Source organism: Delphinus delphis, chromosome 7 (genome assembly GCF_949987515.2).
Source record: "Delphinus delphis chromosome 7, mDelDel1.2, whole genome shotgun sequence".
Taxonomy (NCBI): domain Eukaryota; kingdom Metazoa; phylum Chordata; class Mammalia; order Artiodactyla; family Delphinidae; genus Delphinus; species Delphinus delphis.
Window position 1 is genome coordinate 108,999,949 of NC_082689.1, and position 69,904 is coordinate 109,069,852.

Here is a 69,904-nt window from a genome sequence, read left to right on the forward strand (position 1 = left end):
TGCCCTTCCCGTCACCTGGCCCCCATCTCCTGCATCCCCACCAACAGCCAGTGAAAACATCACGGAACAGGGCCGAAGCCCCTGCCGGGTCCGGGCCCAGATGAGCCCCAAAGGACATGGAGGTCACGCACGGGCAGGGGTGCTGGTCAGGGCAGAGGGCCTGCTGGGTGGGCTGTCTCAGGACAAAAGCACAGATAATCGCGGCTGCACTGCATAGCAGACAGAAATGGAGGGACACACACACACACACACACACTTTGAGTACTTTTGTCATTTTTGTTTGTTTCATTTTGTTTTGAACACTAAGATTTATTTTCAAACAGCACACAGACGTCTGCGGGGCAGGGCCAGGCCAGGCTGGTGTCTGGGCCCGAGGTCTCAGGGGACGCTGGACGCCACCCGCGGCAGCTGCCAGGAAAGGAGGGCCCCGGCCCCGGCGGCCGGCCCAAGCTTCAGGCAAGCGCGGTGCGCGGCGGCCCCCAGGACCCGCCCCGCGGCCGGGCACCCAGGCGGCGGCAGTGGCGCCACCCAGCGGGCGCGGGCGGGGGAGGCGGCCGGGAACTCAACTAGGGGATACAGCAGCTTCAGGAACACTGGCGATTCCGCCGGACTCGCCGAAACCAGGCTCTTTGGAAAACCACCTCATCTTTGGGAAGACACCTCCTGGCTTAGGTCTCTCCCCTCAATTTCCCTTTGCTTTTCAAAAGTTTAAAAACAAAAACGGAAAAAAAAAAAAAAAAGAAACACACATTTTTCGGGAAAAGGTGCTGCTGTTCACGCATCCGCAGCACCACCAGCCGCTCTGCTCTCACTGCACCCTCGCGGTGAAGTTCTCGGGGAAGACGCCCCGGCACTTCTCCAGTTCCTTGTGCAGATTCCAGTCGCTCTCCTTCACACCCATGAGCCAGCCTTCATCCTGAGGGGAAGCCAGCGCGTTGCATGGGGCTGGGGGAGGACGACGTCCACCCCGACAGGGCGAGCCCTCCTTCTGGCCGCTCATTTCCTCTAGACCGTCACACCCGCCTTAAAGGACGCCTCCTCCAGGCAGCATTCCCTGCTCTTCTCTTGAGACCCAAACCGGGCACCCCAGCCCAGGAGCCATCCCTCCCTGCAGTAGGTGCATTTAACTCTTTATTGTTTGGTGAGTCCTCAGGCGGGAAGGCAGCCTGACTGCTGCACTGGTCCAAACGCCCCTAAACGACTCCTTCAATCCCCCACCAAAGAGCTTCCCACCAGCTGGTGCCCACAGAGGCCACATCACCGAGGAGGACATCAACTGTTCTTCCGGCCTTCCACAAACAATGCCAGAAAGTTCTGCTGAGCACTGACCACTTGAAAGCTTCTAGAGTGACCTGAGGCCATCCCACCAAGCCCTCGGAGTCGAACCTGACCTTTGCTTTAATAGTGACCCCTCAGAGGGCTCATCTACCCAAGCCGTGACAAGCCCTGACCCCTGGGCCTGCAGTGACCACACACCCCCTGCCATCGCTGCCCCTGCAGCGGGGCTATGCCTGGGACCCACCTGCAGGATTACCTGCCTTGTCCTAGACCCTGAGCCACTTCCACCCATCCCAGATGGCTCCCACTGTGGGCTGGGAGACCAGCAGTCTGCTCCTACAAACCCCACCTAGCCCGGGGCTGGCCCACTGGGGAGATCGGCGGGGACCTGGGGCTTTAGGAAAATGGGCTGATTCAGCGCCAGGCCCAGGAAATCCTTGTCACTCAAACCTCCCAGCCCACGGTGGCCTCAGTAAGTACCTGCTGTCCTCAAGCCCCAGCCCAGGACGCCCCAGCCAGGTTGGCCTCACCCCAATCCAGCCCTCCTCCCACCCTCGGCCACTCTGACAATTCCACCACACGGACATGGTGGTGACTGAACGGACTAGAGTCCCACTAGGTCCCCTCTGCACTGTGGCTGCCACCTGGATACCCATGTGGGCAGCCCCACTGGACCGCCAGCACCCCACAAACAGGGGCTCCTGCTGCGGGGCCCCAGCGACCTGAATAAAGCAGCCCATCCAGACCTGGGGGGGAGGAGAGGGGGCAGTTCTGCTCAGCAAAGCCCACTCTGAGGACCTTCACAACAAGGAGAGGCCACAGCACGAGAAGGGTCTGCGAGGCACAGGGTGAGGACCAGCTGGGGACAGGGCTGTGGACTCGGGGGTCTGTCACATGGGCAGGGAAGGGCGGGGCCAGCCTGGAGGGTGGCACCTGGGGCCAACAGGAGGCTGCAGAGCGGCGGGTGGGGGGCAGCCTGGGATGCGGTCCTGGAGGAGGGGGGCCCGGGTTGGGGGGGCCTGGAAGGGAGAAGGGGCCCAAGGAACTAGGATGCAGAGAATCGAGAGAAAGGCAGACAGAGGCTGAGGAAAGGAGGAAGCAAGAAGCAGGAAGTGAGAAACTGAGGGGGGCAGACAGGGTGAGAGCAGAAAAGGGGAACTGTGCCGGCCGCAGGGAAGGGAGGCGGAAGCAAAGGCGAGGCCGTGGGGAGAGGCCGCGGGTCGGCTGGCGTGGCTCTGCTGCCCCCTGCTGGCCGCGCCGCCTCCCTGCAGACCGGGCCTCACCTGCTCCTCTGGGTTCTGGAAGGGGATCACCAGCACCACGTCCCCAGCTTTGAGCTGCAGCTCGTCCGTATCAGTGGCCGTGTAGTCGTGCTGGGCCTGCACCTGCAGAGGGTGGGGAGAGCTGACACGCCTTTCCTCGGCAGCCTCTGTCCCACCTGCAGCCCCGTGGGCGCCGGGAGAAGGTGAAAGTAGCAGGAGCGGGGCTCGGAAGCCACCTCGCGGATCGGGGAGCAGAGGGCGGGTAGTCGGGGAGGGACGGCTTTGGGCCCCCCACATAGCCTCGGGCCCAGCGTCCTCCCCCCCCCACGGAGGCAGCCGAAGGCTGCGGGTCAGCAGGCCAGGCTCACCTTGAACATGAACCCCGGGGGCAGGTCCAGGCGCCCTGCCCCGCTGCCGCCCTCCACAGTGCCGTTCACAGCTGCCGAGAAGGTCTCCACCACCAGCGCGGGGAGAGAGCTCTGGCGGGAGGGGGCGCAGGTTAGCGAGGGCGGGGAGTGGGTCCCGGAGGGCGGGGCCGCGCGGGCAGAGAAGGGGGTGTCTGTGCCCAATGCCAGACCAGCCTGCCTCCAGGTTCCTCACCAGGAACCATGACCTGGACCAGCACAGAGCAAGACACGGGGCTAGGGAGCCGCGGGCGGCGGGGAGAAAAGACAGGGCCTTGGTCCCTGTCATCTTACGGAGGCTGCTTCACTTGCTGCCGTCTCCCCGGGCTCCTGGGCTCCAGCCGCAGGGTGGGTCCCACACGTCACTTCCGAGGCCTCTGCTGGCTGCAACATAAATGCCAGCATGGGGTCAGACACAGGATGGGGCGCTGAGACCGGGACAAGGAGAGGGGCCACGGAGAGCCAGTGCCTCTGCCTGGTACAGGGAGCCCCTCAAAGAAAGGCTCCGGGCACGGAAGCGGCTGGAGAAGGTGCTGGCAGACACACGGACCCCGAGTGACATGCTGCTGAGAAGCCCAGCGCAGGCCCCTGGCTGCCACCCCTGAGCCTCCCTCACAGGCCCTGCCCTCTAAGCCCAAGCCCTGGCCAGGCCTCGGCTTCCTGCCACCCGCCTGGTCCCGCTGGCCCCTCACAGGTGGCTCCCGTGGCGAGGGCCCAGGCAGGGCACCCCGGACGCTGCCCGGCTGCAGTCAGGCTGCAGCCACTTCTGAGCTCTGGGAGCAATCACTCGGCCCTCCCAGCCCCCACCTCCTCATCTGCAGGAGGAAATGTCTAGGTCAGGCTGCAGGTTAAAGAATTCTGGAGAGTGCCCACCATGGACCTGGAGGTGCTCGAGACATGCCTCCCTCCCACCGTGGGAGTCCTGAGCTGGGAAGCTGGGGCGGGGGTCGGCGAGCGGGGTGAGGGGCTGACCTGACTGAGCCACAGCCCTGCCCCGGGGCCTCCTGGCTCAGGGCCCTAGCCTCACCCTCAGTCCCACGGTGGCCTTGTCCGTCCTGTGCCCCCTCCTCCGGGCTCTTCCTCCATGCTAGACCCCCAGAGGCCGGGGGCGGGTGAGGGGCTGGCGGGGGCACTTACTTGGGCAGGCCCCGGCTCGGCCGTCTGGCTGGGCCAGGCCACGGCAAAGGTGCCCTCGGCAGCGCTGGGCTCCCTGGAAGGCAGGCTGCCAGCTGGACTCTCTGTGGGCTAGTGATGGGCCACCAGGGAGAACAGGGTGGGAGGGGCGGGGGGCGGGGGGGGGGGCGGGAGACAAGAGAAGAAGGTCGTGAGCAGCCCAGCGTGGGCCCACGGGAGCAGATGGGCACCTGCAGCCTGGCCGCCCCACGGGGCACAGACAGAGACTCCCCAGAGGGACACCTCCTCCCACCACTGCGCAGGGGACAGGAAGGTGTGACACTGAATGTGTCACACGCAGCTCAGCACGTGGCTCTCTCTGGCCTCCTCCAGGGAAATACCCTGGAGCTTGCGAGCCCCGGAGCCTGGGCTGCAGGGCCTTCTCGCCAGCCCCTCCTGGTCCTGCGGGAGCCGCGTCACCAGCTGTGGGGTATCCCGTGTCCTCCCTGAGGGCGTGGATGTCTGAGCCACCAGGTGATGGCAGCACCTGTCAGGCAGGCGCCTGGCCTCGCTCTGTCTGTCCTGTTTCTCGAATCATCTCTCCCCCCTCCTCTGTCCCAGCAGCTCCCTGGTGCCACTGCCCTGCGGGGCCCCTGCTGACAGAAAGCTCCTCGGAGGCAAGGACCCTCCACCCCAGGGCCCCCCTACCCAGCAGGCCTTGGCCCAGCACGGGGACACCCCATCCACCCTCGGGGACCAGTTGGTCACTGTCTACGCCACTCACAGGCCCTGACAACTGGGCTGCACCACGGGGGACTCTTCAGAGGCTAAGCTGAGGAGCCTTTTCCCACAGGGCCTGGCTGAAGGCCCAGTGTCTCCATGGGGGGGGAGCGGGGGGGGAAGCAGACGAGCTGGAGGCCCGACAGCTCCCTGTGCGCGTGGGCACGGCCAGGCGTGCGTGTGCGTGTGCACCTGTGAACCAGCCAGGTGCAAGACGAGGCAGGGTGGGCACAGAGCAAACACAGCTTACCTCCCAGAGGTCCCACGGAATTGACTGAGCACAGCAGAGGGGAGAAGGACAGAGTTAGCACGGAGGTTAGAGGCGGCGGCAGGCAAGCAGTCCCCAGGGACCCCCACCCCGCACCCATCCCAGGGACCTCGAGCCCAGCAGGCACAGGGCAGGCAGAACAGAGCCGGGCTCTGCGGTCCCCAGAGCACCAAGTCCTGGACACCTTCCAGGCTACTGAGACCCCCAGGCCAGGGAGTGCCCGAACCCGGGGCTGCCACCATGAGAGGGGCAGGAGGGTGCTGAGATGGACCGTGTAAGCTGCCAGGTGAGTGTTCAGCTGACCTTGTCCCGAAGGTCCTCTTGCTGACCTGTGTCCGCCCTCTTCCCTTTCCCATGGTCAGGACCAGGGGAGGTGACAAGAGCTGGGGACCAGGGCTCCAGGGGAAGGGCAGTGAGTGGGCGGGGAGCCTGGTGACCCCAGGACCCCCAAAGGCCTGGGCCGAGATGGGCCCACGTGGCCGGAGGACAGACATGAACCCAGGCCCCGGGGCCCAGAGGCCGGTGGGCCCGTGGGCAGTGGTGGGCTCACACCAACCTGACCAGAGGGCGTGGGCGCCTTCACAGGGCTTGCCACAGGTGGGAGGGGGTCAAAGTCCAGGTCCAGCAGACTGGCCTGCTCCGAGAAAGGCCCCGGGGCCTCAAACTTGGCAACAGCGGCAGAGAAGGAAGGCAGTTAGTGCCAGGCTGTGAGCACTCGGCCAGGGCGGCACAGCAGGCTCCGCTCCCAGACACACCCACCAACACGAGGACACGCCCCACACCACACCCCCGGCAAGGCTCCGCCCACACGAGGACACACCTGGGGCGGGGCCAGCCGCCAGGCAGCCACCCGCCAGACCAAGGCCGAGCCCCCAACTGTCTCGCGTCTGTCCCATCCTGCAGGCCGAGGAGGCCTCCCCGGGCCTGCGCCCCCCAGCAGCGGCCCAGGCCAAGGCACGGGCTGGACAAGACCACACTGAGTCCCCCGGCTCGGAGGGCCCCTGGACGGGTACAGGCCTCCCCTTGCTGCCACAGACTGAGAGGCAGTCCTGTGGTGACACCCACCCCCAGCCAGCTCAGGGCCGAGCCAGCACACAGAGCCCAGGAGCCCCGTCGTAACGGAGGGGGCGGGGGGGGTCCCCAACACCTGAGCACCCGTGTTCACACTGCACGTCCCTCCCCAGCCCCCGCAAGTTTCCCATTCAGCGGGGCTGAGTGCAGCCCTGGGATGTGCACGTAACAGGAATGGCCCCAGGAGACGGGCCGCAGTGGCCCTGTCCACACTGTGAGAAGCCAGCCCCTCAGTAAGCTGGGCCAGACGATCGTGGAAGAAAAGCGTCTTTCCCAGAGCCACCCTGGAGGGCAAGCCGCCTGGCACCAGTGCCCAGCAGACACGCTGCCTTCCTGGGAGGAGGGCTTGCTCCCCTGTGGCCCCATCTCACACAAGGGGCTTCCCTGGGGACATGCCTGCCCTGGCTCAGCCCAGGGTCCTCCCCTCAGGCAGGGCTGGGAGCGCCACAGCCCCGCAAGCCCAGGCCAGCCAGCTTCCCTCCCCACTCCCTTGATGGGGCCCAGAACTGACGGAACACACTCTCCAGCCCAAAGCACCCGAGGTCCTCCATTTAGAAGGACCCGAGACCTGGAAGCATGGGCAGAGGTCTCCAGGGGGGGCCTTCCCACCTGAGCTGCGGCCTGTGTGGGGAGACCCAACACCCGCACTCCTGAGAAGGGCTGGTGCCGCCAGCGCACAGCTCAGGGGATAAGACGCAGAGCGCAGAGGGCCCAGGCCCAAGCTCAGGGGACTCACTCCCGCCCCACACTCATCCCCAGCCACAGACTCTCCTTCAAGTCAAGCCCTGTCCAACGAGCCTGGGAGGAAGGTCACTGCCACCTCTAGGGGACCGAGTGTCCGGGAGGCCGCGCAGGCTGGGCCTGGGTGCCCTCACCGGCTGCAGGCAGCATTTCTCTGCCCCTCACGGCCCCACCACCCACCCCTCTAAGAAGCCAGCCAGGCCCAGGCAGCCGCCGCCCCACCCACCAGACTCCAAGGGTACAGGGTCACCAGGCCAAGGGCAGACCGCGCACGCTCTGCTCACCTCCCAGCAGGCCAGCCTCCCACCATGCAGGCCCGGAACCGGCCTCGGGGGCAGGCACGCAGGCTACTCACCACAGCCCAGCAGAGCAGCGCTGTCGGCACAGCAGCCTGGGGGGACCAGCCCACCCCAGCCCCATGCAAAGCACCCTGGCGAGCGCTCTCCAACCCCGCTGGGCGGGGCCCCGGCTCCGAGGAGTGGGCGGAAGGACAGACGGGAGGCATGCAGAGAGCACGGAGGGGCGCAAGGGCCACGCTCAACGGGCAGCCTGGCTGCAGGTGAGGCCCTCAATTCCTCACCTGTGAGGTGGGGACAGCCCCTCCCAGAGGGGACTGAACCAGGCCCTGTAGGTCAGCGGCTGGCGCCACCCCCTGCACAGTGTCTACTAGCCCTCAAGTGCACCCCAAGGCGAAGGTAGGCTCCAGGCGGCAGGCGTCCCAGCCACAGGCTGCCCTGAGGCCACAGTTTCCCCAAGGCCCCGGGAGTGCCCGGGGCCAGCCTCAGCCAGGCTCTCCAGGAAGGCTCCCTCCCGTCCCCCGAGGCAGGGCAACCCCCGCCCTCCCCCAGCCGCCCTGCACTGAAAGTTCCTAGCTCCGACCCGAAGTCCTCCCATGGGGGCTTGAAGCCCACTCACCCCACGGTCCCTCATCGCGGAGAGAACGGTCCTCCGCTCCTAACTGCCTCTCCCCCGATGTGCCAGCCCCAGCCCTGCCCCTCCCTGCAGACCTCTGAGCTGCACAAGGCAGGACCCGGAGACCCGGGCAGGACAAGCCCACAGCAGTGCTGCAACGTGGGCCCAGCACAGCCTGGGACTAGCCAGCCTGCACGAATGGCGAGACCCGGCGAGGACAGGGCAGCCCGGCTGTGAGGCCCGGAGGCCAGGCTTGGAGTGGTCGGCGCACTGCGGCCTCTGTGAGCTGACCCGACCATGTGCGGCCCACCCCCCTGCCACCACAGTGACCTCCCCTGCTCCGCCCTCCCTCCGTCCCCCTGGGGATGGGCATTACGTGCCTCCTAGGGCATGGACAGCAGGAGCCGGGCTCTGCGGCCCAGCCACAGCCCCGGCTCCAAGTGGGGTCAGCAGCTCTGGGAGCTAAAGTCTCAGCGCCTTGCAGGTGTTCCCAACCCTGCGAGTCACCTCCTCACCGCTGCCCAAGCAGTGCTCTCCTGTCGCACACGGAACTCGCGGCAGATCCTGAGCCTGTCCCTCACCCATCCTGACCTACACGCTCGCACGCTACCACCTCTGGCCAACGCACGGTGTCTGCTCGTAGGCAAACGTCACCTGCTCCAGGAAGCCTTCCATGATTGGCCCAGGTCCTCCGTGCTCCCTGCCCCTTTTGGCCACAGCATCAATGGAACGGAGAGGCCACTGTGCAGCTGACGGTCTCTACTAGGACTGTTTGCCCGTGTCCCTAGGTCTGGCCACGTGCTCAGAGATGAGGGATGACGGGTGGAGGGACGGAGGGACGTGCGAGAGAGAGGCCCAGAGCCGACCCCTGCTCCTGAGGCAGAGGCACCGGGGGTGGGAGGGGGGAAAGGTCATGCGCACCCTGAAAGAGCGAGAGAAGGGAGAGAGAGCTGGGCCGCGGCGGCCGCGGCTGACCTGGGAGGGGGTGGTCACGCTGATCTCAGGGACAGTTGTGTCCTCAAACAGGCTGAGGGTCTGCTGCTGCTTGACCTCCGTGCACGGGGTGTGTTTGGGAGGCGGAGGGACCGGTGGGCCTTTCCGGAGCTGGGGGTCGGCAGCAGTTGGGGGGCCGCACAGCAGAGCATGGGGGCCAGGGAGACAGACAGAGACAAAGCCACGTTAGTCACACCCCCAGCCGCCGAGGAGGACGAAACAAGGAGAGCCACTGCTCCCCGAGACACGGACCCCGAGACCACAGGGGCCCCCGGGAGGGGCCGAAGCAGGCGGTCGGAAACCCTGTGCAGAGAGAGGGGAGGGCGGAGGGCGAGGGAGCGAAAGAAGAGAGAAGAGGAGAGAACAGGACAGAAAAGAAAGAAAGAAGGGCCTGCGGGGCCGCCAGGGGCTGGCTTCGGAGGATCTGGCCCTCACCGCCCTCGGGGGAGGCTGAGGAAAGAAACAGGAGCTGAGAGAGAGCCGGGCGTCCAGCCCCCTGCCTCTGCTCCTGCACTCCCGGGCCCTCTGCCCACCCCAACCCCTGGAGGAGCTGCAGCCCAGCCGCTGGCCGTCACCCCCGAGGCCAGCACACAGCCAGGGCCCCACAGAGGGCCACGCACCTGCCCACTCGGGGACCTCAGCAAGTCACCCCCCCCCCCCCCCCGGCCCAGGCCTGGGTTTCATCGCTTGTCGTTGGGGTGATAACAGCGTCTGCCTTACAGGCTGGTTGTGAGGACAATGAATGAAAATACAGAAAGGCTGGCGCGGGGTCCGGCCCCGAGCAAGTGCTCGAGTCAAGTGCAGGCTCTCAACACCCTCTTAGCGTCGCTCTCCTAATCAGCTGTCCAGCGGGCCAGGAGCCGAAGGGCCAGGGGACAGCCCAGCAGGGCTCAGATGGTCCTGCCTGGCGGACCCCACCCCTCCTTCCTCCCTTTGCAGCCCCTGGGGACGCTGCAGAAACCTGGAGAAAACTGACGGGGGGAGCGGGCTTCCCCCTCCCTCTCCCCTCACTGAGCCCCTCCTCGCGATGCCCCTTTCAGAGTCCCACATGGCCCCCCGCAAGGAAGAAGGCAAGGAAGAGGGGGAGGCAGCCACCTGCACGGATCTGGATGCAGTCTCCCCTGGAGACTGTCTCGGGAGGAAAGGAAGACGGAGAAGGTCAAGCAGCCCAAAGGCCAGGGGAAAGGAGAGAAGGGGATGCTACAGCAGGTGCAGGTGGGGGGACACTTAAGGAGGAGACAGACGGTCACAGATGCCCCTGTGACCCTGGCAGGGGCCGGGGCCACGGAGAGGAGCCAGGGCCGGCAGGGACAGGGGACAGGGATGGAGGGGAACGGCGGCAGAGCAGGAGGCAGAGGAAGGAAGGGAGGGACAGGCCACCGAGACACGTGCCTACCTGAGACGGGGATTTGGGGAGGGCGGCCCCGGGGGTGGCCGCAGCAGCCGGCTCGGGCTCGTGGTTGACTCTGATCTCGGGGGTGGCGGCAGGGGAGCCATCAGGCGGAGGAGAGGGGCTCTTGTTCCCTTTCGCAGGGGCGTTGTCACTGCGGAGGCGAGACAAGAGAGGGGCCCGGATGCAGGGAGGCCGCGGCGTCCAGGAAGGTGTGCGTGTGACAGGGTGTGTGCACGTGCCAATGCCCCGGGGACCCGTGTGTGAAAATGTGCACGCACGTGTGTGTGTCCACGTAGATCCTGGGAAACTGAGGGTGTGTCCAGACTCACTGGAAAAACGTGACGCCCACGTGTGCACAAGTGTGTGTCCCTGTGCACCCACGTGTGAAACTGCACATTCGTGTGCAGAAGGACAGGTAGAAATGAGGCAACACAGGCGTGAGCACTGGGAACAGGCAGGTGTCCGCAGCAGGGCCTGCCCTGGACAACCACAGTGACAACCACACCCGGAGCTGAGATCTGCGGGGCCCCGGGCGGGGGGACCAGGGCGGGAGCCGGGAGCCGCCGCCAGGGGCCGGCCAGCCTCCCTCAGGCCTCCACCAGGTGCAGGGGCGCCGAGCCCCACAGCAGGAGAAAGCCACGCATCCTAGAAGCAAGGTGAGTCTCACCCCCACGCGTCACGCAGCAGCCTCTGTGCTCAGGGCGGCCCCGCTCCTCAGCCTGAGCCCACGGGCCTCCGGGCCAGCTTGCCTGCCGTTCACCCCTCACGCCAGCGCACAGCCAGCCCCGCTCCCCAGGCCCCGAGCCTTTGCTCCCACGGGTCCTCCCGGGGAACCCGGGGAACCGGCAGAGGCAACGGGCAGAGGGGGTAAATAAACGGGGGGGGGGTCTTCACAGCGGGGACGAGAGGGTGAGGCCCCCAAGTCGAGTCTCAGTACCAACAAGGACAAACGGTGTGCACGGCCCGCTACTGGGTGCAAAATAAAAATCTATGCTGTACTTGCCTAAAGAAACTGTAGAACAGTGCTGACTGAGACCAGCCACGAGCTACAGGCGGCTGTTTAAATTAAATAAATTAAAAATTCAGCTCCTCAGTCACCCTGGCTACATTTCCAGTGTCCACCAGCCACATGAGGCAGGCGGCCATTGTGCTGGACCGGGCAGGTCTAGAAGGACAGACAGAAACTAGTGACCCCATCACCTGCCCGAGCATGGCGGGGGGCCAGACAATGGCACAGATGCGTGGGAGACTCGCTGGTTCCTTCTCACCTTTACTGAATGTGTTTTATGGGAACGTCTTTGCCTCCTTAAAGAATACACATACATCCAGCATATGTACACACACGCACACACACACAATTCCTACACACCGCGGGGCTACAGCAGCCCTCTCCCTGAGCCTCCGGACCTCCCTTCCTCCACTCCTGGTCAGGCCGCAGCCCAAGAGGAACGTGCTGAGGCGGTCTGCCCGCCCTCCGTTCCCACCGACACCCCTCTGCCCCCCAACACGCACACCACACACAGGAAGGCGAGTTAGGGGTTAGTGGCGCCCTGGGCAGGGCCAGGCGCATGCACAGGGGCCGGGGCGCTGGCCTCCGAGGCCCCCACCACACAGCACTCACTGCCGGTACCTGTTCTTCTTTCTGCGCAGCCGCGAGAACAGTTTAGTTTTCTTTCTGTGGGGACGGGCGGGACGTTGAGGCCTTTGTTTGGGGGAAATGCAGGTGTGGGCCCGGCCTTTTCCCTTCCCTCATCGGCAGCCCCTCTGCTCAGAGGAGGGCTAAGAGCAGAAGCCCTCCTAACTCCCGGAGGCCGGGAAGAGGGCCCAGTCCTGCCCACGGTCCCGGCTGTCCCGTCCTGGGGCCCCCGCTGGCCTCCGTGTCCTGCCAGGCACGCTGAGGTGGTGCCCACGGAACAAGCAAAAAGAGGACGCTGCCCTGAAGCAGGACCTGGCGGGCGGCAGGCGGCTCAGGCCGGGACAGCGCTGGCCACCCGCCCTGCCCGGGGTCCAGCCACAGGAGCTCTGGGGCCCAAGAAGGACCGGGGTCAGTGGGGGGCCCTGGGAGAGGTGGCAACCTGGCTGCCCGCTTTGCTGCAAAGGGGGCTCACGAGCCTCCAAGGCCCTTCCTCTCCCCTCAGACCAGCCCTTTCCCAAGGCGGCCTGGCCCCCGCTGCCTGCACTGCCCGGGTGGGCGGCGCCCTCCACCCCCCTCACCCATCCTGGACGCGCCACCATGACCTCCAGGCCAGGCGGTGACCTGGGAAACACGTTTTGGCCTTTATTGCCCCCAGGGCACCCTGTGGGCCGCCCCCTCCCTCACACATACTGTGTTTGCAGGGGACAAGAGGGACAGTGACGTTCGCTGAATACTGACTGCCTTCCTCCTCCTAGGGGACACCCTAATTACCCCAAGAACCAGATGCAATCACCCGCCTTGTAGCCGAGGAGGGCGAGGTGCATCGCTGCTCTCCACACTGTGCTGCGAGGCAGGGCAGCTCACGGACGGAAAGGAAGGGGAATCTCAGACTTGCCGTGGTTTCCCACGGGCCACGGCCGAGGCCCAGGCGTTTCCCCTCCTCCCTGGAGCTCTCCCCCCAGGAAGCAGGGCTCCCCTCTGGGCAGAGGGCAGGAACAAGGGCACCCCCCCTTCCCGCCATCCGGGGCCTCGGATAAGGTTGGGACCAGGCCCCCGCTCTACGAGAAGGCTCCCTTCCCATTGGGCTGAATCATTTAGTCCCCGGGCCCACCTGCAAAGCTGCACAGATAGGGAAGCCAGGCCCAGGCAGGGGAGCTGCAGGCTGCCCGGGCAGCTCCTTCCCAGAGGGGACACGGGGTGGAGGAGGAGGGGGGCCCTCACCTGCTCCCCTGAGCACAGGGAGGCCCAGCCAGAAAGGACCTCAGCAAACAGCCCAGCCCCAGACCTCACCTCCCTGAGCCCCCAGCGGCCCTCGGCAGGGGAGGGGGGGGCATCACACACCTGGGCTGGGCCTTGATCGTGAAGGTGTTGCTCCCGTGCTGCTTCTCCAGGCTGACCAGCACATCGTTGAGGTTCTGGTTGAGCTGCAGGAGGGACAGCAAGCCGGTTGGCTGGGGGCCACCAAACAGCCCCCCTCTCCCTAACAACATCCCTGATTCTCTTCCTCCCCACCAGCCCCTCCCCTGTGCCCGTGCCCCAACCAGGAGCAAGCTCTTCTCTTCCCATCACTGGGCGCAGGGAACCAGCACACCTGTCCCAGAAAACCCACAGGAAAAAAGGAGGAGGCAGTGGGCTGCCCTGAGAACAGCTACTGTTTCTGGGACCACCTTTTTCTTCTTCCTACTTACGGGGCGTTTCTTAAAATGCCCCATAGAGCTTGTACTGTTTTTAATTTTTTTCAATTGTTTTGGCAAATTAACTGTTGATCCTAATTGCTGAAGTCACTTGCCAAGATGCTTTCAGGCCACGTTACAACTGCCAGAGGTTTCACCAAAAGCCCGGGCAAGACGAGGGGCTTACCCCATGCACCTCGTGATTCTCTTTACTGAGTATACTTCCCTCTGCTTTAGCCACTAGGAAGCCCAGAACTGAATTTTCCTCCCACCTTACATAAATGTTTTCTTCCCAAAACACCTCTCTCTGTCTTTTTAAATTTTTTTACAAGTTGTCTCAAATCTTTGAAGGGAAGAAGAAAAAGTAGGAAGGAAAGGGAAGGCCTACCAGGCAAGAAACCATACTGAGGGTGGTCACTCAGGACAGGCCCCAAGCTGGCAAAAGCCCTCCTCCTGCCCTGGGCCTGGAATGCCCCACAATCACTTCATTCCTCTGGGCCCAGGAGACAAAGTCAGGTCCACCCAGGGCACAGGGAGGGAGGGAGCTGCCAACGCCACGTTTCTCCAACGCAGCTTTGCAGCTTAACTGCCAGTTCAATCAGGATGAAGACAACACAACATAAGAATTTAAGCTAATCAGACCCAGATTAGCTTGCGCCGGATTCTGTAGGTAGAGCAAACTTAAAACATTTTTTTAATTGGGAAAATTTTAGTAATTTATTTCTTATCTGCCTACAAATTAGGAAACTGCCACCATTTTCTGACACTGAGCTCCCTGGGCCAAGGCTGCCTGAGAGCACGTTTCCAGTTTGAGGGTGGTGGGCTCCACCCAGGTAAGGAGGATAGAACTGGGAGCTGGGAGGGGGCCGGGGCTGGACCCCTGGGGCCCACTCGCAGCCTCCCCAGAGCACCCAGCAGCTCCCACTGGGCCCTGACACTCTGTTCCTTGAGGACTGGGCCCTGACACTGTTTCTCAGGGGCCCAGAGGGTCCCCCTGTGGTCACCAGCATGTGTCCAACCCCAGCAGGGAAGAGGAAGCTCGGCCCACCCATGCCTCTGACCCTGGCCCTTGGCAGGTGGAGCACAGCCCAGGGGCACTACCTTACTCATCTCCTTGTGGAAGTTCTCCTCCAGGCCTGCGATGCTCTGAAATGTGTTGACATAGAAACCCACGCGGCTGCAGGGGGGAGGGAAGAAGGGCCAGGTGAACTGCAGACCAGGGCGGGCAGCCCAGGAGAGCCACACGGGCTGCTTCGCCTCCACCCTCACCGGACCCAGCCCTGGGAGGGCACGGAGCAGGGCACGCAGAATGGCCATGCCGCCTCAGGAGGGGAGGGCGGCCGAGGCTCGGCCCGCCACCCCCCCGCCCCTCACCTGTTCCACAGGGACGGCAGCTCCTCCTGCAGATCCACATTCATCTCCTCAAACACCTTCTGGGCTTTGACGAGCTCCTCCTCGGCCTGGAGGGCGGGACGGGTCATTCCCCTCCGCCAGGCCTCCGTCCCAGCCCACCCAGGCTAGGCCACGCCCATTCCCAAGACCCGCCCCCCCCCGCCCCAGTGCACGGGGACCAGGGCTCGGGCAAGATGGAGGTTGAAGTGGATGTGGACGCCCGGGCAGACCTCCCCATGCAGCCCTTCGGGCCCCTACAGCCAGGCCCGTCGGGGGCATTCCGGGCAGAGCAGCCACGGCCAAAGGGAGAACCCGCCCCGCCCCCCCACATCTGGCCCAGATGCGCCAAGATGGAGGTGAGAGGAGCACAGCAAGAAAGCATGAGACAAGGGACAAAGGGGGCTGGGGCACAGGAAGGGCAGAGGCCCCAGACCCAGCCAGGTGGGACCCTGCTCACTTCCAGGGGAGCCTCTCTCAGGCGAGGAGTCCGCATGCCGCCAGCTCTCGTGCCGGCCCCTCTGACTCTTCCTTCCCTCCTCTCCCAGGTCTGGCCCCTACTCAGCCTCAACCACCAGCCTGACTTGGCCTCCCTGGGAGAGTCTTTCCTACCCTCTCCCGACCCCTCTCTCCTCTGTAACCCTTCCCCACCAGACTGAGGCCAGAGGCAGCAGATCGGGCACATCCACGAGAGGCAGGGGAGGAGGGAGCCGGGCTGCTGGGCAGGGGACCGGGCGCCGGCCGGGCGCCCTCCAGGCCTGCCCACACCCACCAGGCGGTGGCGCTAAGACCCCATCATAGAGCCCAAGAAAGGAGCTTGGCGAGGGCTGAGACGAGGGTAGGGGTGAATCACAGACCCCGGCCCCAGAAAGGGCTCGGCTAACACATTCCGAAGGACGCTGCAGGAAACAGTGACTCAGAGGGGGTGACTTGGATTCAGGCTCTGAGTCACAGCCCAGGAACGAACGTGGAGGCCCCGCCCAGGAGAAAACTCTCCTCCGGCAGCCTCACGTTCGCAGGCCAACTGGCCGGAACCGCCAGCTGCCACAGAGCACACCCAAGCTGCCCCATCCAACCTGAGCCCCCCCAGCTGTCCCATCCAGCTTCAGGCACCAGCATCAGCCCGAGTCAGGGCCTACCCGCCGCTGTGCCGGGGCCGAGCCGTGGTGAATGTGGGGGTGGGTTTGGAGGGAAAAAGGGCCACCATGCCCCTGACTACATGGCCTTCAGGTTGCTGGAACTTGCTAGAGTGAGCAAGGGCTCCTCGCCTCACTTTTTAAAATCTCATTTAAAAATTAAAGGGAGTCCACAGAATACTAATAAAAACAAATATTATCAAAAAAAATTAAAGGGCGAATAGGAAATAAAAGAAACGTCTCTAAGCATGCATGCCTCAGGCCACTCCTGGAATGGGTCAGATCTGCGGTGCCCTCCAGGCCTTGGGCCGCATCATCCCTGCTTTAGTCCTCTGAGAATCCCAGTGCCTGATGGGGGGCCACTACCCACACTTCCAGCCTCCAGCACCTCGCACTGTCACGTGGGCCTCCCACCCAAGTACCCACAGGCCAGCTCAAGTCCCACATCCTCCAGGACCACCTTGACTGCCCCGGCTCCTACAGCCACAGAGACCACCACTCCGGTCCCCACGATGCTCGTCCTAACTCCCCAAATGGACAAGCGTAGCCAAGACGGTGGCGGACAGCACAGCAGCTCATAGCTGTGCACCAAGCGCTGTTCACACACCCAGCAATGCTGGAAAGGACAAGGTGGCTCCGTTTCAGAGTTCCTAGAAGTCAGGGCCTGTGTCTTTTATTCCCTTTGAGTCACATTCCTCATATCCTGGCTCTTTCAGAAACACTAGGGGTGGCAGGAGGTGGGGGGAGACCCTGCAGCCCTGGCGGCTCCACTACACGCCGCTGGCGGACATGGAGAGCAGTGGGAAAGCTCGCCATGCAGCAGGGCCCCGGGGCCCTGCAGGCAGGTTTGGGGAGGCCCCAGCACACATGGGGAGCAGCTCGGAAGCAGCCCAGGGGACATCCGGAGCTGGCCGGCTCAGGAGAGCACAGCCTCAGGAGGTGGCACTGTCTCCCCAAAGTCAAGTCAGCCAGCAGGGCAGCCCCGGGACCCCAAGTGCCCCAGCTCACTGCCAGCCAAAGGCCTGAAGGCTCCCCAGCCTCCAGCCAGGCGTGAGGCAGGGTGGGGCAGAAGGAGGAGAAGCTCAAATGAAAAGGATCCAAATGGGAATGTCAATTTGGCCGAAAGGCGAAACATCTGCAATCCAACATGCAAAGATGAGATCCCAGTGCCTTGGCCTGCCCCGGCCATCCTCCAGGACCGATCCTCCAGGGCGGGGGCTTGGGGGCCCTCCAGCAGGATCCCCAACCACACCCATCCCGGGAGCCCCAAAGCGGCCACGGCCACCACCCCAAGCCCCACAGTCTCCCAGGGGCTTCTCCCACAGAACAAAAATGTTCACCTGGCAACTGTGCCAAACCCGTCTCAGGGAAAATTATGCAGAAATCCTGGCTCTGGGTGAGTGGCCCCATTCCCCCTCCAGCCAGAAGTCCTGAACTCTACAGGCAGGACAGGCCACTCCAGCCCCTCGGCCCTCCTCCACCTCCTGCAGCAGGGGAGGACACGGGCCTGTCCAAGATTTCCCCGGCCATTTACCGCAGACCCTGGAGAGGTAAGGCTGTCAACAGCTCAGTGCCTCCAAAGTCGGCCCACAGCTTTGGCCTAAAAGACATCGGGCAACAGGTAGCCACGAGCCCACGCGGAGCCCAGAGTTCTCCATATCACAGGCATTCAATACGTGTGGGCTGAAGGTGAGGAAATCAGAAGGTGGCCCAGATAAAAGGGGGCAGCTGCCCAGAGCGAAACCCCACCTCCTGGGTGGGGCCTCTGTCACCTGCCCCCACCCCAGGACCACGAAGGGGTGCTACAGCCTGGTCAGTTTCACCGGACTGAGAACCACGAGGCCACCTCTCCCAGGACACTGCATCGTGGTCCTCGCCACACTGTGTTCACCCAGGGCCCGGCCCATTCCGAGGTATTGCCAGGATAGTAGTCATCACTCATGACTTTCGTACAAAGAGCCTCCTCCAGGAAGCCCTCAGGGACCACTGTGACACGGACTGTTTGCCCTCCATGAAATTCCCAAAGAGCCAATCCTCTCGGCCCCAGGTCTCAGCGTCCCAGCCAGACTGAAGAGCCTTCCCGGCGTCCCCTCCAGGGGCACCATGGGGCCTACAGGTCCACTTACAAGGGTCACCATGACTCTGGCCAGCTGTGGCAGGACCACCCACATGGAGCCCCGGGCCAGGGAGCCAGGATAATGACCCAGGGCTTGAGTCGGGTGAGCCCCAACTCAGACACTAAGCGGCTCTGAGACCCTGGGCAGGAGATTCTGCCTCTCTGGGCAGGTTTGTCTCCTCTGTACATTCAGGGCAACCTCACAGTTCTTATGAAGCTTGAAGGACAATGCATTAACGACACCACATCCCTCCCCGCAAGAGCCCTCACAGAGGACAAAGGTTCCGAGGCTTTCCTGGGCTCCTGGAGGCTAGGATTTCAGAGTCGGTCCCAGGACGACCAGAGCCCCGGGCACCACGCAAACAGAGGTGGGCCCATCCCAGGTCAAGCAGAGCCCCCAGCCTCTATCCGCTTCCTGCATTGGACCTCAGATCTCAGAAGCAGGAGCTCTCGCAGCAGAGACATAATGAAAACAGCCCTGCCTCCCAACCCGGGAGGAGCCCGCCCCCGCCCCCGCCCCTCCCCCCCCCAGGGCGTCTGGGCAGATGGACGCCCAGCACCACCCAGCACCAAGGACAGGACGACAAACCAGAAGGCGCCAGCACGTGCAAGGTTAGAAGCCAGTGTCACCTGATTTCGGAGCAGGTTAGTTTGAGCTACGAGATGAGCCTGCAGTTTGCCTTGGCACCACTGGGGGGCGGCTTTCTCAAGCAGCGAGACAGGCTGGGGGGGGGAGGGGAGGTCAAGGTCAAGGCCAAGGAGCGTAGAGAAACAGGAGGGAGGTGGGGAGAAAGAAACAGAGACACAGACATTAAACACCACGTCCAAACAGTCTCCAGTGCAGTGACAGACACCTGCCACCCTCCAGAGGGCCGGCCCCCCAGAGCAGGTAAAGGCCCCGAGGCTGAGAATTAAGGGGTGCCCCGAGCGGGGCGGAGAAGGGGGTGAACTCCAACTGCAAAGCAAAATGTGAGAATCGTTAGCAGGGGCAGAGGGGCTCAGCAAGCACAGTCCTGCCCCGGGCTGGGCGGGGGGCTCCGCCCGCAGACCCTCACCTGGAGAGTGTGTGTGCAACCTCCGCCCCACCCCCGCCCGGCTTGTTCCAGCTGTGGCAGGGTCGCTTGGGATCCGGTGAAGGAATTCCAGCCAGAGCGCGCCAGGCCGGGAGGGGCCGGGCCAGTGAAACCCAAGCCAGGCCTGTTCTCATCTTGGAAAGCAGCCTCAGAGCAGGCGGAGGGGCCAGGGGACAGGGCGGCACTACAGGAGGGGCCAGGAGGGGGGCCTCGCCCAGGGGCCCACAGGAGCCTCTCACTCAGGCCCTGGGCCCAGCGCCGTCCCCACCCCAGCTCTTTGGCCAGACCTACCGGGACTAGTCCCCAGCCATGAAGCCATCTGGCAAGGGGGTTGAGGATGCCCACGGGCCAGGGCGCAGTGACAAACAAGCCCGCCAAGGGTGCGGTGAACGCAGCACAGGAAGAAGGCTCCCCGGGGGAGGGCTTGGGACCCCTGCGGCCCTGCTGCCTGCCACTCCCTGAAGACTCCCCGGCAGCACCCAACACCCCCAGCCTTACCTTAGCAATTTTGGCTTCATCCTTCTTCTTGGCGGTTTGGAGGGACTCGTAATGGTGCCGGGCACTGTCGTAGTCAACCAGCTTCCGCCCACGCTTGGCGATGCGTGACTGGGGGACAGAAGGAGGAGGGCGCTGAACAGGGCCTGGCGCCCACGCTGAGATGCTGACCCGGGGAAACTGGGTCACGGGCACGGTGACCTAGATGCACCCGGAGGTCTCAGGGCAGCCGACTCCAGGCTCAAGTCCGTCTAAGACGTGCCTGCGACTGTCTCTCGGACATTCCTGGTGGCAAAGAGCTCACCCTTCGAGGCAGTCCGTGCCCTCTGCGGTCCTTTCTTCTATGGAGGTCCTCGCAACAGTGAACCATTTTTGTCAGTTCCTGCCAGCCGCGTCCGACGAGCCCCCTCCCTTGGCCCTCAGCTCCTTAAAGAGGCCTCCTGGGCCTCGGGCTTCTCTCCGCCCGGGCCACCACCACCTGCCTCCCTCCTACTCTCCCCGTAAGGCACCTGCGGGAGCCTGAGGCATCTGCACTGGGTGGCCGAGGTGGCCAGCGTGGACCGGGACCCCCGCACCCACCCACCCAGGGGATCGGGTCCAGCACTACGGTCACCACCTGAGCTCCAGACAACTCTGCCTGCATGTCCGGAGCACCTGGGGTCCCAGTCACCTCGGCGGCGATCCTGGCACACCGACGGGTCCTCACTCACCCGGGCCCAGCAAAGGCAGCTGGCTTTTTGAACACGCGGAGTCGCACAAACACATCCAGGTGCGAGGCGACACGCACAACTATACACCTTCCCTTCCAAGCACACAGAGCCTAACACGGGGCACACATACCCAGGCCTTCCAGCCCCCTAATACACCTCGTCAACCCTACAGGCACTCCACAGGGACACGGCCACACACTTACATGCCCCATGAGGTCTCTTTCCATAGTCTGGAGACCCAAAGGGACAGGGCTTCCAGCTCAGAAAGGCCCAGGTCTGGGGGCTGGCAGGCTGGTCTCAGAGGGAGCAGCCCTGGAGGACAACGTGCCAGGCGAGTGGGGGAGGCCTGCCTTCAGGCCTGGGCTGCCCTCTCTCCCTCTCCAGCTCCCCGACACAGGCTGCCAGGCCGCAGCAGGGTGGACAGACCAAGCGCCTCTCACCTTGATGTCAGGGAACTGGCCCAGGTACGTGTCCATGGTCAGCAGCGCCTGGTCCACCAGCTTCTGGTGGTAATCCACCCAGAGCAGGTCATTGTTCTGCGGGAGACGAGAACACAGCAGCGCGCACCAGGGGAGCCGGCCCACAGCCGGTCCGGCTCTCACCTCCCAGGGACCCGGGGGCCAGCTCTGCCCCATCGCTTCACGGCTGGGCGGCTCCTCAGAACCTCAGTCCCCTTATCTATGAAATGGGGTCACACCTCCTGCCTTTTCAAAACGTGACCCTGAGGATCAGATAGGCCCAGGGCTGGTGGGGCCAGGGAGGGAGGCTTCCCGAGCCGGGAGACACAGCGCAGAGAGGAGAGGTGCCTCAGGACCGCATCAGGAAACCCATCTCAGTGCGAGGGCTGTCAGAGAGGGAGGTGGACTTGTCCAAGAGCACACAGCACGTGAGGGCCAGAACGGCTGGTCCCAGAGGGCGCCGCAGGGTGCGACGGGCGGCCAGCTGAGGTCAGAAGGGCCCTTGGGGAAGGGCCCAGGCCACTGGTCCCATACTCACCTCAGCGATCTTGTTCGCTTCATCCCTGCCAGGCCAGTCAGGCTCGTACACCTCCTGCAGACACTCGTTCAGCTTCTTGGAGGCCTCGTGCATGGCTGTGGGGCAGAAGGGCCATGCTGCAGCTAGGGCCATGGGGACCCCTGATTGGGGGTGGTGGTGGGGGTTACCCTTGCCCCACCCCTGAAGTCCCAGGAGGTAGGTGGACATCCCTGACAGCCCTGCTGCCCCTTCCCAGCTCTGCGCCCATCAGCTCCACGTGGGGAGGGCCCCCTCTCTGCGTCCCAGGAAGCCCGCCCATCCAGGCCAGGTCTGCCCCTTACCTTTGACCGAGGCCAGGTAGGTCCGGAGATCCTTCTGCAGCCGGGTGCCCTCGGTCTGCAAAGAGGCAGACGAGAAGAAGGTGAGGGCCTGGGGCACAGCCCACACCTGCCCTCTGCCTCCTGCACCTCACGGACACCTGCCACGGATGGGCTGTCCACGGCAAGGCACTGGGGGCCTACAGGATACCGCGCCGGGGCACGGCAGCTATCTCCTCTCTGGCCACTGACACACTGAGCTCCCTCTCGGGAGCCTGTGCCCGAAGGAACATTCACCCAAGGGTGTCAGCACCTTCTCTCTCAGACAGTATTCTCAGCCCTGTAAGGAAGGCAAGAAGACGGAGACCCCTCCACCCTGGACGAGACACTGGAGCACGGCCGAAGGACACACACACGCACAGCCCAGGTGTAGGATGGGACCAGCGTGTGGCAGGCCTGCCCTCGGGTAACCATGAACCAGGCGACCAACAAGCCCAGGAACACGACCGGGGGTACAGGAGCCACCCAGCACCTTGTCCTGAAAGCTTAGGTGGTTGGTACCTGAGGCCAGCCGACTCCCACTGCATCCCACCAGGGTCAGGAGGGTTCTGATGGGGAGAGGAGAGGTCCGGAAGGGGAGGCCTTTGGAAGGAGCGCAGAGAAGTATGGGGGTCATGTCCAGGCCTCTCGGGACACTGGCCCAGCTGAGAGGGAAGATGCAGGAGGAAAGGGTGATGAGGGAGAATGGGCCAGGGAGTGAAGCACCCTGAGCTGGGAGGGCAGCTTCCGGGGCTTCCTGGAACAGCAGGCAGGGCCAGCAGAGAGGGTGGAACCACAGGCACAGCCTCAACTCCCTCTGGCCATCAGCACCGCAGAAGGCAGGAGCAGGACAGCTGAGCTCCAGGTGCGAGGAGGGGCGAGCAGGCTGAGGCCAGCGGGGAAAGTCTGAGACCACCGCCAGGGAGATGCTGCAGTTTTCAGAAGCCGCGTGGAAAGTGGGAGAAAGCACACAGAGGCTTTGGGGCCGTGAAGACCCAGCTCTGTCCCTTACTAGACACGTAGCCTCTCTGAGCCTCGGTCTCCTTGCCTGCCAACTGGGTCGAACGACCCCAGCCTGGGAGACCACAGGCACATGTGCGTGGAGTGCCTGCAGGGGCGCCTGGCACATCACAGGCCTTCAGGGAAATGGCTTAAGTGAGCTGGGCCGGGCCCGAGGTCGTGAAGGCCAGCCTCAGGAAGTGGGCTGTACACTGAGAACAATGATGGGGGACCTAGGGGGACACAGGAGACCGGGGCCTCTGGAGGGCCGTGACGGCAGACCTCCTGGGCTCTCCCTACCCTGACACCAGCCTACGCCTCAGTGACACCTTGTTTTGAAGTCCCTCCCCCTGGTGGAGGGTTAGATAGATGACAGCATCGAGCCACAGTCCCAGGAGACCTGAGTCCCTACAGAGCTCCACCCGGCCAGCCTGGAGCTCCCGCAGGAGACGGAAGGTGGTGGTCCACCCCTGCAGGTCAAGGCTCCAGCCGAGGGCAGGCAGGGACCCAGCCCCCCTGCACAGGCTCACCCCCAGCACCCTCAAACCTCTCCTATCCCCCTGCAAACAGGCCCCCCCTCTTTACAGCCAGAGCCCTTTCCTCCTGCCCTGGTGTCCTCAGAGCTCCGGGCAGCAGCTCCTCACTGGGGCCGGCACTTTCCACACACCAGCTCTCAACACCACGGTTTCCACCTAATGAAGGGGAAACTGAGAGGTTGCATGACTTGCCCAGTGTCACACAGGCACTGGGAGAGCCGGCGAGAACCCCCAATACCTGGCCACTCAGGCCCCAGTCTGCCGAACGGGTCACGAAGGGGCCGGAACAGGCAGCTGCCTATTCGTTATGACGACAGCAGAGACACTGTGCAAGGAGGGTTTCAGCACATCGCATTTCAAAGAAGGAAACTCTGGCCACATATCATTCTTAGGAACATCCAAGTTTGAGGTGTGTGCTGATTAAAGTACGAAACAAAAGGCCAATCCACAAGCATTCAAACCTCTCTGGAGTTCCCTCAGGGATCGCATGTGGACCCCATGGGACGGGGGAACGAGGAAGGGTCCACCCCATTCCTGATGCAGCCTTGATGCACCCGCCCCCAGTCTTCACAACTCAGTGCTGTGGTGGTAGAGATGAAGACTCGAGTATGTTTGTGATGTGATGTTATTGTGTTCATCTGATGTCACAGAACCTTCCAGACCCAGCTTAGCCTCCATCACCTCGCTCCCCTCCCCAGAGTCCCCCAGCGTCTGTCTCCAATGCACCCTGAGAAAGGGGTCGCCCGTGGGCGGGGGCGGGGGGGTTGCCACGCTTGCCCAGGCTTCAGGCCGTACCAGGGCCCCTTGTGCTTCCCAAACAAGGCCACGCTGTGAGCAGGCACGCTGGGTACAGATGTGCAAGGCCCGCCCTGTGCCAACTGCAGCTGGGCCCAGGGTCGACGCCCCCCGCCCCGGGGCCCCCAGCCAGCTGTCTCCTCAGGCGGGCGCCCAAGCCACCTCCCCTCCACGCTGGCTCTGACAAACAACTCGGCGGAGGCTCCTGGGCGCTAACAAACGCCCTGCAGAGCAGCTGGGGAAGGATAAAGTCCTGGAGCCCCTGCCCCTCAGCCTGCTCTCCTGGCTCCGCACTTGGGAGTCTCGGAAGGGCACCACAGCCTGGGACCGACGGCAGGGGCGGCTCCATGGGGCGGCCAGCAGGCAGCCCATGTCCCCCGAACCTCCCTCCAGAGGCTCTCCCTGCCTCCCTGACGTCAGCCCCCATCTTCCCAGGGAATCCAGGGGGCAGGGAAGTCCTCCCCCGCATGGACCTCTCTGGCTCCAGCTGACTCTTGCCCCTCTGCAATCAATGCCACAGGAGCTTCAAACGACAGATAGCCAGCAATGCCCCCTTGGAGCAGAGGCCTGGGTGGATCCTGGGGGATGAGAAGGAATCAGACCCGCCCCACCTCAGTGACAGCTACACAGCAATGATGAGCCCTGGGGTGCAAGGTCCAGGTGGCTCCTAGGATAAAGAGCTTGGGCCACCTGGAGGACCCAGGATGGCTTCCGGGAGGGCCTGAGCTGGGTTTGAAGCACTCAGGTGGGCGGGAGTGTGAGTGGGCCCTCCAGGGTTTCACAGTGCAGGGACGGGACGCAGGGGCAGGGATGTCGCAACTAGCACTGAGCAGGCCCAGAGGAGCTATGTAAACTGGGTCCCTGTGAGAGCAGGTGACAGCAAGGTGACCGACACCCTCTCCTAGGACCCACCCCCATAGGAAGGGGTGGGAGATTCACTTCCTTGAAGCCCAAACTCCCTGCCATCCTGAACTCAGCTAGGGCTGGCCCACCAGGCCTGGTGTTCCCAGGTGAAAAGCAGGGTTCCCTGTGCTCAAGCTTCACCTGGCCTTTCCCAAGCCGCCCGCCCCCGCCCCCCGCCAAGCCCTGCAGCTCCCCTGAGAATAGTGACCCTCACACCTTTGTAAATCCTGAACCCCACCCCCAGGTCCTAGTCATCTCCACACACCCATCAAATCCAGAACTGCCCAGCTGCCCTAACTCCTACGGGAGGGTTACCCCAAGCCTCAAACGAGACCTTCAATTTGCCCGCCCTGCTTCCACCCTTGGCCCCTGAGAAGGCGACCACCCCACCCAGCCTGAGGGCAGAGCACCAGCTCAAATGACCGCCCATGTCCACAGCCAGGGAGCCACCAGCACTGGCTATCTTTAGCCCTGGCCTCACTCCCCAGCCCCTCTGGGCAAAGATCAGTGGGTGACTCCTTGCCCAGAGCCAGCGACCCAGAGGGAACCTCAGGGTTCTTGTCCAAACCTCTATTTTGCAAGTGAGAGACGTGAGGCCCAAGGGGCAAGGGCTCACACAGAGCCACACAGCCAGCAGACGTCTCTGTTCTGGGCCTTGAAACGTTCCTGGCCTGGGGGACAAGCAGCCATGGGGGCTCCCAGCCCTTTCTGGGGAACCCCTCAGTTCAGCTTCTCTGGCAGGTGAGGGTAGACTTGGTCCTGGGCCCTTTCCCAGCTGGCACCCCGGCCCTCTCCCAGCAGGCTCCCCGGCCCTCTCCCAGCTGCTCCCCTGCCCTCTCCCAGCATGCACCCCTGCCCTCTCCCAGCTGTTCCCCTGCCCTCTCCCAACATGCTCCCGGCCCTCTCCCAGCATGCACCCCTACCCTCTTTCAGCTGCTCCCCTGCCCTCTCCCAGCATGCACCCCTGCCCTCTCCCAGCAGGCTCCCCGACCCTCTCCCAGCTCCTCCCCTGCCCTCTCCCAGCATGCACCCCTGCCCTCTCCCAGCATGCTCCTCGGCCCTCTCCCAGCATGCACCCCTGCCCTCTCCCAGCATGCTCTTCGGCCCTCTCCCAGCTGCTCCCAGCCCTTGGCCAGCGGGCTGTCAAGAGTTTTCCAGAGGAGGCCCCTTCCGCCAGAGGTTCCATTCCAGCCGCAGAGGCTGTGGTGGGTACCTCCCGTGCTTTCTGAGGCGTCAGGTGTGGACAAGCAGGAAGAGGCCTGGGCCCTCCCAGCCCCTGTCTAGGCCCACCTGGCCCCTTTCCTAGCAGAGCTGAGACCCTGACCTCACTCCCCACAGCCATGCCCATTCCTGTGGCCTCCTCTGGCCCCCATCCCCCTCTGTCACTCACTGGGGCTGGTCTGCAGAAGCCACAGAGCCGTGGCCCAGCTCTCTCTCCCTGCCTCCTTGGCCCTGCCCAGTGAGGGGACACTTGCCAGGGTCATTTCATTCCCCTCTTCTACTACACTCAGACACAGCCACCAAAGTAGCTTATTCTAGACTTAGCAGACCTGAGCGGGGAAGGTCTCGGGTACAACCCAGTCTGGGTATTTAGAGCCCTTTGGTCAGGAAGTCCTCCCTTGGATCTAACCACTGCCCCCAGGCTGCCAACATAATTAAGGCCCTCCTGTCACCGGCCCCTGGCCTGTAAAAGGAATTGCTAAGGATGCCCTTCAAGTCCCTTGCAGTTTTTGGAATCAGACAAGTATGGGTCTGAATCCACTCCCAAAGCTGGATGGCCTTGGGCAAATCACCCAACTTCTCTGAGCCTCAACTGCTTCATCTGTGAAAGGGGCACAGTGACACCAGCTGCCTTACAGGGTCGTTACAGGCACCCACAAGCCATCTACAAATGGCCAGGCCTGGAGCTTGCCACTCAGCCAGGCACGGTCGACACTTTGATCGAGGTGCCCAAACCTAAGCCAATCTGCTCTGCTCCCGCCTTAAACCCTGCAGCTACCACTCTCCTCACAAGAAGCTTCTAGAGATCCCACTTGCCTTGACATTCAAGGTTTCCCAGAGCCTGGGCACAATCTAACGCCAGCTCCCACCCCAACCTGAAGTGTTACCAAGGACCTAAGGTATACCCCTGCCCCTCCTTCCTCTCCCCCACGGTCCACACCCAGGGCCGATGCTCCCTCTTCCAAGAAGTCTTCCGTGACCTCGCCAGCCCACACTGACGCTCTTCTCAAGTTCCCCTAGCCCACAAATTCAGCTCTTGACATTTTCCACCTGGCAGCCGCAGTTCCATTTTCACAAGCTCCCTGAGGCCAAGGGCCACCCACACTCACCAGCTGCTTGTTGAAATTCTGGACGCACTGTTCAAACTGCTCATCCTTTGTCTCATCCGCCTTCCCCAGTTTCTGGAGGACCTGCCGAGGCAGAGGGGGAAAGAAAGTGTGTTACTCTGAGAAGGGAAGTGGCCAAACCAAGAGGGCCCTGTCACCAATACCGCAGACCCCTCCCCACCCCAGCCAGGGTCGGGTCTGGGAGGCCCATGGCCAACATCACCCAGCCCAGGGCACCGGGACCATCAGAGGTCTTGTGGCTGCTGGGACCCCCAAGGGCAGGACTGAGACCCTCTTCATCCTCTACACAGGGCTCACCCATCAGTCAAGAGGAGGAACTTAGGACAGACTTGCTGTAGTAACCGAAACAGCAGTATGAGGGGTCGGGCGCCCCTCCTAGCTGAACTTACACTGCACCCCTGGGTGCTCCCCCCCAACCCTGGCAGCTGAACATGAGGGGGCCAGTAGGGGCAGCCCCACCTCCCCACATGACTCCTTTTCCTGGGCCCAAGGCTCATAAATACCAGACGGAGGGGCAGGGAAGTGACCGCCCCAGGACCAGGAGGGCAGGGAGGGTGGCTGGGCGTCAGGCTCTTGCGGTCCCTGGGAGTCAGCTCCCAATCTGACCAGAGTTTCAGTTATGACCCATTCTAGCCCATATCTAGACTCCCTCCCACCCCTGGCACTCACACTGGCACACGTGCATTCACACACACAGGCACACAAGTGCACACACACGTGGGCTCACGGCCACACACTCTACTCCCCAAATCCCAGAGGCAGACTCGCCCCTCTGTGAGTCACAGCTGTCCCTTCTCAGCTGTGTCAGCAGAGAGGGCATTGAGGACACAGATGGGGAGGTGGGTGGGTAAAGGCAGAGAGAGAGAGAGAGAGAGACCCAAGGCCGAGAGAGGGGGGAAAGATCTAGAAAAAGAGGGAGCCGGACCAGGAGCCTGAGAGGAAGCCCTGGCCCACCAGGTTCTCCCAGCTTCTGTCCCTCCAATCCCAGAGTTCTCTATGGGCAGAGAGAGAGAGCGACAATAAAGAAGCAAGGAAGGGTGAGGGCAATGGGAAGACAGCAGAGAAAAACATGAGATGGGGGTACAGGAAGAGGGAGGCAAAGACGCCCCTCCACAGGCCTGGGCAGGCAAGCAAAAAGGAAAACACCGCGACGATGGTCGGCAGAGACGGCGGCCAAGACCCAACAAGAATAACAAGTAAGCAGGTGGTAGTGGGTGAGGGTGGCAGGTGGAGGAGACAAACAGGTGGGCCCCTGGCAGGGATGAGTACCAGATGGGGCTGGAATGTCAGGCCAGGGTCCTAGACCGAGGGATGCCCAGTCCCAGAACACAGCCTGGACCCTTCCCACCCCTGACTGACCCTAGGATGGCCTGTGCTGCCCCGCTCCCCCTCTCCCAGCTGCCCAGGAGCCAGGGCGAGGCCAGTCAGCTCTCAGACCCTCTCTCTCATCATGCAATGCATTCGGCCATCTCTTGCCAAACGCCCGCTCTGTGCCCAGCCCTGTTCATCTCTGCTGGGTCAGCAAATCATTCAGACGTGTGCCCAGTCCCAAGAGAGAGGGAGGTACATGAGTCTGCGGGAGCCCAGGTTGGAGATCCTATCCAGGTCGGGCAATCAAGGAAGACTTCCAGGGGGAAGGGGCAGCTCAGAAGGAGGGGAGAGCTTGCAGCAAAGGCGAGGAGGACCAGAAAGATGAGGTCCGTTACCAGGGAATTTCAAGTCGCTCGAGATGACTAAAGGTCGCAAAGGATGGAGAGGAAAGGCGAGAGTGGCGGGTGCGGGGGCAGCGGCGCACACTGGGGGGCAGCCCGCCAACAACTTTGTGCTACAGCAGTCAGGACACTCCATGGGTGAAGTGCAGCTGGATGCCAAGGGCCGACAAGGGACTGAGAGGAGACAAGCAAAACCACGCGCAGGAAAACAGGCACTTGGGAATTCCCTGGCAGTCCCGTGGTTAAGACTCTGCGCTTCCAATGCATGGCGGGAGCGCAGGTTCGATCCCTGGTCAGGGAACTAAGATCCCACATGCCGCACAGTGTGGCCAAGAAAAGATTTTTAAAAAGAAGAAGAAAGTAAAAGAAAGAAAACGGGCGCTTCCCTCAATCCACAGGCTCCCCATTCCCCTGGCAGCCACATCCGGCTGGCCCCATGGGAACAGGGTGGAGCTGTGGGGATGCCCAGCCCACTCGACACTGAGCACAGGTAGGTGACTCACCCCATCAATGCCCACCCCACAGCCCCGCCACCTCCAGAGAAAGAAATGGACCACCAGGTGGGAAAGAACCTGCAGAAGTCAGCAGGGGCCACTGGAGCAAACCATCAGGCAGGAGAACTGGAAAGTGAGCCTGTCCACCCCCTGCCTCTCCTTCTCCCTGAGGAGATGCCCTCCATCAGTGGAGTCACCAGTGCCCGCCCGGCTATCAGGGCTCCTGAGAAGGCCAAGGCCCCGATGTACACACAGACATGTATACCTGGCCCCAGGCATCCAACACAGCTGTGGGTTTCCCCCAGCCAGCGGAAGCCACCAGAGAGAGCTTCAGGCCTCGAGAAAGAGGCCAGCCATGGTGAGACTACACCAGGTGGTGAGAAGAACCCTGAGAAAAGGGACTCTGACCACGTCTCTCAACCTCAAGTGCCTTGTCGGAAAATAAAAAGGACGTTAGCGGGCTTCCCTGGTGGCGCTGTTGTTAAGAATCCATCTGCCAATGCAGGGGACATGGGTTCGAGCCCTGGTCCGGGAAGATCCCACATGCCGCGGAGCAACTAAGCCCGTGTGCCACAACTACTGAGCCTGCGCTCTAGAGTCCGTGAGCCGCAACTACTAAGCCTGCGTGCCACAACTACTGAAGCCCGCGCACCTAGAGCCCGTGCTTCGCAACAAAAGAAGTCACCGCAATGAGAAGCCTGAGCACCTCAACGAAGAGTAGTCCCTGCTCGCCGCAACTAGAGAAAGCCCGTGCACAGCAACAAAGACCCAATGCAACCAAGTAATTAATTAATTTTTTTTTAATAAAGGACATTAGCGCCCACCTTAAGGCTCATGTCTGTAAAACATCTCTGTACCTGGCCCATAGTAGGTACCCAAGTACAGGTGATCCCCTAAAAGACTTTCAGAACAGCCTTCACACAGTTGATGGCTGGACCTGACACAAACCCACCCTCCCAGTCCAGACAGATGGCATCCCAAGATGTCAGACAGAAGGCATGCATGTGCACACAGCAGACTCCTATTCATCCTCCAAAACCTCGCTCAGGCGACACCTCCTCTGTGAAGCTGCCCCTGCCCTTTCCCTCCTCCACCCCACTCTGTACCACTTAGGGCCTGTACCAACTCTCCTCATTGCCTGAGTGTCTGCCTCTGGCCTTGCCCAAGCCTGCACAGCCTGAGAGCCAGGACAGTGTCCAGCCCTCTCTGTGTCCCCAGCTCCGTTACAGGGCTGGGCACAGGGTCGACACAAAACTCGTTCTCATCTGAGCTTTGAACTTTGAGATCAGAGTCTTGAACTTGAACAAAACAGTCCACTTCTCAGTTTCCTGTTATGCAAAATGAGAGGGTCGTGTATGGAAAGTCCTCAGCCTGACACGCAGAGAGCTCACCATGAAGGTGGCTGTTAGGATCAGGGTGAGCTCTGGCATTCACACGAATCTGAGGTCTGGTCTTGGGTAACGTGTGTTGGCTCCAGTGGGTCCCAGCCCTGCAGAGTCAGTGTGGAGGGCGGTGACCAGCACGGCTCCATGTGACCTCAGGCTAACTGCTTAACTCGCTACACCTCAGTGCCTGCCTCTGACATGGGAGTAACTGTACCCACGGCACCGTCGAGGCTCAGGGCATCGCCCAGTGAGTGTGTGCTGGCCTTGGCCTTGTTTATGGCTCACTGTACCCATCCCACTTTACAGACAAGGGGAGGAGGGCACACAGCCTGGGTCCTCAGGGGGAGCTCCCAGTGTGGCTACTGGGGGAAAAACAAGCTGGGCACCTCCTGCCCCAGGCCAGGGACCAGGACAAAATTTGTTGCAGTACAGCTCCACAGCACCGACGGCTACCTGTTTGCCACCCTCCATAGCTGGGCCTCCTGCCACGCCCCAGACACTGGGGAAGAGGCCTTTCTGACCAGCCTCTGGGGTGCCCAGACTGCACCCGATCACCCTGCCAGCTAAAAGCCGCTGGGCCATGCCCGATCTGTCCCCACCCCCACAGAGGCCCCAGGGTGGCTCTGTCCAGCCCTCACATACACAAGCTCACAGCCCTCTCCTCGCCGAGAGCGGAGCCCCAGACTCTCCTGTGTCACGCTAAGCACACGCTCATCATGCATGTCTCCCCTGTAATAAACAAAGGGGAGCCTTTTGGACGATGCGACAGATGACACCAAGGTCGCAGTTGCTCAGCCCAAGCCCAGCGGTCCAGGAAGGCTTATCGGTGCCACCCCGTCTGCTCTCACCACATCCTCAGTGCAGCTAGATAGCAGAGGGTATGGAGAGCCTCGGAAGGACCAGCCCCGGGCAGGGCAGAAAAAGGGGAGCTGGTGGCAGAACGAACCTCCCCGACAGCGTCCCTGGGTCAGCCTGTCCGGGCTGGGCCGTGACCCAGGGCCAGTGGCCCCTCCCTGGCTGGGGCAGGAGGCTCACAGGACACGGCTGAGTGCCTCTAAGTGCCAGGGCTCAGCGACAGCTTCCTGTGGCGGGGGTGCTGCAGGGGGAGGGGGGCGCCCCTTCCCCAGCCCCTCTCACGGCCCAGAGGCCTCGTCCGGGCCATCTCGCCAGGCCACCTCCTCTCCTCCTGGATGGCCAGTGGCCCCAGGGGACAGACCAGCTGTGCCACACACCCGGCCACCAAACCCAGAAGAACAGAAAGGGCACCCGGGGCCAGTCTCGTTCGAACTAGGGACCAATTATCGCTCACTGCCCACCGAGCACAGCACTTTACAGACACCACGGGCCCCCTCCTCACAGGGAAGTGTCCTTGGCTCCACGCGACAGATGGCAGGCAAATCAGGACACACAGCCTAGGGCCTCACAGTCAGGCGTGAGCACAGGGCTGCTCCCAAGCTCCAGACTGGAGGAGGGGCACCCAGCAGACCTGGCCCCCTCCAAGCCACCCCAGCCCAGCCAACACAGCGCAGGGGAGCAAGCGTGCAGGCACTCACCCCTCGGCTGACCCCAGGGGTCCCGCTTGGACCCCTCCCTCCTCCCAGAGCGTGGCCCGCCCCCTGCATGTGTGGGACACATGCCCACATCTGAACATGCAGCACAGGGCTGGCAAGAAAAGCCCAGCCCAGGGGCCCAGGACGGAAGCCCTGGTCCCCAGGCTCTGGACCAGGCTAGAAAAGCCCTTCTAGAGACCAGCAGAGATGGAGACCTCCTCCCGCCTCCCCCAGCACCTGGAGCCCTCACGCTCACACACACAGAGGAGCGTTCAGCTCCCCCGGGCACCCACCAACCAGCCGCTGAGACCCCAGCAGGCCTTCACCTTCCTCATCATCTCCTCCGGCACCTCCACGGCCACGGCCTCAGTTGAGGCTGGTCACGGAATGAGCTGCGCCCGGGCGGCTGGGCCTCACCACTGCACTTCCTCCTCCGGGCAGGGCCTGCGGTCAGGGGACCACAGCGACAGGATGCACGTCCTTGCAGCCTCACAGAGGCTCCCGGGCAGGCAGGGGCACACAGACAGACAGGCAGATGGGCAGGTGGAAGGCCAGGTTTTCCCAGGGGTCACACAGCAGGGACCCATTCGGATGGAGACACGCCAAGAGGCAAAAATGAAGAGGTGGCCATCAGAATTGGGCCAAAGGCCACCTGGTGGCTGGAGCTGCCCCCTCCCAGGATATTCTGCCCCAACTTTCCACAGCCTCAGGGTCTCTGGCTCATTCCCCGACACCCTGGGGTGACCCCCTGACTCCTGCCCGACGGCTCCATCCTCTGTTCCAAACAGCGGGATGGGCTGGCTTCATGGTCCTCGAGCTCAGATGCTGCCCGGGCCCACCGGGCCCCCTGTGATGGACGCCTGTCCCCACACTCCTCCCAACCCTCTAGTAACCTAGGAGCCAGGTGGGCAGGGCCTCAGCAGAGCAAGGAGGGAGAGGGGAGAGGTAAGCCCCAGCCCACCAGGCACGGCCACATTGCATAGGCCCCCTCCTGACTTCTAGTTTGAAATATAACCCACATAAATGGCAAAACAAGTTGAAAGAAGAGTACAACAGACTGCTCTCTGCCCTTCCCCAAACTCACCAATTGTTACCACAGGCCACAATTTTTCTCTCTTTCTCTCTACTGAAACAGTTTAGTTCGTTTGTTTGTACGTCAGCCCAACCACTGGAAAGTAGGCTGCAAACATCATGACCCTGTACCCCGAGTCCTTCACCCCTAACGACGTCGGCACATTTACGTCGGCACATTTCCAAGAATAAGAATGTTCTCCTAAATCCCCGTGGTACCATGGCACCCCCGATGTTTACTCTTTACTTATTACTATTACCCAATATACGTCCATATACAAACATGCCTAGTTGTCCCCCAAATCTCCCTTAGGTCTGGGTTATTTGTTTTTTGATCTGGGATCCAAACACAGTTCATAGTTCACACATTGCCTTTTTTTTTTAATTGAAGTATAGTTGACTTACAAGGTTGTGTTAATTTCTGCTGTACAGCAAAGTGATTCAGTTATACATATGTATACTTTTTCATATTCTTTTCCATTATGGTTTATCACAGGCTATCGAATATAGTTCCCTGTGCTATACAGTAGGAACTTGTTTATCCCTCCTTTATATAATAGTTTGCATCTGCTAATCCCAAACTCCGAATCCATCCCTCCCCCTCTCCACCCTGGCAACCACAAGTCTGTTCTCTATGTCTGTGAGTCTGTTTCTGTTCCGTAGATATGTTCATTTGTGTCATATTTAGATTCCACATGTAAGTGATATCTCTTTCTGACTTACTTCACTTAGTACACACTTTGCTTTTTCTTGTCATGTCTCCTGTCTCCTTTAGTCTAAAATATTCCCCCACATACCTATTCCCTGTACATATTTGTTTCTCTTTCAAGATATTGACATTTTTTTTATTGCAGTACAGTTGATTGACAATGTTGTGTTAGTTTCAGGTGTACAGCACAGTGATTCAGTTATACATATATATCTATTCTTTTTCAGATCATTTTCCCTTCAGGTTATTACAAAATACTGAGTATGGTTCCCTGGGCCACACATTTTTTAAGAGCACAAACCAGTCCCATGGAGCATGCCCTATGCTCCAGATTCATCTGCTCATTCCCTCATGATTAAGTCCAGGTTAAACATTGTTTTGGCAAGCATACTACAGAGGTAATGTGTCCTTCAACAGCATCACCTCAGGATGCCCCCTGCTTCCGGTGCTGAGCTTGACCACTTGGTCGGGCAGTGTTTGCCTGACCTCTGCCGTAGAGATGACTTGTCCCTAGATGATTGACTAGTCATCTGAAAGGCGATACATCGCCACTGTGTGACTGTCCACGGCCAATAACTTTTTGCCCGATGTCTTTATGTCCATTTAATACTTTACTACTCAAAGTGGGGTCCACGGACCAGCGGCATCACAGCCCTCTGGGAGCCCGGCAGAAATACAGAATTTCAGGCTCCACCCCAGACCTGCTGGATTCGAGGACGCATTTTAACAAGTCCCCTAGGGCTCTGCGTGCATTAAAGTCTGAGAAGCTCTGTGCCTCTCATCTTTGCCTGAACCAACTGTTATCGAGGGCTTCTATCACCTCCTCTATATTACCTCCCGTGCTATAAAGAAGTCCTTCCCCTGGTCTCGCCTTTATGGGGATATTGTTATGGACTCTTGCCTCCGTTTTGCATTCAATGTGCTATAGTCTATTACCATCATTATTCTTTTTCACGCTCAAACTCTCCTAAATTCTGCCAGTGGGAGCCTGTGGACACGCCTCCACTAGTCTTTGAGCACTTCCTTGCTTCCTGACACTACGAGATGCTCCAGGCTCAGCGGGTCCCTGCCCCGGCCCTAGAATCAGCCATTTCTCCAAGAAGCCCAGGGTCCCTTTAGGGGAGACGTGTGCTCACTGCTTCTGGGCGACCGGTTCCTAGGTCTTTCTTTTCATCTTTATGCCAGGCCTAGAGCTATGTATTCTCACCACCACTTTAGAGATGAGAAAAGGAAGGAATTTGGCCACAGGGCAAAGAAGGAGCAGAGCCAGGACCCCGTGGCTGAGCAAGTGTGGCCCAGATCTCGTCTGCTGTGGAAAGTGAGCTAGACTCAAGGCCCTGCAGCTGCCCACTGGGTCCGTCCCTGCCGAGGCCGAGGCCACACCACCCAGTGACTGAGCCCTGGGGGTGCAGAGGCGATGGGCTCCTCCGACAGTCGACCCTAGCCCAGGGATGCCCTGCTGGCCTGGCCGAACCCTTCTTGGCACTGTGCAGCCGTCTGGACCCCTTGGGCCTCTTCTTCCAGTGGGCCTTGGCACCCCCATTTCATGAATGAGAATGAGACAGCCTGGGACCTGGGACCCTTTGCTGCAACGCTTCCACCTGGACATACCTCTCCACGAGCAACAAAATATAAAGAAATTATATGGGACTAAAAGTAACTGCGTGCATGCACAGTTGGGGCAAAATTATGGACAAAAGATACAAAGAGACCAAAAAATCCAGCTGCCACTTTTGAAGAGCCCGACGCAAAAGCAGGGGGTCGGGAGAAAAGCAGGGTACTGCGCATGCCCCCTGCATACAGCACCACCAAGGGGGAGGGCAAAGCACCTCAGCCACTCCTCCGGCCAGACCCCTGGACACACCTCTACCCTCACCCCATATAAGGAACAAGCTCTCCCCCCTCAGGAAGCAAGCGAGCAAGGGAAGCTGTTGTGTGTTCTCGCTCCCACCAGCTGCAGCGGAGGGGGGTGGGGGGAGGGCCCGTAAAGCCTTGCCTGAATTTCTGGTCTGGCCCCTAGTCAGTTTCTATTGCTTGCGGAAGGCCAAGAACCCCGGTCTGTATCAAGGAGACTGTGGGCCGGCCAGGACTGGACCCAGGGCTCCTGACTCCTGGGTCCTTTTCCCTGGCTGCCGCTCCTGGGCTGCAGCCCCTGCCCCCGGCTGGCCGGTGACTACACCAAGGCTGCCTCTCCCGCCGAGGGCCCGTGAACTCACTCACGCAGACGCATCAGGCACCTCTGCCTCCAGAACCACAGTGCTCACGCCCAAGGCTGGCGATCTGCTGGCCAGTGTGACACGGCTACAGCCCCAGAGCGGCCGCTGCACCCTGGCGTTGGGTGGGCACCAGGCAGAGAGCGGCTAGAATGAGGGGTCTGGCCTCCCTGGCCCGGCTGTGACCGGCAGCGGTGGGGAGCGGCTCAGGCTCCTGCCTGGGAGCAGAGCCCAGGGCCCGGAAAGCCGGTCCAGAGCACAAGGCTTCCAGAACACATGGCAAGGGCCCTCCAACAGCACTCCTCAGCCCTCCCGCGGTGCCAGGCTGGCCGTACATCAGGCCCAGCCTGACGACTTCCCCAACAGGCGATGACTTTTTAAGAAAGATAAATGTTAAAACGCCAGCCTTGGGCAAGAGCCAGGAACAGCATTCCAACCCCGGCAGGCAAGAATGCCCCCCAACGCAGGCCCGTGTGCACACTCGCGTGTCCGCGTGCCGGTGCTCGCCCATGCGTCTGCACACAGCCCCACACACGCTCCCGGACACGGCTCCTGCCCCAGCCCTTCAGTCGTCTCCGGACACAGGAGGAAGGTGGCAGGAAACACACGGAGGCCACAGAGCCAGGCAAGAAGCAGAGTGGAGGCCAGGAGACGGTGTGGAAGAAGAATCCGGAATGCAGAAGGGAGCTGGGGAGAAAACCAGAGAAAGGGAAAGCAACAGTCTCCCAGGGGGGCAAGCCAGGCTCCAGGGCCGGCGGATCTCAGGAGAGGGCGTCCCAACTCCAGCTCCCTCTCCCCAGCCCGGCACACACGCAGGGCTGCCCCCAAGAGACAGCCCCCTTCCCCGGTTCCTCTGTGCCCGCATCTTTGCTCGGCACCTCCGTCACCCCAGGCTGGCTGGAGGAGGTGACAGGAGAGGCTGCCACCCGCCTTCCTTTCAGGGGAAGTCTGTGAGCTCAGCTCACACCCGGGGGGGGGGTACCCCTCACCATCGGATGTCATCTCCCAGCCATGCACCCGCCCAGCCAAGCTCCCCATGGACTGCATCTGCCCCTCCTTCGAAGCTCCACAAAGATCATAGTGCAAGGCATGACCCCAGGGAGCCCTGGCCAAGGACCCAACTTGAGGGGGGCCCACCACCCCTGACACTGCCTTACAGGTGGGCTCATATCACCAGGACATCCCAAGGTGTGACTGTCGGTCCCATGTTACAGATGAAGAAACAGGCTCAGAGAGGTCACTCAGCTAATGAGTGGCAGAGCCAGGACCCCGAACCTGATGGATTTCAAAACCGAAACCCAACTTGTGATTCTTTTTTTTTTTTCTTTTGGCCGCACCACTGGGCTTGCAGGGATCTTAGTTCCCCAACCAGTGATTGAACCCGGGCCCTCAGGGCAGTGAAAGCTCGGAGTCCTAACCACTGGACCGGAGTCCTAACCACTGGACCGCCAGGGAAATCCCTCAACTTGTGATCCATAAACAGGGATACAGAGCCGCCTGGGGGTAACAGGAAGCGTGTCTGTTTACTACAAAAGATTCCTGCTCCACCTTGCAGCGTTCCAAAGATTTGACTGGTAAAGAAACCACTTTTGGGACATAAGCGGCACAGATTGTGTATTAGAATGCAAAGTTTGCAAACATTTTTGCAATGAAATACAAAACTGAAAAACATTTCCAGGTTCCCCTCCCAAGCCTCCCTGAAGCGCCAGGGCCTCACCCCACTTGGTGACCTATTTTTCTTCCCAAGTCCTCATGTTCTGGAAGTCGCTATCCCCTGACACCAGTCCACAGAGACTCATGATCCTTTCCTGTGGGCCCTGGTAAGAACGGCTGACCGACTAAGGAAGCCAACGGGCCTTTCTTGGGAAACTGTCACTCTAAAATTATCTCCTTCCTCTTTTAGTGATTCTTCCTTTCCTTTAGAAAGACTGGCGAGAGTGAAAAGTGATGTTTGGTTTTCTTTTTTTACGTCCTTAACTGGTACACAAACACTTGGCCGCCATGTATGTCAGACCCACAACAGCGCCTTGAAATACGACAGTCTGGTCGAAACCAGTTTACTTACTCCCAGGTAAGGAGTTTCCAGATGATTCCAGCCAAGAAACCCTGCCCTCCTCTCCTCTCTCCCCTCCCCTCCCTGGAAGCCTGAAATTCCAGCCTGTTCAGCAGATAAGCCAGTGGCCAGAAGCCAGAGCAGGGCCACCCTGACCCCAGAGGGAGCTAGGGTGGGCTGCGGTGGGTGCAGGAGGCTGGAACAGCCCAGAACAGAGCACCGGGGAGCAGAGGCAGCAGGGGCCAAAGTTGGGATGGGGAAGGGGTTGGGGGGTGCTGGGAGGGGCGGGGCTGGGCTGGGCCTGTGCAGGGCGGAGGCAGCCACAGATCAGACGCAGCCGCTAATCCAAAGGCGTCCGGAGAGCCTTACAAGCATTCGCTAAATCCCATGAGAGGGAGGTATTCAGATGAGGAAACTTGAGGCCTGGGACTTCCCTGGCGGTCCAGTGGTTAGGGCTCCACGCTTCCACTGCAGGGGCCCTGGGTTCCATCCCTAGTCGGGGAGCTAAGATCCCTCATGCCACGCAGTGTGGCCAAAAAAAAAAAAAAAGGTATTATAGATAACTATCAGGCAGTAAATTAATAAAAATATGTTGTAGAAAGAAAAAAACACCAGAACTTGAGGCCTAATGCCCCTGGTCTCAGGGCTAAGTAAACAGGAGCTAGAATCTGAACCTGGCCATTGGTTCCCACACAAAATGGCTCTAAAGGAGCCCCTTTCCTCGCAGGGAGGACCTGGGAGGGGGTCAGCCCACATGGGGTGCCCTGGAGCCCCAAGGGGGCACAGGAGGGGGCCCAGGCCTGGTCATGACTGGCTCCCCTCTCCTCAGGAACCACCCGCCAGTCTGAGCCCATTCCTGGAGGTCCACAGAACCAGAACCAGAAGCAGGCCTCCATGTGGGTAGGAGGGCTTCTGGAAGGGCCGGGTGCTCCAAGGGGGAGGCGTGTCCAGTGGCGATGGAAGTCTCTGAACAAACACACAGCAGGGCACGGAGAGGGCGGGGCTCAGGGACGTGACCTCTGTGACCTGATGAAGGAGCGAGGGCACAGCAAGTGCAAAGGCCCTGGGGTGGGAAGAGCAGGCCAGAGTATGAAAGAGGGCAAGAGGGCAGGTGTAGGAGGAAGATGCCCTGCACACAGGTGCCAAGCCCTTCGCATGGAAGGAAGTACTATTATTATCCCCACTTTGCAGACATGGAAACTGAGGCACTGCCTTAAAAACTCCCCAGGGTCACACAGCCAGCCAGCGGGGTGGTTAGGATCCAAAGCCCGAGCCTGGCTCCAGAGGCTAGACCCTCCAACCACTGCACAAACTGCCTTGGCAGCCAGGGCCAGGCCGCAGGGCTTTGAAACTCCAGCGGGGGTAGGAGGCTCTGGAGAGCTGTGCCCAGGCAGCTGTGTGGGAACAGACTGCAGAGCAGGCTGGAGCAGGGAGCCCACTTGGCTGACTACAGTGACCCAGGTGAGAGGCAATGATGGTTTAGGGCCAAGACAGGAAATGGCGAGAAGTGCTCAAGGATGGGGGGACAGGGAGAAAACTGAGGGGGACGCCAGGTTTGAGCGACAAGAGGGAAGGAGCCTGAATCACCCGAGGTGGGGACTCCTGGGGGTCACAGTGAGTCTGAGGTCCCCAGAGGTGTCGGAAGGCAGGTAGGCGGGGCCAGGGGGCCAGGGCTCACCTTTCTGAGCCCTGAGCCCCATCAGCAAACCCAGCCAAGACCTCAAGGGGGTATAAGGATGAAGTGGGGCTGTGAGGCTAAGAGGGTCCAGCACAGAGCAGGGGCTGGCTTCCCCCTGTCCCTTTACCCCTATGTCGACCTGGGATTCCTCCCACCCAAGCCAGAAAGCTCTAGCAGCCGCTCCCACCTCGTTCCCTCACCTCCACCACCCCTCCGGCCCACACATCCCTTTCCTGTGCCTGGTGCCTGGCGCCCCAAGCACCTGCTCGCCATGACTCACTCGGGATTACACACAGCATTGCACGGCAGCCAGCCCACCTCCCGTTCCTGGTCCCACCGCCCTCAGCAGCCTCCTCCCCCTGGCTCTGCAGGGGCCCTGCCAGCCCCACCACCATTACCCTGACCCCCGGTAAAAGGGTAAACTGGTAAAGGCCCCCTGGAGCCCAAACAGCGGCTCAGAGTACTGGCCTCTGACGACCCACAAGCAGCCCTGATGGGCCTTGCTATCTGACATACCAGCGCTGAGCCCAGGATGCCGCCCACTCTACAGAGGGGTCAGGCAGGGCTCCCAGCCACAAGGTCACCCGCCGGCCACTTGCTTCCGTGCTGGGTGGGGCCGGCAGAGGACGCGCACAGCCCCGCCCTGCGCCCAGCCCTCCACACCACCTGTTCTGAGACATCAGCTCCACCCATCCCAGCCACCACCGGCCCACCTGTCCCCTCCATGCGAGTGTGGGTGCTATTCTCAGCCCCAGGCGCCACGACGCCGGCCATCAGCAGAGGGGTGGAATCTGCCCCTCCAGCCCAGCCACCTCCCACCAGCCCCTCATCAGCTGCTTGCTGGGCTCCCTGGGGGAACAGCCTGTGTGGAGAAGCAGCAAAGCACGAGCCCAGCCCCCAACTCAGCAGAGCACAGAGCCAGAGCCAGGCCAGGGGAGGTGAAGGTCTCGCCTCCACCCACCTGCCTGGGGCCAAGCAAAGGTCTGACGGGGCAGGACCACGGCCACCTCCACGATATTCATCGGGAAACCACTTCCCTACTGACGCCAGGCCAAGCCGGCCCTTCACATCACCTCCTCCAGGCAGCCTTCCCTGACCCCCACCCCAGGCACAAGGCTTCACTCATTCCTCTGAATGCCCTCAGCCCTTTGCCTATGTCTGTTTGGCCTCAACGTGCAACCAGGCTATTCATTCATTTTACCACTCGGAATCCTCCATGGCCACATCTGTGGACCTGGAACTATTAAAGAGTACCTAAAGGGCATAAGACATGTGGTATTTTTTCCCAGCATGTTAGTGCTTTTATTTTGGTTATTGTTGTTATTTTTGTCACTCAAAGGAGTTGATGCCCAGAGTCAGCTTTAAATAGCTCCACCCAGTCCTGCCAAGTGCAGACACATGCCCTGCCCACAACACAGCACGGGGGAGGGCCGGCTCCCTCCCCCCTCGCCCCACCTCTCCCCACCCGGCCCTGTGGTCCCTCCCAGGCCCTCGGCTGCCCCAGAGCTGTCCTAAGGGCTCCCCTAACACAGCCCTGGCCTGCTTCCAAGTTGCCACTACCTGTGAGGACCCCCCACTTTGCAGATGCAGAATCAAAGGCTGGGGACTCACTGGTACAGGGCCCCAGAGCAGAAGAGGGGGCCAGGGCCAGTGCCACTGCTTTCCACTAGAGCAGGGGCTGGGGGAAGGCTGTGACGGGGCTGGGAGGGGCTGGAGGGGAGCACAGTCAGAGCAAGGGCGAAGACCAGGGTGCGGGAAACAAGAGGGGCCCAGAGTGGGAGTCCGGTGGTGGCCCCGCCCCTGGCAGAGGCGCTGACTGTCAGCGGGCAAGAGGGGCTTTCCCAGGCTTCCTCCTGCTAACCCTGCACAACTGGTCTTGGGCTGCGGCGGGGTAGAGAAATACTGTGGGCAGGGAGGGGACTGAGGGGGAGGCACTGGTCCTCCCAGCCCAGCAGATGCAGGAAATCAGCACACGGTGGACAGGAGCTGGGGCCTCCCCCTGCCAGCCCGGAGAGACCACAGGGGACAATGCAGGGGCCGCCAGAGGTCTGGGCAGGTCCCCACCCAGGGTCCCACCTCTACCCTGAAAGGCGGGAGGTAAGGACCAAGTGAGCGCAAAAGGCCCTTCCATCTCTGACTTCCCAGGGTTGGGACAGAGCATCAGCCCTGGAGTCTATCTTGCTAAGGAGGTCTTCAGGGTCTGACCCACGTCCCTCCCTGAGAAGAGCTGAGGCAGTGTGGACACGGAGGGGTAGCAGAGACTCCCCACACCCACCCACAAAGAGGGCCCTGGACCCCAGAAATCACAGCCAGTGCCAGCTCACCGTCTGGGCCTGCTGCAGAGGTTGCTCACACCCACCTGTCCCTTTCCTCCCCCAGGGCCCGCTTTCCCAGGAGAAACACAGTTCAACAGTAAGGGAAAGCTGAGCTGGCAGTCAGAGTTACCCACTTCCTTTTTAAAAAAAAACACAAAATCACAGCAATGTGCCAAAGGAGGAGAGCAGAAAAGAGCAGTGCAGGGCATGGCCTGGGGTGGACGCCCAGCCCCAGACCCCAGGAGGTCGGCTCCTGGCCAGCCCATGCTGCAGCTCTGGACACTTCTGGAGCATCTAAAAGCTGGAAGACACTCCTGCTGCTTACAGGGAGACGGAATAGGGGTCAGGGGAGGCCTAAAAGTGGTGGAAAGGGGTCCACGGTGTCACCTGGCCCCTGCCGGGCCCTCTCTGGGCAACACGTTCCCCTTCCTTCCTCCCACGAGGCCTCACCATCTGGATCGCAAGCTGAGCCTGGGTGGCTCCACCACTGCTGGGCCAAGGCTGGCCTGGACTTGGGCAGGATGGCCCAGCTGGACACACACGGAGGGCATGGGCACAGCTGAACATCCCACATCCGCCAAGGCGCCTCAGTACCCCCACCCCACCCGAGAGCTGGAACCCCAACCTTCAGTGTCCTCGGCTGTGAAATGGAGACACCTCTTCCCCCGTTAAATCCTCACATGCGGGGAAACCGAGGCTCAGAGGGGACAGGTAACTTGCCCAAGGTCAAGCGCTTGGGAGGAGCAGGGCTGGGATTTGAACGTGGGCCTTCCACCTGCCACGCTATGTAAGCTGCTCCGAGAAGCCTTTTCCATCCCTCGTGCACGGGAGCCTCTAAGTGCCTACTGTGTGTGGGTGTCAGGATCACACATTCACAGCGGGACCAGCCTCCACCACTGAAGACTCGGGTCTAGCAGGGAGGACGGTCATCCCATTGTATGGAGGAGCAAATCGAAATAAGAAGGCGAGAGTAACTGGCCCAAGTCCCCAGTGGAGGGGAGGGGGCAGGAGCTCGGATCCGGGCTGCAGGATGTGGGTGTGGCCTCTCCTGGTCTCTCACCTCCACCAACAGCGCACACAGTGGGACAGCGTGACCCGACGGTGCACTGACTCAAAGCTGGGACGCAGGAATCAGGTTCTGTCCTGCTGCTGACCATGGGTTTCCCAGGGTGCTGACTCAGCTCTCCCAGGCGGCCCTGCAGCCCTGCACCCACGCCTCAGCTTCCTCAGTGCAGTACCAGGATGGCCCCCACCTGGTCCACCAGACCCACAGGAAGGGCCCAGGACCCCCCTTGGCTGTGGCCCCTGCCAGGCCCATGGTCCCCTCCACCAGGAGGCCTGGGTGGCAAGGACACACACACACACACACACACACACACACACACACACACACACACACACACACACACACACACACAACTTATAAACTAGCTCCTGGCTTAGTTTATATTTCAAACCACAATATTTTCATCCTGTCCCAGTTTCAGCAAATGCACCCAATTAATTGTGGATTCTATTTCTCCGTTTAGATCGACTCCACTTGTATTCCTGGCCATTAACTCCTCCTCAAGTCTCCCCTCCCCTCCCCCGCCGTGGGATTCCCCTCCCTCCCCAACTCTGTTTTCAATCTGCACTCAGGTCCCTCTCTACCTGAGGCTGCCCCTGGGAGTCAAGTCAGGACAGTTCCTTCCACATCCGACCCTGACCCTCTGGAGTCCCGTGATTCCTGCATGAAGCCAGGTTCCCCCACCTGCCTGGTGGAGTCATGGGGGATCCCAGGGGCCATGTGGAAAGTCCCAAGGTGGCTCTGCAGGGTCACCTTCTCCTCTAGCAGGCCAGCCCCCCGCCCCCATACACACACACACACACACACACACACACACAACGCTCCCCAGGTGTTCGCCCCACAAAGGCAGCCCCCACCCACTGATTTTTTTTTTTTTTTTTTGCGGTACGTGGGCCTCCCACTGCTGTGGCCTCTCCCGTTGCGGAGCACAGGCTCCGGACATGCAGGCCCAGCGGCCACGGCTCACAGGCCCAGGCGCTCCGCGGCATGTGGGATCTTCCCGGACCAGGGCACAAACCCGTGTCCCCTGCATCGGTAGGCGGATTCTCAACCACTGCGCCACCAGGGAAGCCCCCCACCCACTGATTTTTAATGGAAAACATTTCAGCATTCACATTTGCACTACAATAATCTCTTCCAAGCATCCTCCAACCACCCTCTCCCAGCTCAGGGATGGTGGTGGCAGCTCCCAGGAAAGGCCAACCTGGGGCCAAGTCCAAGACTGGGAGGGAGGAAATCCCAGGGCTTCCCTGAGCTCCAGTGTTCTCATCTGCCAAGTGGAACCATAATGCAGTCCCGCCGACCTCATAGGTCACTGAGAGGAACAAATGAAAAACAGCAAGTGGGAGGGTTCTCAGTAAACCGCAAAATGCCACGGAGATGCTAACCCTGACCTCCCCTCCAGAATCATCCAGACCCAGCGGGACCCAGCAGAACTCAGCTCCACCATTATCACTTACAGGAGTCCTGGAGTTCACCTTCCCTCACTGGGAGGGGCATCTCATGCTTCCCAGGTCCTAGGTGGGCAACTGAGGCTCGGTGGCCGAGCCAGGGTTCAGCCCACATCTCTCAAGCCCCAGCTCTCTCTGCTGTGCATTGGGTTCCTCGAACGAACGAATGAATGAATGATGGGAGACCCCTCACCTATGTCCCCAGGTCCCTCCCCTCATTAGGCCCCTCAACCCAGCCCACCTGGAACTGTTTGCCCTCGCCCCACCCATTCAATCAAGCTCCGGCTCAGGGGGGTTCTGGCTTCCCTCCTGGGGGAGGCAACACCACCCCTCCCGATTTAGTGTTTTCAGCCTATGCAGGAAAGAAAGGAAACAAAAATGCACTGCAGTTCAATTTCAAGAATCCAAAAGCCAGAATGGTCCCTACCTGCGGGTTCCCAGGGGCTCCCCAAGATGCTCCCTGGAACAGAACCTGTGCGCCCTCCCCGCCAGGCACTGATGGCGTCACTTCCTCCACCACCACCAGGCACTGGGCACTGATCATGTTCCTTCCTCCTGGACCCTCTCCACGAGCCCGTGGGCAGGAACTCCCATTCCCGTTTACAGAGGAGGAAATAGGGGCTCAGAGAGGGCGTGACTTGCCCAGGACCCCAGAGCAGGTGGGTGGTCACTGGGGTCATGCTCCCTTCTCTCTGTCCAGGTCTGTTTTTCTCCCGCACTCACCCCAACCTCCTTCCTCCCCTTCCCTTGTTCAATCTCTCTTTGACTCTTGCCCACCTGCCAGGGATCCTGGGCCCAGTTCAGCACCCTCACCCTCTCCATCACCCACATCTGGCCCCGAGATAGTTACTGACAGGCTGGAGGACACGACTTGAGAGAGGTGATGCCGTCTCGGAGCAGAGAAGTAGGGGCGGCCACATGGGGCTGGGGTGGGAGCAGCAGGGAGACCCCTCGGGCCAGCTTTCCCTGGGCCAGGTCTGTCCTCAGTGCCCAGCGACGGGACCCAGCTCGCCAGGGCTCCAGCATGTTGGTCGCAGTCCTGGGGAGAGGCCGAGGTGACCAAAAGGTCCAAAGAAAGTAGCAGCAGCTGTCGGAAAAAGGGCTGGCAAGGCGCTCCCGTCACCCCAGCCGCCTTCCAGCCCCATGGCCCCTGCAAAGCTCCTCAAGCAGAGGCCTGGGTGGAGCCCTGGACCCCCCACCAGCCAGCCACTGGCCCTGAGACCATGCACACAATGCTGCCTTACGGCCGTGCACTCCTCACCCTGCAGTCTGCACTCCGAGCCAGCGTTCCCACCAGCTGGCATGACCCCTCGTCCTCTGAGGACCCTCCCCGGCTCTGATCCAAGACCTAGGGGACGCCCCACTTGGCCATCTGGTCTGGCCTCAAAGGGCGGAGCACACTGGGGTGCCTTGAACAGGGGTGAGCTGGCCCACTGACCCCTCCCAGCTGTCCAGCTCGACAGGCTTGGCAGTGTCATCCCCTCCGCAGTGTCACCTTGTGGCCTCAAAGCAGAGAGAAGCAGGTTTGCACATACTGGGAGGAGGTACAGGATGTTCAGCAGCCTTTCCAGGAAGGCTGTGACCCCAGCCCTGATGGAGTGGACTTCAGGATGGCAGCCCTGCCCCAGACCCCCCCACCCCGTACCTTCCTGGGCACAACTGGATTCTAACCTAACCCAGGTCACTCCCTCAAGAGGAGATGCCACTTCCTCCAAGCAGTCTTCCCTGACTGCTCAGGCCTGATGGGAGGCTCCTCAGGACCCCAGTGTCCTTCCCGTCACCTCCCCCCAGTGCTGTGATGGGCACTGGGTGTGGGGCTGGGAGCTCCTGGAGGGCAGGGGCCAGCTCTTCTCCTCCCAGTGCCCTCAGCCCTCAGACCTCAGCCCTCTGGCCCACAATGGGCAGGCCACGAAGGAGAGAATGACAAGGGGAAGAAGAGCTAATTCGGCGCCAGAAGTCCAGGCATCTAAAGCGAGGAGCCAGCTCTGATGTCCCTACAAAGGTGCCCTGGGGGCTCCAGGATGGGGGTGGGGGGGCTTGCAGGGCCTCTGAGGGCCCGAGAGCCCCAGCTCCACTGGCAGTGACAACAGCGACAAGTCCCTCCCCCCAGCACTGCGGTGGCTGCTGCTGGCTGCCGCCCACTCACTCCCAGCCCCTGGGGCTCAGCCCCCGCCTTACTGCGGCCCTTGCACTGCAGAGGCAGAGATGTCTGCAAGCTCGCCCCCTGTCCACAGAGCAGGGACAGCAGCAGAGACCCAGCCGGTCACCCCAGGTACAGCATGGGGGGGACAGGGCACACATGTCCACTCCCAGGGGCACCATGGACAGGTCTCAGCACCCAGGGCCGATGCCCACCCCCAAGGCTCCAAACCCACCCTCCACCAGCGCTGTGGCCCCAACCCCACCCCCTCTGCCGTGGCACTGGGACCTGGGGTCAGGGACTGGGGCTGAAGGTGAGGTCCAGGAGGCAGAGGGAAGAGGCCCAGCCGACAGCAAGCCCCAGTGGGTCTGAGGGCAGCAGCGAGTCTCAGGTCTAGCAAATCACACAGATCCCCAGGTCAGGGATCCCCGGCACCCCGATCACCTCAAAGCCTTCTCAGGTCAGAAGGGGACCCCTGCAGACGGCCCAGGCCAACCCTTCTTTGGCATTTGGCCCGAAGCCAAGGAGGGCTCCCCAGCCTTGGCTCCCAAGTGGGCTCCCCAGCCCACTCCTGAGAACGCGAGTGTCTGGGCCCAAGCACTGCAGCCCCAGGCTCAGGGTAGCACCATCACAGCCCCGAGACGTTTTACTGCCGGAGAAGGCTCTAAGCAGCGATGCCCAGGGGTCCCTCGGAATGGCCTGTGCCAGGGCCGGATGCGCCCCCTGCACCTGACCCCAAGACCTGGGCTCTGATGCCTCCTGTGCTCTCTGGGGGCCTGAAATCCAGCAGCCACATCGCCCTTCCCCCTCCCACCCTACACCCTGAACCCAGGGCCTCCCGGACCTCTGCCAGCCGTCCGCCTGCCTCTACCTGCCTGAAGGATCCAAGCATCCCGTCAACAAGGAAGCACTGAGCACCTACTGTGTGCGGAGCTGGGGGCACCATAGCTACTGCAGCAGGCAGGACCCACTCTTGTGGAGCAGATATTCTAGGGGGCTTGTCCCAGGCCACCACGGGCCTGCTTCAAGCCTGGACCCAGGAGGGCAGCCAACAACACCCTGGCTCCAGGCGGCCAGTCCACAGGGTGGGCAGCAAACTGCCCCAGGGCACTGGGCCCCAGACTTTTAGATTCCACACCAGGAAAATCTTCCCTGTGTGTGTGTGCGCGCGTGTGTGTTTTTTCGGCCAGTGTGTATGTGTGTGTGTGTGGGCGTGCCTGCGTGTGTGTGTATGTGTGTGTTTTGCGGGAAGGGGGGGTGCGGTCAGCATTATGACTATTTCCTGCCCCAAAACATTAAGAAACCACCAGAATTACCATCATTTCATAAAAGAAACACTGTTGCAACAATATGAACAAAAGTAGATACAATCTCAGGATAAAGGGTGTTCCTTCATATTGAGTAAAACGGATTCAGCTTTCATATTTGGGAAAACACACACACATCACCTCATTTGTCCTCACTTGCAGGTATGAACTCCTGTCCCTAGACTTGCCTCAGGAAACCCCAGGCTGTCCCCTCACCCCAGGGCCCACCAAACACCCCCAAAACAGAAAGGCCACATCCCAAAGTATAAGCTTAGACCCCACGTGGGGACCCAGGGGCAGACAAGCAGCCCCAGATCTAATTTAATGGTGGGGAACATCTTGGGACGAAAATCTGTCAAATGACACCCCGCCCCCCCAGACAGGCCTTCCCTCCTGGACAGAGATCCGCATCTTATTTGCATGATCTGGGCCTTCCCCCTGGCCTGAGGGCCTACTCACCAAGGAAGAGGTAGCACCCCGGACAGTGGACCAGGACAGCCCATGGGCAAGTCACACCACTGCTCTGAGCCTCAGTTTCTTCATCTGCTGAATGGGTGTCATAATGACCTCCCCTGCTTGCAGTGTGGATGAGAATTTTCACCAAGCATCTGGCACTCAGCGGGTGTGCAACAAACCAGGTTTGTTTTTTTTTTGTTTTGTTTTGTTTTGTTTGTGGTACACGGGCCTCTCACTGTTGTGGCCTCTCCCATTGCGGAACACACAGGCTCCTGACCCACAGGCTCAGCGGCCATGGCTCACGGGCCCAGCCGCTCCACGGCATGTGGGATCTTCCCGGACCAGGGCACAAACCCACGTCCCCTGCATCGGCAGGCAGACTCTCAACCACTGCGCCACCAGGGAAGCCCCCAAACCAGGTTATTTTTAAGTTAATATTTGACAAAGGCTTCCCTTGGGACAGGAAGAGCCTGCCTTTCTCTTCTCAATTCCCCAGCCCTGACCCCTGCCAGCCCTTAGCATTAAGCCAGCTTCGCTGCCCGGTCCAGAACCATGTGGCCTCTTTGGGAGGTGGCAGCCTCTTTGGGGAGGCCCCAGGAGCCCCAGATGCCAGCCAGGTCCCACGAGTCATGCCCCATCCCCAGTACAAGAACCACCAGCCCTGCCCTTCACTTGTGTCCATTTAATCCACACAGCGTTCTCTGTGGCTCTCACCACTGACTTCCGCTGAGGAAACTGAGGCTCAGAGAGGTCAATGTGACCTGCCCAAAGGTAGTAACGTGTGGGAAGGGATTCAAACCCAGCTCCCTAGAGAGTGGCTGCCACCACCCTGAGTCGCTGCTTCATGTGAAAATCTTTTAAGTGGTCCTCCCCGGGATGGGCCATCTTTGGTGTCTCCCTCCTCCTCTTTTATGGGCCCCTCCCACCTCCTATTACATCCTGGGTGAGAGCCCCTGCCCACAAAGAAGCCCTGGCCTGCACTGTCAGTGCCTTCAGCTCTGGTGTCCTTTTCTTTGCATTTTTAATCCCAAAAGGAGACTTGCCAAAAAAGGAGCTTTAGTGACTTCCCTGGCGGTCCAGTGGTTAAGACTCCATGCTTCCAATGCAGGGGGCACAGGTTCAATCCCTGGTCAGGGAGCTAAGATCCCACATGCCACGCAAAAAAAAAAAAAAAAAAGGAGCTTTAGAAAACCACATAGCAGGGTGACATCAAATAGGAAGGCATCATCCCCCAGAAGCCCTCTCACCTGGAGCCAGAAGCTTCCGCTCAGCCTCTCCCCAAACCAATCCCTTGCACCATGTGAGCGCCCGGCCCTGGAATGCTCAGGAAGGGCTGATCTGAGCCATCACATTCCACGGAGGAAAACCTGCCCTGCTCTTGTATCTACCTGCCACCAGCCTTTTCGTTTCCTGAGTGTCTCCCCCAACGAGACATCAGGCAGGCAGCAGCTTGGTTTTGCTCAGCCCTGCAGAACCAAGATGGTGCCCAGCACACAGTGGGTTTTTCAAGTAAATGAAGAAGCAAACCCCGTGATCACTTTACAGATGGCCGGAGTGAAGCCCAGAGAGGGGGGAACACTTACCCAGGGCCACCGGACTTACGTGCAGATGAGTCCAGTTCCCGCCCCAACCCCGGAACTGTGCAATTCCCTCCCCCTCCACACGCCGCTCCCCTGCACACACACACACAGACACGGACACACACACACACACACACACACGCACACATGCACACATATCACCCTGGGCTGGGACAACATTACAAACCCTGATCCTTCAAGGGCTCAGCAGGGATTAGCTGTCTGAAGAGGCCTGTAATGGACACTGCAGGGAGAAGGGCTGGGACAAGGGCCTGGCAGGGACGGAGGTCTCTGGGTCATCGTGCGGCTCTGCCCACTGAGCACTTGCTGTGTGACGGGCAACTGTACGAGGCCCTACTCTCCACAACGGGCGTGTAAAGGGGAACCAGTATTACAAATGAAGAAACTGGGCTCAGGAGGGTCCTGCCATCTGCCCAAGGTCCCGGCTGGTCAGGGGAACCCAGGATCCCCACCTGCTGCCTGCCGAGCCCATGCCCGGGGTCTGTCTCTGACACGCCCCTGGGTAGGACCCAGGGATTCTAGAACCTCATGGCAAAAGCCCAGGCAAGGCCGGGCTAAGGCAGAAAGGGGGGGACAGAAGCACAACTTGGTGAGGGGCGAGCTGGGCAGAGATCGCCTCATCCAGGCGCAAGGGCCTGGGCAATGGCAGAGAGCGAAGGTGAGAAGGGGACACAGCGAGGTCATCTGCGGAAGAAGGAGGGTGAAGAGTTGAGGCCTCAGCCTCTCTGAGAGTCCACAGGATCCACAGATCCTACCGGCATTCAAGACTTGATCACATCCAACCCAAATCGACGGCCCAGGCACCCCTCTCCGCTCCCGACACACCCCACCCCTTCCCTGGGTGACCAGCGGCTCACTCCCCCACTCCACAGGCACCCTGACCCACAGCTGTTCCCCCCGCTCCCGGGGAACACCTTCCCCAGGCCCCAGACAGCCCAGTGAGCCGACCTGGGCGAAACAGCCTGCTTTGGGCCCTGCCACGAGCCAGCAGGCTCGATGGAGTGGGGTGAGGCCCAGCCCACCCCGGCCCGCCGGGGCCCGGGAAGTCTGGAGGTCACGCTTGCAACCTCCCCACACCCACAGGCCTCAGCTAAACGTCTACCGAGCCCCCAGAAACACCCCACCCAGAGATGCCGCCTAGCTCAGGAGCCTTCTCTCCAGCGCCGGCAAGATGAACCATCTACATAAATAACTCGGGTTCAGGGAGCAGCTGATCCCAGCCTGGAGAGGTGCAGAAACACTTGTGTAAGCTCAGAGGAAAGAGACACAGCGCAGGGAGGTACAGAGTGATGGAGGCAAAGCCAACATGGGAGGGGACGAGAGAGAGGACACTCAGGGGCGAGACAGACACCCCGATGGGGAGGACAGTGGAAAGTCAGGGCCGAGGAGAGCCACTGCTGACCAGGGCCCGGGGCCTCAGAGGCCGTCCAGCAGACCCGGCGGGCTCCCTGCCCCCTGCCCTCTGTGTGGCGTGGCTACTCTCAAGGCCACCGTGAGCGTAAGAACCGGTTGCAAAGGCCTGGCTCCTACTGAGGAGGCCTCCGTGGCTACGGCACGGGAGGCCTTGACCACCCAGATGAGCGTGGCCCCATCATGGCCATGTGTCGGGATCCCATAGATAACTGCCACTGCACCTTCCCTCTAGGGAGCATCTGCTGTGACACGCCAGCGCTATTCCGTGCTCGGACAGCCCCAGGCCCTGCCCCTCGGGGCCAGGCCTCCCCACTCCCAGCAGCGCCGGGCCAGTGGCGGGGTGGCGGCGGGGTGGGGCAGACAGTGGGCAGAGCCTCCTCCCCTGCGCCCTCCGTGGGCCCAGCTCCACCAGCACAGGCCGGCCTCTCTCATGCATGCCCCGTGAGGACTACTGGGTAGTGGACCTCGGGGCAAGCAGGCCAGAGCATACCCCCACCTCACCTGTCCCTTCTCCCCAGCCGTCCCATCACCCCTGGGACCCAGCCCACCAAGCCCTAATCTTCTCTGTCATCTGACCCAGGCTCCACCCCAACTTGGCTCTGCTCAGCCACCTACCGAGGCCCAAAAATGGACAGAGTCATTTATAGAGGATCCGACAAGCCAAACGCGACGGGAAGATGACCTCATGGTACCTGGGTCCGAACTCCAGGCACATGCCCTGCACCCGAGCACCCTGGGGGCAGCTGGGGACTGGGAGGTGAGCGGTGACCGTGCCATGCTTGGCTGGCGGACCCCGGGGAGCCGTCCGCTGTGGTCTCACACCCTCTCACACCCTCCTCCTCCAGAGGCCTCAGGACCTTACGACAGTAAGCTCCACGCCGGCCAGAGCCACATACACCCTGCTCCCCGCAGCACCCCGGGTTCAGCCCAGGCTCAGGCACACAGCACAGGTCCAGGCGCAGGCGGGATTCGCTGAATGAGGGAAGGCCAAGGAGCACACATGGGACAAATCAGCTCACCCAGAGCCTGCATCAGGGCTCCCAAGCCAAGCCCCCAAACGCCCTTGTTTTTTCGTAACGGTCACTCTGCACCTGCTGGGGCCAGGTGAATGCTGGGTGCCCACACAGATCTGCCCAAGCCCCAGGGAGCACCCAGACCGGTGGTGGATGCTGCCGGGTCAGTGGGCAATGCCAGGGTCCAGCGGGGAGTCACTGAGCTGGGGGACAGGAGAGCTGGCTCCACGGGCACCAGCGGGCAAGCTGTCCCACACCTCACCGTCCCCCTCTGAATCCTGGTGGACGACTGGGCAGAGAAGACACGGGGGGAAATGGAGGGTGCGGAAAAGAAGAGGAGAGATGGGGGCCCTTCCTCCTATGCAGATACAATCTAGGCCCTCCACCCAAGCGCCTGCTTGTCCCTGCTCAGGAAATACCCTGCCGTGGCAACAGGACCACTGGAATTGCCCCTTTACTCATAGATTTGACCAAGGCAGGGTGGGGCTGGGTGCCTATGAGACCACTGCCACTGCGAGTTAGACACGGTCCTGAGGGCCACCTGAAGATGCCGAGGAGATAGCCAGGTCAGCGGCACCGAAGCGGCATCGCAGACTCTGAGCCTCCGGAGGGCAGAGGAGAGAGACTGGTGTGGGTCAAGTCATCGGGCTTCCTGGGAGGGGGCTGCAGCTGGGCCGACAGGGGAGGCTACTTCCCCAGACTCGGCCAGGACGCCCGTGGTGCCCCTCTGGCTTCCGCTGGGGAAGACCTCCCAACCAGAGCCCACGGGGCAGAGAACAGCAAGAACGCTAAGCAACTCCAGTCCCATGAGGCCCAGGCTCGGGCAGGGCCAGCCCTTGGCCAAGGCCAGCATCCACAGCTGACCAGCTGTCCGCCAACTGCCCACGGCCACAGAACAGAGGCTAAGGGGGGGGGGGCGCTCAGTGGGGTCAATGATGACCTCTCGCCATGTACACGGAGGGGATACAGCCCATGCCCACTGCCCCTGAAATTACTGAAAGATGCTGCTGCAGAAACAAGGCAAGTAGGGCAACGGGGACACAGCAAAAGCAAAGGGGAGCCGGGGAAGACTAAGGCGTCACTGGATTGGGGGCAGGGAAACTGCCTCTGCCTTCCCGAGGCTTCCCATTCATCTTCCTCAGCCCCTCGGGGGCAGGAAGCAGGCTTAGACCCAGAGCTGCCGGCTCCAGGCACCTAAATGGATTACCCAGCCTTGGGAGGGGAGCAAGAGCAGAGGCATCTGCCCCTCCCCTCCCCCCAACCTGGGCGACTGAAGCCTTCCCAGCCCCCAGCCAGCTATCTGTGGTACTCTAATCCCTCGTCCCGCCCTGGGGAGGGGAGGAGGACAGCTGGGACAGGCCAGATCTGGAGTCTGGCTGAGGGCCCTTCCCTCTACGCCACCCACCTACCTCCTTAGCCCGGGACCGCAAGGATGAGCTGCAGGACTCGGAGGGAAGCGCGGGGGAAGCTCCAGAGGCCGCCGCCGCTCTCACCCCGACCCCCACCCCCACTGTCACGTGGCTGCATCCTTAGGGAGCCCGCAGGTCTCGGCTGCAAAAGTCATTGTTTATAAACAGCCAGAAGCCTGGCGGGGGAAGGCCAGCCGGTCTCCGGGATCGGGCGGCAGAGGGGACAGACCCGGCCAGGGGAGCACTGGGGGGCCACCCTGGCAGCAGCACTGATTCTGCAATCTCAGATTTCAGAGATGGAGTCGGCAGGGGAAGTGGCGTCAGCAGCTGGCGTGATCCAATTCAATAAACCAGAGGCGGCTAGGGATAGCAAGCCGGGCGGGCGCGGACCCCTGCCGCCCAATCCCGCGTTTCCTGCACAGTCCGAGGGCCACGGGAAGCCCCGGCTGCAAACAGTGGCTCTCCGCGCCGAGGGGTCGGGTTTCCTGCGGGGCCCTCCACACCCCCGGCGGCTTGCCGCCCCTCCTCCGGGCCGGCTCCCCACCCCGGCCGCGGGCTCCCAAAGCCAGAGCCGCCACCCTCTCCCCCCGCGGCCGGAAACACGAAGCCCCTGCTCCGGCGAGGGCATCTCTCGAGGGGTGCGCAGCTCTCTGCTCCCCGGGAGCCGGGCCGGAGCTTCCAGGCCGCAGGCACCTCTCGGGAAGGGAAACCTGACCCCTCCCTCGGCCCACGGGGACAGAAGGTGGAGCGGCGGGTGGAGAGGAGGGAACGGCGAGCGCAGGAAGCGCTCAGAGGCCTGGAGTCGGCGCGCAAGCACCCGCGAGCGGAGGGGCAGCCTCGGGATTCCCGGAACTAAGCGACCCTGGGGACAAGGGGCAGACCCCCCTCGCCCCAGCGCCGGCCCCGCCCGCAGGGCTCAAGTGGTCCCGGAGGGCTAGGGGCGCCACCTCGCCTCCCAGCCTCTGGGCCTCGGCCTCCAAGGCGGGATGAGCCTGGACCTCGCGCCCGGAGAAGAGCGGGGGCCGCCGCTCCTCTGCAGAGGTGCCGCGAAGATACAAAGCGGCGGCGGTGGGGGGGGGTGGGGGTGAAGGGACAGCTGCGCCCTCTCCTGCACCCCGCCGGGGGTGAAAGGAGACGGAGGACGCGGACGGCAAAGGGCACCCAGAGCGCCGGGGGGCGCAGCCTGTGTACCCCCGAAGGCCCTCGGCAGCGCTCGTCTGGAGGTGACAGCGCCCGGCCCGGGGTCAGGACCAGCCCCCGGCGCAGGGGTTGGGGACAGGTGTCCGGACGGCGCGGCTGCAGGGTCTCGGGCTCTCTCACCTTCTCCTGCGCGCGAGTGAGCTTCTTCTGCACGTTGCTGGCGATCTTCCCGGCCGTCACCCCCTTACTGCCCATCTCAGCCATTGCGGCTCACGCTTGCCCGGTGGCTGGCGCCGATCTACCCAGCCCCCAGCCCCGGCCCCCGGCCGCGCGTCCGGCCCGGGCTCCCGCTCCACGCCGCGCACTAGACCGCCGAGCCGACTGGCGGAGGCGGAGCGTGCGCCCGGCAAGCGAGCTAGCGAGCGACACGGGGACCGTGGGAGGGACGGACTGGCGGAGGGAGGGGGAGGGAGGGGGAGGGAGGAGGGGCCGGGCCTCAGGCGGCGGTCAGCGCCCCCCGCCCGCCCCCTCCGGACAAGACACGGCCTTTTAAAGGGCCACCCGGGCGCCGGAACCGCTCGGCCGGCGAGGAGGGAGCGGCGCCCACCGTCGCCGCGGCTGAGGTGGCGAGCGGGACTCCCGGGACCCTCCGATGACACCGCCCCGGGGCTGGGACGAATACGACAGGCCCAGGTCCGGCGCCGCCGCGGGCCGTCTTTCCTTTCCGCAGCCCCGGAAAGGAGGCCAGATGGAGGAGAAGGGTGCTTTCAAAAATCAAAGATAAAGTGTGTGGCGATCAGGGAGCCCGGGCTGGAGCGCGCAGCCCAGCCGGAGCCGCCTCTCCTTCCCGGGGCTCACCTCTGGCCCCCCCTCTCGACGCTCGGCCTCCTCCTGGCCTCTAGGTTCACCCTTCTCGACCTGGGCTCTCAGGGCGCCACCTGTGAACTGTTCCCCTTGCCTAGTCCCTTGCCAACCAGGCGCTCGGTTTTCTAATTTGCAGATAATTATTATAATAACAGCAGCCTAACAGTACTGAGCCTTCCTGTGTGCCTGGAACTCTGCTAAGTGCCTCATCGACAGGCATTATCTCGGTCCGTGTCCAGGACAGCCCGATGAAGTAGGTGCTAGTATTTCTCCCGTTTTGCAAACGAGGCACAGAGAGGCCTGGAGTCAGACCTCTGACTCCACATCCCAGGCTCTCCAACCACTATACACTGGGTGGTCTCCTATGCCCTGCTGGAAGAAAAATGAGTAATTGTCATTATTCAAAGAGAAGATATGGTTATTGCTAACCGACCGATGACAACTTTGCCAACAGACCAATGACACTTGTTCAAAATTAATAAATATGCCTTGGGTTTACTGATCCCACCCACACCCCTTCCCAAAATCATGTCAGGGCCTTGGAAGGACGCCACAGCACTTTGCTGTCCTGGAAGTCAGGGTGTGTCCCAGGAATTGTGGGCTGAGTTGAATGCTGAGGGGAGTCCTGGAGGCCCTGTTGAAGAGGACTGGACATGTCCAGCACCCAGGCAGGAGCCAGGGCAGGGGTCCCCTGGAGGCTTCTGGGAGGAGCAGGAAAGGCTCTTGCAGACCATACACCAAGCCTGCCATACTCATGGAGAAACCGAGGCCCAGGAAAAAAAGGTTTGGCTTGTGCTCCCCGGGAAGGCTCCTCTGCAACCTCTCTGGCTACTCCTCTGGTATTTCCCCGAGAGTGCTCAGGACTTCAGTCCTCCGGGCCTATTATGATTCCTTTTTGCAGAAAGACAGACTGAGGCTCTGCAGCTGCTGAAGGTCAAAGAGATAAGCAGAGATTCAGACCCAGGCCCTCCAGCACTAAGGCCCTCAGCTGATACGCAGAACTGCATACCAGGAAAAGCACCAAGCACTGCATGAGGGGAAGGCATTTTGTCAGAATTATTATTATAATAAACTCATGCCCGAGTCCTGAGTTACAAGAACAAAACCTAAACAGTGCAGTTTCTAAGGCAGCTTTCTCCTAAAAGCTCACCAAGCTTTCACCTCACGGTCCCTCTCCTCCTAATTTTATGTCTGGCATTCTTCTAACCGTTCTCTAAGAGCGATTTCTTCCAGTCCTCCTCTGAGGAAAGGAGGAAATGAGCAGAAGTCAAATCATATTACAGTCAGCCTCCAGGGAACAGTGGGAGATTCTGCTTCGCTGGACTTTGGTGTTTCAAAATACCACTTGACAGACACATTGGAGGCAACTTAAATGGTTATCAGCAGGATAGGGTTAGCTAGACAGCCCAGTGACCAGAGAGACCATTAGAGGATCATTTTAAACAATTACAGAGATTGTGTAGCAACATGAAAACAATGCTTAAGTATAATTATGAGTGAAAAGGAGATGATAGGAAATTGTGCATGCCCTCTCCCTGCAACAACATAAAAGTAAGTGCTCATGATAAAAGACTCGAAAGAACCATGCACAAGGAAATAGGTGTGCTACAATCAAGGCGTGATGGCTGAACTTTTCCCCTTAATTTCCTAACTATTCTGTAATATGCTATGTTGCCTTCATAACTAAAAAATACGCACAGCTCTTATCTTTAAAAAAGATAATTCTTTATCCGATCTCTAGATTGGAAAGACTTTTTAAAGCACAAAGCCATTGGAGGAAGTATTGACTTAAAAAAACGCTTGTTTGAGGGTAAGCAAAAATTCAATTTTTTTAAACCTCAAAAAATACCGTCAACACACAGGATAAAAGTTTGGACGGAAATGCTCAAAAAATGTTAGTATAGGCCAAAGGGTAGGAATGTAGGCGATTTTTACTTTCTTCTTTATGGTTTTCTCTAGTCTTACTTTTTACCAAGATAGTCCATTGTTTTCACCATCAGGAAAAAAATTATTTCCGTTTTGAAAAGAAAGTTGACATAAAAAATTGAAGTGTAAGAAACTAAAGAAATATCTTTGAAAATAAAACAGAACTCACAATTCATAAGAAAAACATTAAGATTTCTACAGATAAGTGGGCAAATGGCACAAATGGACAGTTCACAAAATTGGAAATTCAAATGATCAATACATAGGTATTAAAAGTTCAGTCTTGGGCTTCCCTGGTGGCGCAGTGGTTAAGAATCTGCCTCCCAGTACAGGGGACATGGGTTCGAGCCCTGAACCGGGAAGATCCCACATGCCACGGAGCAACTAAACCTGTGCACCACAACTACTGAGCCTGCGCTCTAGGGCCCACGATCCACAACTACTGAGCCCACGTGCCACAACTACTGAGCCTGCACTCTAGACCGCACGAGCCACAACTACCGAAGCCCGGGCGCCTAGAGCCCATGCTCCGCAACAAGAGAAGCCACCGCAATGAGAAGCCCACGCACTGCAACGAAGAGTAGCCCCCGCTCGCTGCAACTAGAGAAAGCCCGTGTGCAGCAACGAAGACCCAACACAGCCAAAAAAATAAATAATTTTTTTTAGAAGTTCAGTCTTACCAGAAGAAGAAAAAAAAAAAAAACTGTCCATTAAATCAATGAGATACCATTCCTGCCCTCACTTTCATCAAATCAGCAAATCGTTTTTTAAGTTTTAAGTTAAAACCAGAGAGACAGATACTCTCACATACTGCTTCTGAGAGTATAACAGATACAGAATTTCTGGAAAGTAATCTGGCAGTATATATTAAGAATCATCAAAATACCCATATTCTTCAACCCTAGAATCCCAAGTATAGGAAATATAAAATTTTAGCAAAGCTTTCATCACAAAGATATGCATCCCATTGTAATAGTACAAAATTGACAATACGTTGGCTATTATTATATTGTTCTTGTTACTCTTCATGTTCACTCTCTCTTTCAGTCTCCAGATGTTTCTGAGCACCTACTGAGTACCAGTCTGGGCTCAGCTCTGCCAGTAGTGCCAGCAACGAAGCCCCTCCCTCGAAAGTTCACTGTTGCAGGGGCTTGATGGGGTCTGGGGGTGGTGGAAGGCTCTTTGAGGGGGTGACGTTAACAACCTGAAGCGGGCATTGACAGGAGAACAGGGAGGGGAGCCTGGTGCCCAGCAGAGCCCTCAAATATCGAGGCAGGAATAAACGAGCAGACAAGCAAATATCTGACGGATTATTGGTATACCTTCCCTTCTGTCCTTTTAGCGCAGGCCTCCCAGCCCCTGCATCCCTCCAGCTCTCCAAAGCCCAACCCCAGGCCTCTGCACAAAGGCCTATTACCAGCTATGATTAAACTACAGTATGGGCAAACATGAAATGTTTACCAAAACAATAACACTTCTACTTTTTCGTGATGGGGAAATGCTCTAATGTGTTGTTAATAGAATAATACAGTATATTAAATTCTACAACAGTATAGTCCCAACTGATATGCAAATGTGGTTGGTACACACCATGCACAAAAATAAACTCAAAATGGCTTAAAGGCTTAAGCATAAAACATGACAGCATAAAACTGCTAGAAGAGAGCATAGGCAAAACATTCTCTGACATAAGTTGTACCAACGTTTTCTTAGGTCAGTCTCCCAAGGCAATAGAAATAAAAATGAAAATAAACAGATTGGACCTAATCAAACTTACAAGTTTTGCACAGCAAAGGAAACCATTAAAAAAAAAAAAAACTAAACTAAAAGACAGCTTATGGAATGGGAGAAAATAGTTGCAAATGAAGCGACAGATAAAGGCTTAATCTTCAAAATATACAAACAGCTCATACAACTCAACAACAAAAAAAACAAACAAACAATTGAAAAATGGGCAGAAGACCTTAATAGAAATTTCTCCAAAGAAGACATACAGATGGTCAGTAAGCACATGAAAAGATGCTCAACATCACTAATTATTAGAGAAATGCAAATCAAAACTGCAATGAGGTACCACCTCACACCAGTCAGAATGGCCATCATTAAAAAGTCTACAGATATCAAGTGTTGGAGAGGGTGTGGAGAAAAGGGAGCCCTCCTACACTATTGGTGGGAATGTAAGTCTGTACAGCCACTATGGAAAACAGTATGGAGGTTCCTCAGAAGACTAAAACTAGAATTACCATATGAGCCAGCAATCCCACTCCTGGGAATATACCCAGACAAAACTATAATTCTAAAGATATATTCACCCCTATGTTCATAGCAGCACTATTCACAATAGCCAAAACATGGAAACAGCCTAAATGTCCATCGACACATGAATGGATAAAGAAGATGTGGTACATGTATACAATGGAATACTCCTCAACCATAAAAAGGAACGAAATAATGCCATTGGCAGCAACAAGGATGGACCTAGAGATTATCACACTAAGTGAAGTAAGTCAGAAAGAGAAAGACAAATGCCATATGGTATCACTTAATATGTGGAATCTAAAATATGACACAAATGAACTTATCTACAAAACAGAAACAGGCTCACAGACATAGAGAACAGACTTGTGGTTGCCAGGGGGGAGAGGGGGAGGGATGAACTGGGAGTTTGGAGTTGGTAGATGCAAACTATTATACAGAGAATGGATAAACAATAAGGTCCTACTGTAGAGCACAGGGAACTCTATTCAGCGTCCTGTTATAAACCATACTGGAAAAGAATATAAAAAACTGTATGTGGATAACTGAGTCACTTTGCTGTACAGCAGAGATGGGCACAACATTGTAACTCAACCACACTTAATTAAAATTTTTGTTTTAATTTTAAAAAAACAAATGTGGTTGCTATCTCTGGGTGGAGCAGTTCGGCATGGGTTTGGTCTTTTTTTCCCTTCCTCCTTTTTTATTTTGCAAAATTTTTTGTATACTATTTTTGTCATCGGAAAGAAATGCTATTAAAAACACAAATTGAAATGAGGAAACTGTTCCCTGGGACACTGGTTGGGAAACCACACTGTGAAAGAGTGTGTGCCGTACGTGCTGGTCTGCATGTCTGAACGGTGAGGTCTGGGGAAATGATTTTTTAAACCTGAAGGACCCAGGTGGGCAAAGGGATGTCCTCCTGTCCCTTGGAGAAAAAAGAGCACTGTGTGATGTTTTCCCTCTATCCTTCAAGAATTGAGTAAGACGCTCTGAGATGGCACTATGACTCTTAGCATCACCCGCATCATTCTGTCTTACAAAGCAAGATTTTTGCTTCATACTCTTTTGACAGTCAGAGTAATCCTGTGTTCAGTAGCAGTAGAACTTTGTGCCATTCTCTTACAGGTGGAGACTTGAAGAAGACAGGTTTACCCAAAGGCTGCTAGGTCCTGTGCTGGGATCACCTAGCACCTGGCCATCTCCAGAATGGGGAACAGACCATCTTCATACCTTCCTCCTGGGATAGCAGGCTTCATCTTTTAGAGAGGCAGGGAGGATGCAGAAGAATCTACAGGCAGAACCAAAAGGGGATATGTCTTTCCAGAAGCATTATTTCAGGCAGCATATGTGTGATATGGTGTCCAAGAAGGGCCCCTGGCTCAAATTATCCTCACTCCCTCCAAGTGTAAAATGTCACCATGACATTGTAGGAGGGCCAGTCAGATCTAGAGTCAGAAGTCAGCTCCTCAGTTTACCACTTGCCCATCCTTGGGTATGTCATTTAAACTGTTCAAACATCATCTGCCATATGCAGGTATATTACACTCTTTAGATTGTTGTGGAAATAAAGAACAATATATATAAATCTCCTGGAATATTAGAAGTGACTGTAAATGGTGGCTCTGTACAGTGAGTAGCAGATGCTATAAATTTACTCTGCCCAGCTAATTGTCCTTCTTTTTTGATGCTGCCTTGTCCCTTGCACCATGATGCATACATACCCCAGGTGAGCCATTCACCCAGGCCATAACCATTGGCTCAGGGATGAGCACATGACCCCAGTAGAGCCAATAAGAGTCCTCCCTGGCCTTGTAGGAAAATATGCCTGTAGGACACAGAAGTTCCTTTTTCTGCTGGGGTTGCTAATACACGAGATGTAAGTGTGGAGCCTCCAGAAGTCAGCTTGGTCACCATGTTGAAGATCCTGCCTAGCAAATGAAGTCAACAAGAGTTGAGAGTTGGAGAGACGGAGACAGAGAGAGAAACAGAGGCAGAGAGACAGACATAATGATATTGTTTGAGAACGTGGTTTCAGTCATGCTTGAATCCTGCCCACTCCCCACCTCCCACTATCCAACTAAACCAACCAATACATTTGTTTTCTTGCTAAAGCCAACTTGAGGTCACCTGCAGTTGTCATGACTGATATATCGTTATCAAAATAATGTCCTTCTGAGAGACAACCCTGGTAAATCCCTAACGCAAGTATCCTCAAGTTAGAGTTTCTCTTGAGTGCCTCTATCTGGCCCATCTGAATTAAGGTGAAATGTCTAAACTTGGATAGTTTTGAGGGAAAGTGGGAAAAAACAATGACACTGGGATATTAGACCTAAACCAGGACTGTCCTGGGCAAATTGGGACGTTCGAGTACCTAGTTAAGGAGTAGGCGTTCAGAATACAGGTGGAAAGAAGCTAAGGACATGCCATTCACAGCCTGGGCTCAAGCTGGTCCTCAGTGCTGATACCCATCTGTTCTCCCGGGCATGTCCACTATCCTGGAGGGGACCTTTGCAGAGATAGGAAGACAGCCCTCCAGGGGACCTTCTGAAAGGGGACCTGTCTCCAGGCTCCACCTACTTGCTTCCAAACCTAATGACCCAGATGGTCAGCTCCAGTTTTCATCCATTTTAACCAGGACATGCAGGAGGGGCTGGGGAACAGGCCAGTCACTGGGCCACCAACCAGCCCCAGGATATCTCCAAGGCTTCCAGCAAAAACCAGTAACTCCCTTTGGCCACCGGCAAATGAAATCTCCAAGAGCAAAAAAATGTTTAAGATAATAGACTTCCCTGTATTCCTCCCCCATGTCTTTAAACATTTGTTGACCTGTGTGTGGTCTATGGTGTGGCTGAAAGGTAATAGACCAAAAACATGACAACAGCAACATAGGCTTCAGAGCCAAAAGGCCCCGGCTCTGTGATTCTTAGTGGTGTGAAACTGGGCCAGTCACTGCTCCTTTTATCTGAAGCAAGAATATCACCAGGCAAGGCTGTTGCTGAGGATTAGAGGTAACCTAGCAGTCCCTGCCCGGGGCTTAGTGGCCTCAGCAAATGGTTACTATCATGACATCCTGTCCTGAGAGTCAGGAACAGTGTCTCTGGTTGGTGGCCCTCTTTGTTAGTGAGACAGAGTAGGCTGACCTTTGCCAGGTTTAGAGATGGGTCAACAGAGGTACAGAAAAGCACATAGCCCTTTGCCCAGCAATCCTTCAAAAAATCATGGCTGAGTTCCTTTAGAAGTAAGATGCCAGCCTTTGGAAATGCTCACTGGAAACTTATTATAATTGTCTTTGTATTATCTAGGGGAAAAAATGGTTTACTAAACAAAGTGTCGTGACAAGATCGCACATGTATGTTTTTAAGCATTTGTAAAGTTTCATTTATCTATGAACAAACTAGCAAGCTCTGGGAAGGAGTACTAAGAGGACTGGCCAGTTCCTTGAAACTGGACTTCATTTACAGTGTATGAGGAACCCTTTAGGAAAGCATTTTCAGAGTGTATAACAAAAGCTTTACAAACTCTTGCACCCTAAGATGCGTCTGAGACTATCCTTGAAAGAGTTAATAAGTACAATGACATTCCTTACAAGAAAAATAATGAAAAGTTGGAAACAGCCTAAATGTCCAAGCATGGGTTGGTTAAATGAGTTAATTTCTAAATTTTGGTATGTTTTAATATTAATCCACCATTAAAAATTGATAGGGCTTCCCTGGTGGCGCAGTGGTTGAGAGTCCGCCTGCCGATGCAGGGGACACGGGTTCATGCCCTGGTCTGGGAAGATCCCACATGCCGCGGAGCGGCTGGGCCCATGAGCCATGGCTGCTGAGCCTGCACGTCCAGAGCCTGTGCTCCGCAACGGGAGAGGCCACAATAGAGAGAGGCCCGCGTACTCCAAAAAAAAAAAAAAAAAAAAATTGATAAATAGAACTTCTTTGAAATTTAAAAACTCTGCTCTTCTAAAGACACCATGACACTGTATGAAAATGAAGAAGTAATCCCCTCAGATAAAAACTACCCATGATACGTATATCTACCAAAGGACTCGGATCCAGAATATATAAATAATTATTGTAACTCAATAAGAAGAAGGCAAACAATCCATTTAAAAAAAAAAAACATTAAAGAAAAAACAGGAAAAAGAAAGGCAAATGATTTGAAGAAACCCTTGGCCAAAGAAGGTGGTAATAGGCACATGAGAAGACGCTAAACTTCATTAGTCTTTAGGCAAATGCAAATTAAAACCACAATGAGCTAACACGACACACTCCCCAAAATGGCTAAAACTAAAAAGACTGACAGCACCAATCTTTGGTGAAGATGTAGAGCAACCGGAACTCTGCCCAGAACCACCTCTTCCCTTGCCTCAGATTCCTCCTCCTTTCCTCATGGCAAATTTTTCTTTTTCTTCCTGTCTTTTCCTCCTACCTCTTCTTCTACTCAGGTTCATCGTATACGCCTAAAAGCTAATTGCGGGCACAGCTGCATGTTTCGCCTCCTGAGCATACTGGAGGCAGACAGACACCTGAATGGAGAGGAGCTGCCCAGCTCATCCCACCCATGCCCGTACAGGCTCCCACATGCACTGGAGCTTTGAATGTGTCCTTCCTGAGGACATGTGCAGACATACCGAACTTTCCTAGCCTAGTTTCCTCACCTGGCTACCTGACAACCCCTCCTCACCCTTCAGACCCAGCTCACCTGTTTCCTCCTCCAGAGAGCCTTCTTCCACCCATTGAATTCAAGCAGGGTTAAGTGACCCTCCTCTAGGCTCCCCAGAATCCTGTGCTTGCCGTTCTCACACACCTAGCACCCACCCCCCAAATGTCATTCTGTAATAGTGAAGAGAAGGCACTCTGGGACCCAATTCTTCACTAACTCAGCATCCACTGTGTTCCTCCTGGCCGTGGGGATAATAGGAGCTGGGAGGGGAGTTTATGATCCTTTGGGGGGAAGAATCACTTCTTGCTCAGACCCCAGGTTGAGAAGTGACAACACCTGCATGGAATTGTGGTTGCCTTTGAGTGGACCTGATGCTCAACTCAGTTGGAGAACCACAGCCTCCAACTGAGGTTCCTGAGGGGCAGGGACTGGGTCTGATGAGCTCTGACCCCCAATGCCCTCCATCAGCTGGGCACAGATCAGTCACTCAGCGTATGTAACCAGGATGTGGCCACTGCACTTGGCCCTGGGCATGATCCCCTCCACCCCCAAGCTCAGGGAAGGCACACAGCACCAGAGGACGGAGACCTACCTGGAGAGTAGCTGGAGCTGATGGCTTATCAGTGGGCAGGCTGCACTCATTCCAAGGCACCTGCCTTTTTGTCTTTTCATATATGCCCCACACTTGTCACCTCCTCTCTCTCTGACATTTGCTGCATTAAGTATGCTGCATTTGCTTATGGTTATACGTCTTTGACCGTGCATAATTCACTTATTTCCTGCAGACCTGTATTGCTTCTAAAGCCAGCTGCTAGCACCCCAGCCTAGTTCCTGGCCCCCAGGAGCTGGTGGAAGCGCCAAGGATTCAGCCGAGCTCTCACTGGTGGACTTATGGGGGCAGGGGTGTGGCGGGCAGACAGTGATGCACATTCACAGGGTGCAGGTGGCCAGCATCACTCTTGCAATGAAATCATGTTTCTCGCATTTTATATTTTACAGAGTGGGACAGAAAACATAATAATAGTTTTTGTTCATTCTAAGTAAACATCTGACAATGTCCAATTCAATGGGTCCTGCCCCCCACCCCCCAAACACAACAATGCTTCCTTAAATAAAAAATGGCTGAAAAGATGTGCATTCAAAGGTAGTGGGGACAGATCTCAAGCCACAGTCCTGGCTGTGCAGGAAAAACTTGACTCCCTTTACTCTTCACTCTTAAACCCTTCTTTCCCCGGCAGGTCCCTCCTGCCCCCTGCCCCCTGCTCCCATGTCTCCAGACATAGAAAGTTCTGGCCTCATGTGTGTCTCCTGGCCACTTCCACACACCATAGCATCGTTCTCCCACCCTTCTCCCCAGTCTGGGATCCTTGTGTCAGCCACCCAGCTGCATCGTGGGTCTGTTCCAGGGCATGGGAGAAATAGCCCCCTTCCCTCATGACTGGGTTTTAGGACACCTAGCTTTGGCAGCCTCTCAGAACAGACCTAAGGAATCACTTTGTTTCTCCCTCCATGTTGGGGCCTCAGGGAACCTTCTGAACCTTCCCTAGGGCCCACTGCCCAGACAGGATGGGCAGGTTTCTCCTGGCTTACACGTGACAGCTGGGGACACTGGGCAAGGTGTACTCTGCTCTCAGATTCTCCCAAACCCAGATTTCCATCCCTCTCCCTGTCCCCGGGGATTGGTCCTGGCAGCAGGGTTGGGGCCTCTTTCTGAACCTAGAAGAAGCCACGTTCTCTTCTCCGATTCTCCACAATCCCACCTTCAGAATAGATTTCTGATCTGAAAGGAGGCACACTTGCTCTTGACTAACTTGTCAGGTACCATCCCCAGCCTACTGGCTTATAAACAGGTCCAGACTTTTAAAAATCAAAAGCCAACAACCTGAATGTCCATTGACAGAGGAATGAATAAAGAAGATGTAGTAGATATATGTACAATGGAGTTGTACTCAGCTGAGTAGTTACTCAGCTGTATAAAGAACGAAATAATGCCATCTGCAGCAACATGGATGGACCTAGAGATGATCATACGTAGTGAAATAAGGCAGAAAAAGAAAGACAAACACCATATGATATCACTGATACATGGAATCTAAAATGTGACACACATGAACTTATCTATGAAACAGAAACAGACTCACAGACATAGAGAATAAACTTGTGGTTGCCAAGGAGTGGGTGGGGGGGTGGATTGGGAGTTTGGGATTAGCAGATGGAAACTATTATATAGAGAATGGATAAACAACAAGGTCCTACTGTAGAGCACAGGGAACTCTACTCAATATCCTGAGATAAACCATAATGGAAAAGAATATGAAAAAGAATGTATTTATATGTATAATTTCTGTACAGCAGAAATGAACACAACATTGTAAATCAACTACACTTCAATAAAATTTAAAAATTAAAATAAAAGTCAAAAGCCAAGAATTTGATCCATTCCTTGAAGCAATGAAAGCAGAGAGCTCATTTGTTTGAACCAGGGAGGGTAGCGGGTAACAAATTGCCGATAAGAGAAGCAGTGGTTAGCATTCCAAATACTATCCTGTGTGTGTGTATATTTACACATACACATATATATAGTTTACGTGAACCCCACTGTAACCATGGAGCAGGGAGGTGTTTTTTAACAGCCTCATAAGGCCCCAGCACAGCCTGCCTCTAAGTGCAGAGACAAGGGCTGGGGAGAGTAGTTCCGCCGACCAAGCAGTGAAATCTCTGGTCAGTGTTCAGCCAGCACTGAGCCAGCCAGCCCTGAGAGCTGGGGACGCACACAGGAGGATCCCGCCCACAAGATGCCTGCCCACAAGGAGTCTTCAGTCTGGAAGGAGACTGACGACACCCTGTGAAGCACCCAACAGTCGACGATCATCCGTAACATCATGAAGTGCTGTTGCCAAAATGTCTACAAGCGGGAGAGAAACCCAAAGAAGCACACACACTTTGAATGACTTTTGCATCCACACCAACGTAGACACCCTTGGAGGTGCTGCAGCTCCTGGGGGCGTGGGGGAGGTGCGGGTCCCTGCAGTAAGCATCACTCAAACAGCCTGACCCCGTGCAAGTCATCTGCAGAAACTAAGGCATTCCCAAGCAGTGAGCAGACTCCTGGCCTGGCAGCTCAGAGAAGGATAGGAGGCAGCCCAGGGCAGGGTCCACCCTGCCCCAGGGTCCAGGCGGGGACAGTTTGGCAGCCCAGAGGAAGCTGAGTTCCGGGCATTCTTGGAGGGGGCCTGGCCGGGGCTCTGGAACCACTGTATCTATGCTGCATCTACAAAGCCCTGGTTAACTCAGCCCCCAGGTCCACCTCCATCTGAACCCTCCTCCGCGTGCCCACAGTCTGCCCTCCTCCAGGGCCCTCACCTCCCCCCGGCATTGTCCTCTGGGTTGGACCCTGGCCTTCCCCCCCACCAACTTGCCCTCTCCACTGCCCAAGGAGATTTTTCTTAAATGTTCATCAGATCATGCCATTCTCCTACCCTTCACTGCCTCCCCAGAGATTGTAGAATAAATGACCAGCGTCTCCTTCTTTGCCTCACTGCTTCCAGCTCATCTTTCTAAACCCAGTTCAAGACTCCTGCCACCCAGGACACCTCCCCAAGTCCGCCAGCTGGGCCAGCGCCTTTGCTCTGGGACCCGATACCTCTTCTTCCACTGTGTTACCTGTCCCTCCAAGGAGGAGACCTCCACCTTTATTCATCACCGTGTGCCCAGTGTCCAACAGCATTGATGCACTGAGTGCTCGGAAAAAGCAGAGGAGAGTGGGAAGCAGAGAGCACGGGATGCTACGTTACCTGGACCCTTTTGACTAGACGGCTCTCTCCTCTGGGGTGAGTACAGCTCACTTCATCAGTGCACCTGCCGGGCAACCAGGATGTATCTGCACCCAGTAGGGCTCGATCCCAGCCCCTCTGCCCCCACTTCGTGATTCTCCAATTGGGGTTGTGGGCCCTGATACGCTCCATCCTAATAATTTTTTTTTTTCTGAAGAAGTTTTTATTTTGCCATCATTTTTTTCTTTACTTTTCATTTTTTTTCCTTAACTTTATTTTATTGAAGTAGAGTTGATTTACAATGTTGTGTTAGCTTCAGGTGTACAGCAAAGTGAATCAGTTTTACATACACATATATTCACTCTTTTTAAGATTCTTTTCCATATAGGCCATTACTCTTTGCTTTTAATTTTGAAATAATGACAGTTTCACAGGAAGTGACAAGGTAGTTGAGATCCCATGTACCCTCCACCCCATTTGCCCCAGTGGTAATATCTTACATAACTGTGAGCCAATGTAAAACCAGGAATGTGCCATCAGCCCAATATACGTGTATAGCTTTCTGTCACTTCATTACACGTGTAGATTCACAGTAACTATCACCACGGTCAAGATGCAGAATTATCCCGGCCCACAAAGCCCTCCCCGGTGCTGTCCCATCATGGTCATACCCTCCCCCAACCCTCCGCCCACTCTGGCAACCACTAATTCATTCTCCAATTCCATGATGTCATTTCAAGAATGTCATATAAATGGAACTCATAGAGAATGCGATGTGTTGAGATGGGCTTTTTTCATCCATCCATAGTTCATTTCTTGGTGTTACTGAGTAGTATTCCATGATATGGTTGGACGTACCTCACCTTGCTTAGCCCTTTACTTATTAAGGGAC

The 69,904-nt window shown here is 58.6% G+C and overlaps 1 protein-coding gene across 12 annotated transcripts; it reads right to left on the reverse strand.

Annotated features, from left to right (window-relative positions):
* Positions 1 to 262: 262 nt before the first annotated feature.
* On the reverse strand, positions 263 to 55,923 carry BIN1 (bridging integrator 1). Of its 12 annotated transcripts, none has more exons than XM_060016956.1 (19): positions 55,712 to 55,923; positions 27,338 to 27,418; positions 21,760 to 21,814; positions 21,440 to 21,534; positions 20,884 to 20,979; positions 19,737 to 19,844; positions 18,796 to 18,888; positions 14,899 to 14,984; positions 14,626 to 14,701; positions 13,193 to 13,275; positions 10,219 to 10,366; positions 8,805 to 8,933; positions 5,662 to 5,769; positions 5,088 to 5,111; positions 4,082 to 4,189; positions 3,239 to 3,328; positions 2,909 to 3,019; positions 2,562 to 2,663; positions 263 to 916 (listed from the first exon to the last, which is right to left on the reverse strand). In XM_060016956.1, exons 1-19 carry the CDS (start codon positions 55,793 to 55,795, stop codon positions 809 to 811), a joined length of 1,785 nt encoding a protein of 594 aa, XP_059872939.1. In that variant the 5' UTR covers positions 55,796 to 55,923; the 3' UTR covers positions 263 to 808. The 12 variants fall into 12 exon arrangements, with proteins under 12 accessions (XP_059872939.1, XP_059872943.1, XP_059872941.1 ...); XM_060016960.1 differs by lacking the exon at positions 55,712 to 55,923 and adding an exon at positions 54,392 to 54,626; XM_060016958.1 differs by lacking the exon at positions 8,805 to 8,933.
* Positions 55,924 to 69,904: the final 13,981 nt, after the last annotated feature.

What these genes read in the sequence shown, in the direction of transcription:
- BIN1 (XM_060016956.1), bottom strand. Translation starts at nt 55,795, where the DNA reads ATGGCTGAGATGGGCAGTAAGGGGGTGACGGCCGGGAAGATCGCCAGC. An exon ending in GCCAGTTCCCTGACATCAAG is followed by an intron (nt 19,845 to 20,883) that starts GTGAGAGGCGCT and finishes TCTGTCCCCCAG; the next exon opens with TCACGCATCGCCAAGCGTGG. An exon ending in CCGAGCCGGGGCCTGCCCAA is followed by an intron (nt 3,329 to 4,081) that starts GTAAGTGCCCCC and finishes TTTATGTTGCAG; the next exon opens with CCAGCAGAGGCCTCGGAAGT.